General features: G+C 48.1%; 6 protein-coding genes and 2 long non-coding RNA genes across 11 annotated transcripts; 3 read left to right on the top strand and 5 right to left on the bottom strand.

Moving 5' to 3' along the window:
* Nucleotides 1–2,073: 2,073 nt before the first annotated feature.
* On the bottom strand, nt 2,074–11,947 carry LOC120649451 (E3 ubiquitin protein ligase DRIP2-like). The gene is made up of 7 exons (XM_039926245.1): nt 11,542–11,947; nt 5,781–5,880; nt 4,915–5,125; nt 4,111–4,448; nt 3,975–4,025; nt 3,820–3,892; nt 2,074–2,683 (listed from the first exon to the last, which is right to left on the bottom strand). The coding sequence occupies exons 1-7, from the start codon at nt 11,723–11,725 to the stop codon at nt 2,489–2,491; spliced, it is 1,152 nt and encodes a 383-aa protein (XP_039782179.1). The 5' UTR covers nt 11,726–11,947; the 3' UTR covers nt 2,074–2,488.
* On the top strand, nt 7,041–10,526 carry LOC120649452. Of its 2 annotated transcripts, none has more exons than XR_005665257.1 (2): nt 7,041–9,304; nt 9,396–10,526. It is a non-coding gene; the product is annotated as an uncharacterized LOC120649452 (long non-coding RNA). The 2 variants fall into 2 exon arrangements; XR_005665258.1 differs by having other exon boundaries at nt 9,454–10,526.
* A 986-nt stretch (nt 11,948–12,933) lies between the features above and the next one.
* On the top strand, nt 12,934–16,018 carry LOC120648471 (transcription factor MYB64-like). Its single transcript, XM_039925245.1, has 3 exons — nt 12,934–13,975; nt 14,094–14,220; nt 15,123–16,018. Exons 1-3 carry the CDS (start codon nt 13,548–13,550, stop codon nt 15,873–15,875), a joined length of 1,308 nt encoding a protein of 435 aa, XP_039781179.1. The 5' UTR covers nt 12,934–13,547; the 3' UTR covers nt 15,876–16,018.
* Nucleotides 16,019–19,669: 3,651 nt separating this feature from the next.
* LOC120649454 (auxin-responsive protein IAA14-like) lies at nt 19,670–21,201 on the top strand. The gene is made up of 3 exons (XM_039926247.1): nt 19,670–19,991; nt 20,117–20,437; nt 20,559–21,201. Exons 1-3 carry the CDS (start codon nt 19,825–19,827, stop codon nt 20,614–20,616), a joined length of 546 nt encoding a protein of 181 aa, XP_039782181.1. The 5' UTR covers nt 19,670–19,824; the 3' UTR covers nt 20,617–21,201.
* Nucleotides 21,202–22,171: 970 nt separating this feature from the next.
* On the bottom strand, nt 22,172–25,938 carry LOC120649453 (rRNA-processing protein efg1-like). Its single transcript, XM_039926246.1, has 8 exons — nt 25,656–25,938; nt 24,878–25,007; nt 24,665–24,777; nt 24,416–24,554; nt 24,197–24,305; nt 23,936–23,999; nt 23,597–23,836; nt 22,172–22,522 (listed from the first exon to the last, which is right to left on the bottom strand). The coding sequence occupies exons 1-8, from the start codon at nt 25,812–25,814 to the stop codon at nt 22,517–22,519; spliced, it is 960 nt and encodes a 319-aa protein (XP_039782180.1). The 5' UTR covers nt 25,815–25,938; the 3' UTR covers nt 22,172–22,516.
* Nucleotides 25,939–26,704: 766 nt separating this feature from the next.
* On the bottom strand, nt 26,705–51,466 carry LOC120648966. Its single transcript, XM_039925585.1, has 8 exons — nt 51,455–51,466; nt 50,466–50,558; nt 49,858–49,932; nt 48,239–48,365; nt 48,050–48,178; nt 47,142–47,276; nt 29,402–29,452; nt 26,705–26,966 (listed from the first exon to the last, which is right to left on the bottom strand). The coding sequence occupies exons 1-8, from the start codon at nt 51,464–51,466 to the stop codon at nt 26,857–26,859; spliced, it is 732 nt and encodes a 243-aa protein (XP_039781519.1). The 3' UTR covers nt 26,705–26,856.
* LOC120649455 lies at nt 27,067–29,106 on the bottom strand. Of its 2 annotated transcripts, none has more exons than XR_005665260.1 (6): nt 28,706–29,106; nt 28,385–28,499; nt 28,174–28,256; nt 27,577–27,675; nt 27,459–27,501; nt 27,067–27,373 (listed from the first exon to the last, which is right to left on the bottom strand). It is a non-coding gene; the product is annotated as an uncharacterized LOC120649455 (long non-coding RNA). The 2 variants fall into 2 exon arrangements; XR_005665259.1 differs by having other exon boundaries at nt 28,428–28,499; nt 28,706–29,100.
* On the bottom strand, nt 49,352–57,052 carry LOC120649456 (transcription factor UNE12-like). Of its 2 annotated transcripts, none has more exons than XM_039926248.1 (9): nt 56,704–57,052; nt 56,483–56,575; nt 56,246–56,368; nt 54,933–54,998; nt 54,487–54,552; nt 54,326–54,400; nt 50,823–53,352; nt 50,466–50,558; nt 49,352–49,932 (listed from the first exon to the last, which is right to left on the bottom strand). In XM_039926248.1, exons 1-7 carry the CDS (start codon nt 56,899–56,901, stop codon nt 53,122–53,124), a joined length of 852 nt encoding a protein of 283 aa, XP_039782182.1. In that variant the 5' UTR covers nt 56,902–57,052; the 3' UTR covers nt 49,352–49,932; nt 50,466–50,558; nt 50,823–53,121. The 2 variants fall into 2 exon arrangements, with proteins under 2 accessions (XP_039782182.1, XP_039782183.1); XM_039926249.1 differs by having other exon boundaries at nt 50,743–53,352.
* Nucleotides 57,053–69,170: the final 12,118 nt, after the last annotated feature.

Here is a 69,170-nt window from a genome sequence, read left to right on the forward strand (position 1 = left end):
GTCATGAAACGCTCTATGAAACTTCCATTGAGACTGGCCTAAAAACACACAGAGAGAGCAGGGGAAAATGAGTTCTTTTTACCAAAATATACTTCCTAATGTTATTTTTGTAATACTTGATGAACAAATGCTTTAGGCCAGTCTCAATGGGATTTTATGGAGGTTTCATGATACTAAATATCATAAATTTTGCTGACATGGCAATGAGAGAGAACGATGTGGTTTCATGAGATGTGAGGAGAGCTTCATCATCATGAAACTCATCTAGCACAGCTACCTAGTTTTTCTAGGTAACTGTGCTCATAGAACTCCCACTGAGACCGACTTTAGTTGCATTGCAAACGATACTTCGGGATGTTGTTTTCTTAGATCCTGGATCCTCTAACTAATGCTAGTTAGTAAAATTTAGCTATTATGGATCCAAATAGATCAGTTAATGGGGATTAGCTAATGATATTCCAACTATGAAAAGTATAATGATAATCCCATCAACTGGTTGAACCCAGCTAATCCCAGATAAAAAATACTGAAAGATCATGTTACCCCCAACCTTTCTGTTAAATTTTGCAACATAGGGGTAGCATGGTCTATTAATGTTAATAATTAGTAATTAGTTGGTGAATTCAAACACATCCAACCAATAGCTAGTCAGAGCATCTCCAACAAGCTCGCCATCTGGATCAGTAAAAGAAAAAGAGAAAGAGTAGAAAGGGGCATCCAAAAGGCTTGCCATATTTGTCGAGGCCTCTCACTTGCCACCTCAGCCTCCCCTCCCGCAGAGGCTCCTTTTTCTCGCACTGCTCGCCCCCTCCCGCCGGCGCGTCATCGAGGCCCGCAGCTCCTGCGCCTCCTCCCGCCGCCCAACGCCGAGGGCTAGATGCTGTGCGGGTGTGTGTCTCCCTTAAATTTTGGTGCTCAAGGGGAATGGAGGCGAGGGAGCTGGCTCTGCTCGGCGCCATGGCTATTGAACCTTGGCAGGGAGGCAGAGGAGAGGGGCGCCGGTGCTGCTCTGCTCGCTGCGGAGGAAAGTAGACGGGGAGGGGAGCTGGGCTGGCACCACCGCTACTGGCATGGATAGAGGAAGAGGTTGGTGGTGTCGGCTGTCGATGGCGAGGGAGAAGGTGGAGGCACCATAGCTGCGGGGGAGAGGAGTCGAGGTGGAGGTGAGCTCGAAGGAAGGAGTGATTTGAAAATTGAATATGGATATGTACCTAAATATGGAGAGTATATTATAGCTAAATGGAAATATGGAGAGTGAGATTTGGCTGGGCTCCTGGAGATGCTCTTAGCTGATCTTCAGCTAGCTAAAAGTGACTATTATCAATTAACTAGCTAATCATTAGGAAGGGTCCAAATAGGGCCTTAATCCTTGATGCAATGCGAACCTCTTTATAAGATCAATATCATGCTCATTTGATCAGTCATATCGTGATTCCTTGGACTGGTTCACGCTAATTTGTTCGAATATTGCGAAACTTTTGCTATCTATCCATTTGTGGTAGCAACACAAAAATGGTGATCAGTCATATCCATTTGCGAAACTTTGCTTCTATAGTTCTATTGAGCCAACCCAACAACAACCTATTTATTGTAGGATTTTTCTATTGTGTTATCTCTAGATGAGATGGACTTGCCTTGCAACCAAGCTTATTGAACTTTTAAGTTGTCCACGTAACGTACTTGCAAACTATAGCAATTAAATTCTAAATCCAAATAACCACTTGACTAGAAATTGTTCATTCACCATCATAAAGACATCGGATTAATTTGGAAAACATTTTATCAGGTGCTTCCTCCTTTTCAGTCTGTCTCATGTCGAACATTTTCAATTTTGATTGTTAATAGTTAAAATATTCTATAAGATTAACAATGTTATAAATGTTGTTATTTGATTCATTGGGAAACTAGATCTCATATAATGTAACTCATTCTATTTAACATAGCTTTTTTTTGTAATGAGTATCGTAGTCAAAATTTAAAAGATTTGACATGACAAGAGTACATGTTTTCAGGGGGGTGCACTTTGCTTAATTTTTGGCGACATCAGGCACCAAGCAACCAAAAAACTTACCCTAGATCAATATTCAATGTCTTTACTTCAGGCCAAATCCTCAATGGGGACAATTTCAAGTGCTATTATGTAACCGAACAATACACAAGTACTATACATCACATATCACATACATTGGCAGAGGACTAGACTATAAGCTCCATGGCGACAAGCTCCTCGCTTATACAACTACATATTTGTAGTCTCACAGCCTAGGTACATACACACTTCGTCAGTGAAAACGGGAAGGAAAAGAACAGATTAAACTAAATAGGATCAGAGGCCAATGCCTTCAACTAGAGGATAAAAATAAGCCCAACAAGGCTTCTAAGCTGTAACACTGACATCTATGAACATGCTAAGATGCTCAGAGCAATCAAGGGCTCCTATGAATGAAATGACACGTCGCTGCTTCAGAAATGAAGAGAAAGCTCTTGATCAGCCTTGGTTATTTTCAGTTTCAGGTGTGGACGACCCTGACCTGCCATAGAATACCTTCGCGATGAATCCATCAGCAGGTGTGCCCACAGATGACCGCACTCGGCCCTTTTGTCCTTTGTTGAGCCAGCAATCTGCTAGATCGTGCAGGGTCATTCCTGGGCTTACTGGCTTGGCACCGCACAATATATCCACCTGCAAGAACAGATACCTCTGTTGGTACCAGATGAACGTGGAACAAAATGGCCGCTGTCACGGTCCCACAACTATATCATCAACCAATGCCACATGGTAACAGGGTTTACGTTACCGACCGGTCCTGCCAAACCGGCGGGGTCCGGTACCGGTATACCGGACCGGTTTGGCTGGAAACCGGTCCAAACCGGTCGAAGTCAAATTTGAATTTAAAATTCTCTGTGCAAACGGTTCGTACCGGTATACCGGTCGGTTTGACTGGTAACTCGCCAAATTTATTTTTTTTCTTTTTTGGTTTAAATTCAAATGCCCGCAAAGTATACTAAATGAATGTTTATATAACATGTTTTAGCCTAAATGAACTCTCTAACCCTCTTTTGTACTACTTTTACATTGTATTTGTATATTTTTGTATGCACGTTTTTTTTGTTTAACTTCAAATCCCCGCAAACTATACTAAATGAACGAATTTTTGAGAAAATTTGACACCATTAGATTCGTCGCACCTTGAAGTATTTTTAAGTTTTTTTTGGAAATTTTTCATTTTTTTGAATTCAAATTTGAATTTGGGCCGGTTTGATACCGGCCCAAACCGGAATCGGTCCGGACCGGTTTGACCGGTAACCGGTCAAACCGGACCGGTTCCCAACGGTTTTGTGAACCCTGCATGGTAACTAAGTTTATCAAAACATGCTCAAATGACATTCTTAAAAAAAACATGCTCAAAAAAATTCAATTATGCAGAGTTTGGGGGCTATCGCACTTATGGAAACTATGTACTGCACACAGCTTTGCTACTTGTTATCAGTTTGGTAGGAATCAGAGTTTTTGCTGTATTGAACAAGGAACAAAAGAGAATTGGATGGAAAGATGGTGCTAGGCACTGGGTTTGGGTGGTCTTATTATTATTATTCACTTTCTTAGATGTTTCTCAGTGCAAACAGAATGACAAGAAACTCGTCAAACTGGAACGAACTTCAAGGAAGCAATATTTGAAAATGAGAGCATGAGTTTTTCCAGGATAATTCAGATATCAATATATCATAATGAAACGAAATACATTGCTTTTTCAAAGATAAATAACTGGACCTTACGAGGCCACTAACTGATTATCACTAGGAGAAATAAAGACAAACCTCAGCTTCATTTGAAAGATTAAGTTTCTGCACGAGGTACTTCTGTAAGAAGGACGCAGGCAAGTCTACATCCCTAGGACAGAGTAATAAGAGCATCTCAAGTTAGTGCAGAAAAGCATATAACATTTTGAGAAAAGCGCGAGGGGATAACTCACTTGATCCTCAAAAATTTTGACGCTACCTGTGGTAGAGGAGGTTGACCTTTCCTGAAAATGTTTGTAAACCCAACAGCATGATTTCTGATGCTCCTTTTAAAAAACAATCAATGAAAAGAAAAGTCTAGTTTCTTACTGGTCAAAAGCAGCAACAAGGTAGAACCATAATGCTTGCAACTTTCTCTTCTTGTTAGGCAGCTTTGGCTTGATGTTTTTCTGTTTTCCCTTTAAAATCAACTGTTTCTTGCTTCCTGTTCTCTTCTCCAGATTTCCACGTCTTGTAAACTGCCTTTTAATCTTTGATTGACTGGTAGGAATTTCATCAACTGGATCATCTGATTTATTTTCTGTCGTCTGTACATCTTCTGATTTAGATCTAGGAGACCTTTTATTTTTAGCAGGTTTATATTGAGATCCTAAAGGTCTCCATCCCCCAACTTTCTTTGTGATATTACTGTCCCGCAACTTTGTGTGCTGCACATCAATGGCATAAGGAGAGCACATATATTTTTACTAATGCAGAAACTAAAGGAGGTTAAGATGTAGACAAGACTTTGCTACCAAATAGTGCATATGATACATGCATAAATCACATTCAGGTTCCAGGCAACCTTATCAACATGGAAAATGATATCGATATACATGGAAAATATCAATGTTTGAGACAAAAGAGAAGACTAAACAAATGTCCCCAGGCATATTACACACAGGAACTCTTAGGCTCAAGAAGATTGGTTCAAAACAGTTGGATCAATTGATATGTATTACATGATACTACATGTATGCGCAAACAAAATAGAGGAAGATATAGGAGAAGACAAGAGTGAGTAATCTGACCACTAGCAGCTTTTTAAACTGTGGGGTTTATCAAACTAAAACCATCATAATTTCCCAGTTCAATCATTTAATAAGGATATCCGACAAAAGAAAAGCTACATACCAAAGAGAGGTTACGTAAACATGAAGCTTTTGTTCTCCTCTTTGTCAAGCATTTTTGCATAGACACTCGAGGAGCAGGAATCGTCAACGAAGATAAAGATCGTTCTTTCCTCTTGATAGGTGATGTAGCTGACGATGTGACTTCTGGGCCCTCAACCTTTTGCTTCTTAGGAAATATCTTTGACCTTACATATTGTAGGCTATGATCAATTCTGTACAGAAAATTACTTGACATGAGACATAAATTATAAAATCAAGCAATTACCTTTCAAGAAAACCTAATATGCTATATATATTATATGTTGCTTGGAAACTAATAAGGGATGATTTATTGGAGTTAAAATTAATGGGGCAATCTAGGCACTTCAGAAATTAGAAATTAATCATCTTCACATTATTGCGGTCAGAGGAACTAGAAAACTAAGATAATAACCAAATAAGACAGGAAACATACATATAGCATGTTGTGACCATCCAGTAGCCAAGGTTGTACAGAAGGAGATTACATGGAATGGTAACAATTTAAATGATGAAATCATGCAACAAATACAGCAAAATTATGGCATTGTCAATGCAAGATGATCCAACATGGCATGTTAAGAAAATGTCAAAAGCCATTGCGGGACATGCTACAGTAGATCGCTAAGGGCTGGCTGCCTAAAAAATATTCTTCCAGATTTGGTGCATGTGTTGCGCAAATGCTGCACACTGCACTAGCTTACTCAATACTGATGCCATAACTCAAAAGGGGTAAATTTGCAGTGATAGAAAATTAAAATAACGCCTTAAGTTTGTTGAAAAGTCTAATATAATGCAATAGTATAGAATGAAATGAGTGTGAATATTTGAAGAAAATAGAAACAAAACCTGAGTTTCTCCAACGGAGCCCAGCCCAAATCAGTGCTACAGATAGGGCAGCAGCAGACTTCCTTATTTATGAACTCTTCCAATATGCACTTCCTGCAAACTGATTAAAAGTACTTATAAAATTAATGGCAGAGGCACAACTATAGTTTACAGAGAAAATTTTTGAAGTTGCAAATCTAATATAGATATAGAAACATTGGTGAACTGGGTCTGACCAGATCACACAGCTGGCGCATCCTTTGGGGAAAGGTTGCATGGCTTGATGAGAAGAAAAAAAAATGCAGTGATTACAAATTAGTTAGCATATCTTCAACTGTTAAGGCTAAGCGCATTGATTAGTTATTAAAAAAAATAACAGAAGTCCTTCCCCCTCTCTAGCTCTCCCTCAGTCCCTCTAGCGGCATGCTATAGCACCTCAAATCAGGACTTCGTTCCTTCACCGAGGAAGGTAACACAGCATATTTCTTCTCAAGACGGAGGTTACTGCAGAATCTCCAGAACAGGATAAACAAAAGAAGCATTTTTGCACTATAAAACCTTAGAATTCACACATAGGTATCAGCTTAACATATTGCAGAGTGCACATTAACCAAGAAGGCCAAGTTCACAAAGACACTGGAACACTCACCAGAACCTCTAATGGTACAGGTTGCCCCTCGCTTCCTAACATTTACTAATTTCAGATGGCAAACATCAAAAGATTACTATGGCCGTGGTTGGATCCAAGGGCTAGAGCTATTTGAGCTAGAGCTAATTAGCTCAAGCAAATAGCCCTCCAATAAAATAGCTATTGACATGTTTGGATCATAGAGCTATTTAGCCTTTAAAGTATCTTTTCCCAATCATTGGAGTCATATTACCTCTCTTGCTATGGTGGGCTCCACCTAAAATAGCCCAAATAATCACCCCTTGGGTGTGATAGTTTTTTGAGGTAGACTATTTGCAAATAGCCAAGAACTAGCCCTCATGTTTGGGAATTTTGGGCTATTTTGAGCTATTTTAGGCTAAAAATAGCTCTAGCCCTTAGATCCAAACACGTCTTTAACTTTTACTTTAACTGCGATCTATACAATCATCAAACCACACAATCATATAGTTACTATCTCCTACTACATATAAAAAGAACGAAGTGAGTCGGCCCGCTCCCGTGGGTCTGCCTCCCCATGTGTCTGCCATCGCATCTCAGCCATCTGATCGTGATCCCTTGATCTTAACCGTCCAAACCCTCCCCGACCCGGCTCGCGCTCCCTGCTCCTCCCCACGCCCCCGTCCCCGACGGTTCCTCCGCCCTGCGCGTCCCTGCCTCCTCCGCCCCGCGCACTCCCCCGCAACCTCCTCCTCCGCAGTTCGCCGCGCGCCCACCCCCGTGCTTCGCAACCTCCTCCTCCTCTCGCATCGCCCCTCTCTGCCGTCGCCTCCACTCTCCCGCCCCATCGCGCGCTGCCGTCGCCCTCCGCCCGCGCTCGCCGTCGCCAGTTCCGGCCGATTCACCGGTTCCGTGCCCCCCCGCGAAGGCCCGAGACCCGCCACTTGCCCTCGCCCCGTCGGGAGAGGTCGCAACAGCGCAGTTCGAGGAGGTCCGCCGCCACTGCACCGCTCCCCCTCCCTCGCAAATGCGCCGACGGTTCCCTGCGACCTCCTCCGATCCTCCGCCTCCGGGCCCCTGACTTCCCGCGCCGCGGCGCCACTCCTACGCACGCCCGCTCGCGCTGCCGCGGCTCCTTCCGCCGCCTCGACTGCCATGCGGCCATGCCCGCTCACCCTTGGCGGTCTTGGGGGCACCACCTAGCTGTTCCCCGTGCCGCGTCGCCTCTGTTTCTGCTCGGGCGCTGCCCGCCTAGCTGCAGTGGGAGGAAAGCGATGAGGAACGAGGAGGAGGAGACGGGCCAGTACTTCACCGCCTCCGAGATGGGTAAGGGCACCGCTGCCGATGGGTACACGAAGGGGAAGGGTCAGGCCATGGAGGCAGGCCCGTTCGCTGCTGCGTGCTGAGGCCCTGATATTCAATCCCATCGACACCTTGCTGGAGCCTGTAGGACACCTGCAGGCCGAGGCAAGGTAGTCACCCTCTCTGGTTTGCTCGCCTCGCATTGCCGCGGCTATAGTATCTTTCACATTCAGGCCTGCACCATGACTGATTTGCTTCCTTGTTTCTTCTAATTTTGTTGTTTCTATTAAGATGCAAACCACCAAATTAGCTTGCTAGATTTCAATTAAACGATTATTTGTTTGTGTTTGCCCGGTTGGATTATCAGTTTGAAATTATTTTTTTGGGCACTGAAGTGAACTTGCAAGTCATAGGAAAATTTTGCTCGTTTCTTTTCATGTACATCTGCGCAGGCTGGGCCATGGCTGCTGGGAGTAGTGATCTGCACCAGTGCTCCCAACCATACCAGATACTTGGGGTGTCGTTCTTCCTTAGATCTGAGATCGAAGAGGTGAGTGTGATTGGTCAGTTATTCGTTGACTGGTGACCAGTGAATATATAGTTCTGCAGATTAATAATTATGTTTTGTCGGTCTAAAGTAGCTCTGACTTCGCTAGATGAGAGGAAAAGATGGTATGTCGTGTGGTGCGGCTTATATTGGCCTGGTAGTGGTCGACTTGGAATTCTAATATTCGCCAATGGGTGGCTGTGATTGTATAATTTGTAACTTGCAATGGGTTCAATTTCTGTAGTAATAAGCTTGCAGCCACAGCAATTGCAGCAGGCACCAGAATACAGGAGGCAAGAACAGGTTTGATTTTACATAGCTGCAGATATGTTTAAGCTCTTAGGTCCTTTCATCTCTATATAACTGTTAACCAATATTTACGCATACTGATGCTTTCTTGAGTTATTTTTACGCTGAAAAATCAAACGACTGTTACGAAATATGATGTTTTAAATATGCCACCAGCTGAGTTTTTCCTCTTTTGTCATCTTTGACTGATCATTATGCGTAAATGTAGAATATTGTTATAAAGTTTTCTTTAAGTGGATCATTACTCTGAAGTTCCATCAATCTATTAGAGCATAACAGTTTGAGTTTTCTTGTTAGTGGAAGATATGTGCAAACCAGGTGTAACTACAAGACTACACTCTATTTGTTTCTTGTAAGAATGCCTGCATAAATGAATTGATAATTGCATATTCCAAGCTTCTGAACTCTGAATTCTCGTTGTCGCACAATATGATTCTTGTATAGCAGTAACTATTGGCAATTCTTTGTCCTATTTTCGGTTCGGTTCGATTTGGTACCACATTGTTCTCTGGGATCTCTACGCTCATTACCACATTTTGGCTTTCACTAAGCAGATCAATTTCGGGTTTCACTTAGCAGACCAGTTTTGGCTTTCATGTTTTGAATTTAACTATTGTTATTTGATGTCGACCTACCTGGTGTTCAAGGTATCAACACTTTTTGAGTCCTATTAAATGAGCCCTGCCTATTCTTTTATATGGGTCCTTGCTTCAACAATTGCTCCAGCACCCCAGTTGTGATTTGTGAAATATTGAGTTGACAGCAGGAAGGCTTATTAAGGTGCCCTTTTTTTTGCTTAAAATTAAATTTCTCATATTGAGTCTGCATGTATAAATAGTATTGACCTAATTTTCATGTACCAATTACTCAGCTCTATGTGATAAGCCATGTTGAGAATGTTGAGATGATGTTCTCCATCCTCCTGCCAGATTGGAAGTCTGCGAATGTCATGGGAAATAATGCTGCAAGGCAAATGGCAGCTTGATGGTGACCTGGTAAGCATTTTATGAGCTCGCTGGTTTAAATGGATAGATGAAGGAGAAAAGTGATGTAAGTAGATATTATATTACTTATCTGATCTAAAAATAATAAATGGGATTTGGGCGATTACTGTTCTGACATATTTTATTAGGCTTGGGACGTGCCATGATTTGACTTTGTTTATCCTGTCCATAGCTTGACAGTGCTGAGAACGTCATAGCTGTTGTCCAATGGTAGTATGTGTCAAAGTTGGAACGGATGTACGGTTCCAATTAAAACTTTCCATCTGTACCCTGCTATTATCAAATCTCTGCTCTTTCATCTACTTCTAATTTCTTGAGCCGTTCTTTTTTACAGCAAATACATTTCTCTTACAATGGCTTTGGATCAGGGAGGCTGAGGTGGTGGCAATTATTCCTTTTCCCCTGATAAGTACTAGCAAGTAGCCCTGTTTTCTTTTGCCTATTCTCATGCCTGAAAATAACAAACTTACTTTCAGAAAAGTAATCAGTGGACAAATTGATTTGTGATGGCTTTCTGATACTGTTTACTGTTTTATGGCAACTAGACACTTGAATGAGAAGTAATAAATCAAGTCTAGAGTCTCCTGAACTACCGTATCTTTTTTTCCGAAAGCAACTACCATATCTTTTGGTGCCATGAAAGAGCTACACGCATTTAGGTGCCCAAGGATTGGTGCAGAAGATTGGAGCTACAAGCATGCTACTACTGAGGATCATGCCTCTTGTGTCACAAAAGAAAGCAGCTTATTACCTGCACTAGATTTCCTAGGGGATGGAGCCGTGTTTCTCAGACCTGAACTCCGAAGCTCATTTTCTTGCAACGCTACATTCAGTCCAGTTTTAAGTTTACTGAAAACCAAATCGAAAGGACAGACTGCATAATGTGTTATTGGCATATTCGTAAAAAATGTGGTTTGAAGATGTACACTAAACTAATAAGCACGTTTTCATCAGAAAAAAAAAAGAGAATCATTGTCTCAAGAATGCTGAGAAGATAAGAGTGCTTGTCGATATATGGTTATCCTATTCTAAAGGAAGAGTTATATTGTTGATTGGTGAACTGGTGATTGAGTTTGTTGTAGACTATCTTGTCGTAACATTCGTGATTTGTGGGAAGGACAATGGTGTACTGACAGGATTGATTTATCTCAATACTTTTGCGACGGTAACGATAATATGATGAATTATTATTTATTGACAGATGTACATCGGTTTACACTTAATTTTTTATTCCCGTAGCAACGCACGGGCATTCAACTAGTTTAAGATAAGCCCACTCGACAAAGATCCAACAACTAAGTTTCTATACACAAAAATTGTTGCTTTTCATGCAATGTGACATACACCTATTCCTAACACGTTCACAAAAAAAGGCTCGCAATAAATCTTGCCGTAAAAGGGAGAGCAATCTAGAAAAAACCCTTCCCCATGTTACGATGTTAATGCAAGCCTCAATCACCACAAATCCCCCAATAAAAATATTAAGTACCCTTTTTCATGAATAAGAAACATTTAATTGAACATTAAAGCTAGTACATCCTCCTGGTAAAAGCAGAAGCCATGTGATTTCTCATGGATCACGGCGTATATAGGCAGAACCCGACACTGTTCATGCAATTTATTGCTCATATCACCACAATTCCCTAATAAAAACAGAGCAAAAAAGTGAATCCAGCCTTCCATCCGGGAGCGGAACATTAGAGCGTAGCCTCTCTGCAACAAACTTACGGAGTACGTGAAATTCTCAAAGCTTGCAACGACCCAAGCTGCTGTCACCTTCTGCGCATCACCGCCAAAAAAAAAAAACAGATCACCGCAAAAAGCTCAAATCTGAAGCGCGGAACGATCGCCGCGACCACCTTCAACGTCTCACGAGTCACGACGCCCACCCCCACCCCCACCCACCCAAACGAAAAAGGTGTGTGTGGGGGGGGGGGGGGGGTGCCACAGAACCCAAGCAGACCTACACGCCCGGCAGTTACGGAAGGTTGGTGGGACCGTGTGAGTACTCACAGGTGTGGAGGCACTCGGTGATGGTGGCGGCGTCGCGGAGGAGGCGGCCGCAGAGCGGACATGTGAGGCACGCCGCGAGCGCCGACCGCTTCAACCTCACCACGTCCCCGACTCCTCCGCCCCCTCCCGCCCCAGGCGCGGCGGCCGCGGCTGGCGCCTTGCAAGCGAGGACGGCGCTCTCCATGCCGCCGGCCGGAAGAGCCCGAGCACGAAGCGACGTAGGGACGGCTTCGAGGTTTCTCCCCTCCCGGCTCTCCCCCGCGTCGCGCCGGCCCGCAGCTTCGATTTCCTCGGCCCGGCCGCGGACGGCGACAGCGAGCCGTGCGCTTTGGGTGGGGACGAGCGGAGACGACGCGAGACAACGAGAGTGACGACGCGTAGCGTTTTACTGGGCGTGGTTTTGTGGGAACCACCGGCCAGCGTCACAACTCACAACCACGCCAAGTCGCCGACCTGTTCGGCCAGCTACTTCGCAGGTCAAATCTCTCGGAGAAATTCATGCAAATTTGCAGAAATTTCATAATAGCCTGCTAATTTTTTTTATCTCAGCGTTCAGTCGGAAATGGACGCCAGAGATCTCTTTATGATTCGTGCCATCTGTCTCGCTGTGTTGTTCGATGCTGCTGGGCCTCTTGTGTTTGGCCCATATCGAGTGCGACCATGACCGGGCCCGGGGAGGGGGGAGTTAGAAATCGGCCCAGTATGGGTCCATACGATCCTTTTAGTCTTCCTCAACTTCGGCCGAATCTGCCTCTTCTCCCTGCATCATAAAACCGCCCGTTAGACTCCGCACACTTGTCAAACCATTCATATGACCTCCCTAAGCGGTTTGAAGCTAAGGTGGTAGTATTTTTTCTCCTTTTATTTTATGTTTATATTTTGACCAATTTTTTGAAAAATTATAGCAAATAAAAAGATATAAAATAGAAAGTCTAATTTTGTTGGACTCCACGTGAGTAGATCTATATAGTGAACATATTACATGATATACTTTAGTATAATTTTTTATTATAGCTTTATATATATATACATATTTTTTGTAATTAATTTATAGCTACAGTTTCGTCGTCCAATTTTAGCCAAAGTTGAGAGGGGCAAAATAGACTTTCCAATAGTGAATGAATTGGCAAGAAGTCAATTTCAATGGTGGGTTTAAGCCCAAAACGTCCATGACCTGGGCCGTTTTTGTGGGCCAGCCCAATCGGGAAACAACGGTTTGGCTTCTCGTGTCCTCGCTGCCTCTTCTCGCCGCCGGCCGCCGCTCCACCCTCTCCTTTTGCCGCCGTATCGGTGACGCCACTCGCCCGCTCCTCCCCTCCGTGCGTCTGACGCTCACTGCGATCCGCGCAGCCGTAGCCGCGGGCGGTGGCGGCAAAGACTTGAGCCCAGGTCTGCTCGTTTCTGTCACTCTGTAACCACATGATCAGGCAAGCGCAATCCTAACCCTGTCGATCACCTACACACGGACCCTACTCATCTCCAGGTTTGACCACCAACCCTCAACCGGCTCCACATGTTTCTTGATCACTATAGTTCAATTCGTACAGGATTTTTTTTCTTTTCCCTGTATGAATGCCACCGAAGCCTGATACTGTAATTGGATTGTGTATTCTGTTGCGTATACCGTATGCTGCGTCTGAATTGCGTTTGTGTCATTAGATGTCACGCAGCCAGGCACTCGATCAGATGCCGTACCACTAGTGATATCTGCAGCAGTAAGATGTGTGTATGCCAAGTTTGAGATTAAAGGGTCCTTTATTACCCCTTCCATGGAATGCAAGAAGTCGTTTAGTATTAGTGACAGTAAATAAGGTCATTAACTAGCAATAAGTAATAAAATATTAAGTTTCATTAAGTTGTTGTGTTGAAGGGAACAAGTCTTGTTTAGGACTCTATATATTACGACACCCCCCGTACAATTCTCTTTCCTGAGAGGTGTAGGCAGATAACAAAATTGCTACTCAATCTCTCTCCCCCCCTACCTTACATAGCTTCTGAAATCCCCAATGGATTTCAGTTGCTTTCAGCCCAACGCAGGGATTTGTAATTACTTGCCATTTGATTGCATGCAGCAGCAGAATGGATACTATGACTTCCATCCTGCTGATCATCCATTTGAAGCTATTGGGGACTATATATCTGCTGGCTCTATGGTACCCCCTGCAACCTTCAACGACCTTGGACACCAGTACTTTGATGAAAGAGAAATCAAGAAGCCCATCTTCAACCATGCTTCATCGATCAGTCACAGATTTGGATCTCAGCTGCCTCTGCTGACTCCCAAAACCGAGGTTTCTAATCTCATAGAAACTGGCCTCGGATCATATAAGGCTTATGAGATGAGTGACAGGTTTGTGCCAAGAAAGAAGACCTCTAGTAATTCTCTGAAGAAACCCAATGTTGTGAAAGGGCAATGGACGCCAGAAGAGGATAGGTAAAATTTATCGATGCTTACTTTTTATCCTCCTAAAAGTAAAAAAACTCTACTGCAAGTCATGACTTTTGTTCTTTCTTGTCTATCAATCGGTTAAATTTTTTGGAAATTTTAACAGGAAACTGGTAAAATTAGTGGAACAGTTTGGACTGAGGAAGTGGTCTTTCATAGCACAAATGTTGCCAGGAAGAGTAGGAAAGCAGTGCAGAGAAAGATGGCACAACCATTTGAGGCCGAACATCAAGGTGCACCTCTTTCTCCAGTTCAATGTTTTTCATTTTGAGCACATCTGTCGGTTTGTTGTTGCTGGGACAAAACCAATATTAATCTGTAGCGAAGTAAAAGTGGAGTATTCTTATCAGGTCATACTAGTATTTTCTGCATTGCAGTGCTTAGCATTTTTTTTAAATAATTATTGGCCTTCTATGAAAATTTGATCTCAACACATTCAGTAATATTAGGCAAACTGGCAAAGGTCATAGTCAAACATGCAATGCATTATGGGCGCATTAAATTCTTGGAGTTACCAGTCAACCTTAGTAATTTTTGGTTGCGTATTAGATAATCAAGTGTCCTGAGGGGAGAAAGATAAAGACCAGAGAGAGATAGGGACACGAGAGAGAATTATTTTCTTTTTTGTGGAAAAGAGAGAGTATTATATGCAGTTACGTGTTACTACATTTTGGTTGGACACACTCAAATTGGCAGTTAACTGTCTCTCAGCATGTAATTCACCTTAAAATGCATTTTTCTTTAATTTGGAGCATCAGTTATATGTATTTTTATTGGTCCAGTAGTAAAGCAGTAGAAAAAATTCACTTTACCTTAACATGGGGGAAAACGAATATGTAATAAGTTCGAAAATTGATTGATAGATAGTCACAACAATGAGGAAAACCTCCCAAAAAAGAAGAAAAAGAAAATCTATCAGACTTAGTTAATCACCATTAGAAATTTATATAAAGATAAATAGAAAAAAGGTGGAAACCACAAGAAACTGTAAAGCACAAAAATGGCCATTCAGGTTTTTACAAGTTTAGATGTCTCTTTTGGTATTAGAAAATTTCATGTCATCATGATAGTATCTCAATAATACCATTCACGCATGGATTAGATTAACCTCCTTCTTATGGAATCGCAAATGCAGAAAGACATTTGGAGTGAGGAGGAAGACATGGTCCTGATACAGGCACACAAGGAAGTGGGCAACAAATGGGCAGAGATAGCTAAGCGCCTGCCCGGTAGAACAGAGAACTCCATAAAAAACCACTGGAACGCAACAAAGAGGAGGCAGTTTGCGCGACGGCGTAGCCGCACTAGCTCCAAGCGCCCCAAGTCAGGCACCCTTCTTCAGAACTACATCAAAGGCCTTGGCATCGGCCCAAGCAAGAACGTTGCGCCTCTTGCTCAGCCCACACTGCCACCGTCGTCGCCTGCAACAACACCAGGGGCAAACCCAGCAAAGATCGACGAAATGCTAGGAGAGCACAGGCCGTCCGACATACTGGATCTCCAGGGGATGCTCGGCGTGCACGAGTACAATCGCAGGGAGACTGATCAGTCCTGTGAAGAACTCCTAGCCCCTATCTGCAGTGATGACTTTTCAGTAGCTGACATGTGCGAAGGCCTGTTCGATACAAAGGAGGACGCCAGCTGCTTCCAAGTCTTCGCGGTGGACGAGGACGTCGACATGAGCTACATCTTCAACCATCTCGATCAGGCGATCAAGGTCGATCCTGAGATTGACATGGAGATGATGTGGGACGACGACGCCCTGGGATGCGCTGAGCCTGCCGGTGCCGGATCAGCTCAGATGGAGACTGTGCATGTGAAGGAGGAGATGGACCTGATGGAGATGGTGGCGGCCACGCAGAAGTACGCCGAGACTGAAAAGAACTAGATAAGTGATTGGATACATGCTTAAGTATATTATAGATAAATAACTGCACGACCTGAAAGATGTAACTAAGTTATATATACAAGCTAGTATTATAGAAACTGCACGGCCTTTTTTTTTGTTTCTTTGAAAGAAAAACTCTACGACCTTTATCAGTAAATAAAGCTTCAAGTGAAGCACTTGATCCGTTGTTTGATGCGTACAAATTGCAGCTGTTGATTTGTTGTCTGTGACGTGCTTAATTGTATTTTTTTTGTTTCATTATCGCTGTTGGTTTATACATTCAGGTGTTTTTTGCCGCAGCTCTTTTTTTTTGTGATCTGAAGTTCTGAGCTCAGAGAGCCAGTGGCGTTGGTTTATACATTCATTATAGTGGCAAAGCTGTAGCTTGGCGTTTGCTCAGAGAGCCAGTGGCGTTGGCTGAAGACGAATGAGATCAGGGACAGGGATCGCCAATGCAACTATGCAAGTTTCAGAGAATCAACAGGTAGGACTAGCGATACGGTGCGTGGAACCTGCGTGCGCGGAGGCGGCGTACTACGGCCACGTAGCTCGGCAAGGACCCATGGGGCTGTACGCCCGGAAGGGGGTCACGGCACGCGCGCCCACGCCGGTGGGGGAGCCCGTCCGCCGGCGGGTGCGCGCCCGCGCGGCACGTACGCGCGCCCCGCGCAGTCGCGGTGGTGCCCGCAGCGCGCGCCACGCGTGTTCTGCCCGTGGCCCGGCGGTGCGGGGTGCGGGGCTGGTTGCTCGCTGCTCGGGGGCAAGCAGCCGGCAGACGAGTAAAGAGAGCGGGCAAGGCAAGCGCACGGCGGGGTTTCGTGCCTTCGTGGCGTGACGCGCGTGAGCTCCCGTGGGCGAACTGGCGGCGGCAGCGCGGCTTGCATTGAGTGATCATGCTCTCCTGGCCGCGGCCGTGGAGCAGAAGGGGATGGTGGTGGGGGCTTGTTGGCCATTACGTGACGAACGCCCGGGTGCGCTTGCCTGCTCCGGCCGGCCGGATCGGAGCCCCGCCGGGCCCGGATGTGTCGATCCGGCCTGGCGCCCCTGTGCCTCCATGCCGTATCCATCGCTGGAGGAAACTACGAGCCAATTATGCTCCCCAGCTAGCTAGATCGAAGAAGCTTCGTTTATTTTTGTTTCGGAGAACTTGGATCGAAGCTTCTTTCAGAATCCCCGGCGCTGTTCAGCAATAGCTTGCCCGCACAGTGTCGCCTCGCGATGATGCCATTGCCACCGGAGACGAGACGACGACCGGCATGGACGCGCTTGATCGATCGCTCAACGAACCCTCTCCAAGTATTGCGTTGATCGCAAGTTGCTCGATCTCCTTTTATTATCGGCACCCGGCGCCCCGGGCAACTCGATCGGCGCCATAATCTCTGCACAACGCCGTGGCCGTGCCGGCCGGTAGGAGCTCGACGACCGGGCGTGATGGACAGACAGATCGCACGCACCCCTCCCCCCCCCCCCCCCCCCCCCGCATCCACCACCGATACCGTGTAGCTACTGCACATGCCGTGACCCACCGGCCACCGGCCGAACAATCAACGTCGCCGCCGCCGCGGCTGCGCAGCACGTACGTGCGGGCGTGACAGCGAGTTGGAGCGATCGTTCCAGGCGCTGCATGCGCGCACCTACTGACATGGCAGGCCAACTAACCGACCCATCATGCCCGAGAGCGGCCATGACCGGAGCCGTGGACACCGGTGGGATGGGAGGATTATTTGATCTGCATTGCATGGGTGGTGCCGTGGTGGCGCGAGGCGACGGCGGACGCGAGAGGAGATGCGTGTGCGTGCGTGCTGGTGCTGCTGGCTAGCTCCTTGTCAAGAGGGGGACAGGCACCAACCGGGCAGGCGAAAGCATGTCTGGTCCGGTGCCGCTGCTCTCTGCTCGCTCCGGGTGGGTTGGTGCGCTCATCAATACCCTCCTCCTCCTGCTGCTCTCCTGTAGTAGTAGCTGCCTGCCGCGCCGGCATGCATGCATGCATGTGTCCGTGCGCGTGCGCCGCATGATTTCCTCTTCGCGTGCGTTGCTTGCCTGGTTGGTGCACGCTCGCCGTTGGGCCATGCCTAGGGGTGGTAAAGGGCCCAACATTTTGAACTAGAAAATCTAAGGATCGGACTCTAAAAGGGCCGGGCTCTAAACATATGTATTTTTGAACTAAAAATTTTAAGGGTTTTATTGGGCTGTGAAGAGGCCATTAGGGCCATGGCCCATTACCACCCTAGGCATGCCCGATGCCCCCGTTGGTTGGTGCCGGGCCGATCCGTCGATCGTTGGGCAGGCCGCGGGCGTGAGGGCGGCGAGATGCGATCGACGAGCTGCTGCTCCTGCTTGCTTGCTGGTTGCTGCTCCGTGTATCGTGCGGCGGCTGGTTGGCCTGCATGGTTCATCATTGACCTGCCTGTTTGGTTCCCGGCCGGGATATCGATTTTGTTCCTCTCATCCCCTGGTTGTGCAGGAGCAACTAAATCGAAACGGCAGCGTTAGGAATCTAAGGATTCTGTTCGAATAATAAATCTTACGATCGATGTAAATAACTTTAAAAGTAGGCTTGTTATTGTTCTGAACACACTTTTGCTTTATTACTAACTAGGCGTATAGCCCGCGCATTTGCGCGGCTAGTATTGAAAATTTAAAATTTTGCATATCGTTGTATCTTTACTTAAAGGTTATACTATTTTTTTACCATACATCATCCTATTCATTATCGTAAATTATGTCTTATTGTTGATTAAAAGTTTAAAACAATTCAACTATGATCTACCTATAATAACAATTTGATTTGTTGAGCTTTAATAATATTATGCAGATAATTATTCTTATTTTCATTTTATTTTGATTGATTGTTGTTAGCTTTAGTTTTTATTAATAATATATATTTGTAACTGATACATAGCTAAATGATATTTTATATTTAATTTTTCATAATGGCATTGGTGGGTGATTTTTAATTAGGCACAGTGATATTTTAGGCTAATTTTTATCGTAATGGCAGTGGTGGGTAATTTTTATTTTTCTATTTCTTTCGATTAACGTGGAAATTTCTAGGCCTTGAGAGCGAACGTGGAGGCTCCGTTTGTTGGCCAAATAATAAGATAATAGATTAATCGTTCTTTCATTGGATAACGGGGCTTGTTCTAAGAGTTTAGGTTACCGATTACTTCATTTTTTTTTAGAGTTAACGTTTTTCAGATTTGAACAAGGCTAGCTTGCAGAGGATTTGAATCTCCAGGCTGGCTAGGCTAGCTCTGTCTGGTACTCTTCTGCGAGGGCGCCAGCACGAATCTACAGTGCCGTCGCGTCGCTAGCTCGCTCTACGCGTACGACGTCGTGTATGCTCCACCACGGAGGACGCGCCGACGTGGCCCGTGAGCTGGGCGCTGCATGCGTCCACGGCCCATCCAAGCGAGACCAGACTGGCCGAGCCGCGACACGTGTGAGCCCCGCTTGGTTGGCAGCGCCTGGCCCACAGACCGCCGGGCCCCCAGCCGCACCCACATGCGCTGCCGGCCCGCGGCAACGGCCGTCCGTCGCAAGGAATCTACCCCCGACCTGGGCCCCGCCTGTCTGCCGGGCCCCGGCGGACACCGACCCCCGGCCCCACGGCCCGCCCTCCGTGTCCCCCTGGCCCCACCTGCCATACGGCTAGCGACGTGTCCTGGTCCTGGCACGAGCTGGCTAGCTGCCCCTGCTTGCTTTTTTTTTTTTGATCAAGAGCTGCCCCTGCTTGCTTGAAGCGGGGCTTGGACTAGTGCACGCAACTGCTAGCTGCTAACCAGCCGCCTCTATATATGCGAGCCTCCAAGGCACGCAACCAAACGACGAGCACGAGCAGTGCAAGCCAAGCATTCTATTCAGGCTCTCGATCTCCCTCTCTCTTCTTCCTCTATCTTCTCGGTGAGTTCGTTGTCGCTGCATCCGAGATCTTTTTGTGGGTTCGGCCATGGAGATGATGATCGACGCGGAGCTGCGTCTCGGCCCGCCCGGCGGCGATGTCACGGTCGTGCAGCCGGCAAGGAAGCCGGCGGCGGCGAAACGGTCGTCGTCGGCGGTGAAGAGCGAGGCCTCCGGGACCGGTGGCCATGACGACGACGCCGCGCCGGCCTCCAAGTAAGTGCCGTGCGTGTTGATTACACGCGCCCATGATATATGGCGAGACTGCTTCATCATCTGAATCTCCTCAGCAGCAGTTGAGCTTGATGAGCTGACGCGTTTGTGCGCTTGTGAACGCGCAGGGTGCAGGTGGTGGGGTGGCCGCCGGTGAGGGCGTACCGGAAGAACGCGTTCCATGCGGCGGCGGAGGCAGCGTCGGCGAGGACGACCAAGCAGGGTGGTGAGCAGCAGGGGGGGCTGTACGTGAAGGTGAGCATGGACGGAGCGCCCTACCTCCGGAAGGTGGACCTTCGGACGTACGGCGGGTACAGGGAGCTGAGGGACGCGCTGGACGCGCTCTTCGGCTGCTTCTCCTCGGCGGCGGCCGACGGCGGCTGCCAGTTCGCCATCGCCTACGAGGACAAGGACGGCGACCTCATGCTCGCCGGCGACGTGCCATGGGAGTAAGTACCAAGCAGATCTGAGTATTCCTAGCTAGCTCCATGGCTCCCATCCATGCATGAATAAAGGAAGAATAATCAGCTGGTCTGACGAGTTGCTATATATTTTCTGTGGATTTTGCAGTATGTTCATCTGTTCTTGCAAGAAGCTGAGGATCATGAGGGGCTCCGAAGCAAGATGATCCGAGTGTCGACGTCCATCGCGAGAATTTGTTGGACGCGTGTGGATCAGATGTATAGGTCATCATCTGGTCAGACTCACGAGAGATCTATCGATCATTCGATGGATGCGCATGGTGCTCCATCAATCTACGAGTACAGACATGGGGTTGAAGGCGTCGGATGGATACCTGCATGGGGAGGGCGGCGGCCAGCCCATACATGCATGCCTAGGTGCATCGTGTTCTACGGCCAGGTTGCCATACACGAACACACCCACACATGCACATGTATATAGGTGACGGCGGGGTACTCATCATGCTGCCCCTTGTCATCAGATGGGCGGTGCTGTGTTGGTCTGCAGATCACACACATTCAGCCAAGTAGTGGAGGGGATGAACTAGGATCTGTGTACATATGATGAAGCTGTTTCATTTGTAATTTTGAATTTCCCTTTTTGTATGAGTGAACAAAGTTTGATGCTGAGCGAAATATGTGCAAGAAACGAGAGGGAAATTTGATTTCAAATAAAATTGTATCGATGTTCTTTTCTTCTTAGTACATCTCCTGTGTGATGACAAAAGTAAAAAAAAAAACTTTTGTGCCAACTGTTCTGTCTGATAATAAACCTGCTTCTTTTTCATTGTCTCTTCGTTCATGTCTACCCATTCGTAGTGCGTGTCGGCGAAGTTCATGAGAGTCGTAACGGAAAAAAAAATCGCGACTTGCAAGGCATTAGATCTGAGTAAACTCGACAAAGTCCTTTCTGGTAACCGATAGCCATCAATGACCATCGTTTGCAACTAATCTGGTAGAGCAGGGAGATTGCCGTTAAGACTGCGCCATGGATGGCCAGGCACAAGACAACCGTGCATTGCCGCAACCATCTCTGTACCGATAATATCAAAGATTCGTGCCAAAAATTGGCAGACAAGCATTCAAATCTCCATAAAGAAACAGGCACGCATTCCCTCCCCAATCCCATTCGATCTTTTGTTCTGTTACGCAGGATGATGGATATTTGCAAATAGAAACAGAAGCGTCCAAACAGTAAAAGATCCCGTGCAACACACAGATACATACACATGCTTAGCACATGAACACTTGAGAGTGACGACACGTAACATAGAGCACAGCAGAAGACGCAGAGGAATCCCTGGATGGGTGATGGACGATGACGACGGCACCAGGAGACCTGCAGCCAGAATGTCACTGCAGCGCAGCGGCCACCACAGCCGGGACCTCCAGGCAGGGGCCATGCAAATGCATGGCTGCAAGAGAAATTCAGGTAGCGAGTCAGGCGACAACGAAATGTTACCGGCACTGTAAACATCACTCGGTAAAGGGGAAAATCAGGGCGCTATAGAACAACAGTAAAAGCCCCCCTTGCAACTGACGGTGAAAACGCTTCAGCAACGGACAACGCGCAGCAGACCCACACCACACCAGTAGATGCGAATCAGACAGCTGGGGGACAATGCAACATACGTATCATGCATTCAGGTCATGAGATCTCAGAGAGCTGGGAGCAGCCAGCAGACAACCGATTCACAGCCTAGCAAGGATAAAAGCAACCCCTTTCAGACCAAGACACAGGGTGTCCTGAAGCCATGGAGCTGTCCCTGTTCCACCCTTCAAGTACCATGAGTTAATGAGGGATCATGAAAAACGTAATTTCGCGAGGAAACCCAACACGCCATCCTGTAATCGGTAGATTGCCAGGGTCTAGGCACTGTAAGTGACATCCGTGAACAAATGGATGCAGAGTCGTTTTACATCAGGAAAGCATACAAAATCATCAACTTGCACAGGCACACCAAACATACAGTGTTTGTTTCCTTTACAAATTGAACAGGCTCAAAGTCAAACATCGCTGGGAATCTCAGCTCCCGCCTCCACGTTTCACACGCGCTTCCGGAATATTCATGCCTGTTGAGGTACACAAGTAGCATCGTGAGACTGCATATATCGATTAATAACATCAAGTACAAGAGACAAATAATCACACAATCGTTTCTTTATGGCAGACAAATGGTCCAATGCAAAACCAACTGGGCAGATACCATCATCAACTTGTCTAAACATAGGTACCAGCCACACAAACATCATGTGGCTAGATTTCCCTTCCTATGATTTTAAAAAGAATTGTCCAAGCTATTGGTATTTTATTACAGTTACTGTTTATGTACATCCCCACTTACGAATTGTATGATACATGAACAATCCTTTTGATTTTAATTTTCGAAGCCTTATGAGTGCCCACCTATGTTACACGGATACTGGTACGGGTATCGGATACGCGGATACGCACTTTCCCAAAAAACACTGGTACGGGGATACGGCTAGGATAATTAATAATTACACATAAATATCACATAGATATTCAGCAAGTGAGATTTTACTCTTGAGTAACTTCCCCTATACTCAGATGTGCAATACTTGCATGTCCATATAACATTACCTCTATAACTAGCCTTCTCTAAAAGCACAACTGATTCCACAAGGGGTTCTTCAGTTGCTGCTCATCTAGTTCTACAGTTCTATTGCAGCAAGTTCATCATTTTGTATCATCTCTTACTACCAAAACAGCATTTGGGTAGGCTGATTACTGCTTTGGTCTGTATCCCATCTGGCCCAAAAGTATCGGATACGCGTATCCAAGCAAATACGTATCCGTTTTTTCAAGATACGGCTAGAAACGTATCCGAGGCGTATCCGGGGCGTATCCGTATCCGATACGTATCGGATACGGATACGCCACCTCCTAGGAGTATCCGCGTAACAGAGGTGCCCACACAACAGCTACTATGATTATTTGGGAATACAAACACGATGATAACAAGATGCAGATTTCACAGAAGCATCCAAGGGACCACAGAGATAGAACCTCATAGTGCAGTTTGAAAAAAAAAGATGGATGCAAGGTTTTAGAACCAATTTATCTTCTGTTTTGTAAAATATGACATCATTAAAAAGATACACAGCGTTGATGCAAATTTATACCAGCTTCTTTTTCTTCTTATGCCTCCTCTTGCGACGTGGTTTATGAGCATCAGAATTTGAACTCAGATTGCTGTTATGATCCCCAGGATGATTTGGTAATCTTCTATTCTTAAATGATTCGCCGCTTGTGCTGTTTGAAGTATTGCTTGAGCTGGATATCACACGTTTATCTGCAGATCTGCCTCTATTTGGAGCTAATGAGCGAGGTGGTGGCATAAGAACCCGAGCATCTCTCTGACGCTGCAAAACAGAATAGGTGGGGTTAAATACAAGGAAATGCAAATTGTATTAGCTTGTCAGAACTCAGAATAAAACTAAGACAGCCCCTTCTAAAGGTACCTGGTTCTTTTCATCGCTTGACATGCCAGATGCTGCTCTACCTGAAGCACTGGAAGCTGGTTCCCTGCAGAAGGTTAGCACTAGTAACATTAGCACACCAAGTAAAAGAAAAAAATAAGAACACATTAGCACAGCACTAGCAATGCTCACCCAAGAACAGTTCAATTAATTTTATTAGATTTAGAACTTCGTATAAATAAGTGATAGCATGATAACATGTTGCAACTGCAATGGCCAAGAGCTGTGGTTTGTGAATCATACTTAGCACTTTTGTCAGTCCACTCATCATCAGCCTCTTCATCACTTGAACTTCCAGACATAAAGAAGTCGTCATCACTCACATCCAAGGTATCGTCATCGCTTGCTGTCTCTGTTGAATGGTCAAGAATTGAGTTTAGTAATTTACGTACTTGATATCCAGTCAAATGGACAGTGCAGATTTCAAAGGTTATCAAGAGAACTAGTAACACAAACATGCACCTTCTAAATCTTTTCCACTCGCAGCCGCAGCCATGAGATTCTCTTTGATCTGTTTACGCCACTTGTTCCTCTCTTCAACCGCATCCACAGTATTCCCTCCAGCGAACAGCGAGACATATTTCTCATTCTTTGGGAAAAACTACACACGAGGAAGGATATATAAGCTTTAGCTACATTCAAGCAGGTCCAGATAAACAATGGGAGAAAGATTCAAGCAGGTTCATCAGGGCAGTAGTGTAGGAAGCTTACTCTAACATATTCAAGGTCTTCTCGCAATTTCGACAGCTTATTGCTAACATCATCACCATTTGAGCGTTGCTTCTTCTCAAGGCGCCGTATCATCCTCTCAATTTTTCGCCTCTCTTTGTAGTTTGAACACCAACATCAAGAAGATTGTAAGCACAGAGGCAGAAAAAAAGCACCAGATATGGATAGGAATAAAACAGCTGAGTAATAACAGACCAAAGAATTTTATCTTCCTATCTCTCAACTGTACTATCCGTTGAACAGCCAGTTGATTCTGAAGCTCTTGCTGCCTCTTCAGGTCTTCAAGTTTCTTCTCTTGAGCAATCCTAACGTCATCAGGAAGGTCCTGAAAATTAAACATATAGCATTTGACATATCAACATGGCTAAACAAAAAGGGCTCTATGGTTTCTTGTAATTGGGAGTACAGAAAAGAATCTTGATCCATGAAAACAGAAACAGACAAGGCATCTCCTTCACATGGGCATAGTCATGACCACACTTTTAAATCAAGTTCAATTGCACTCCCTCACTTCTACCTCTGACAAGAACAAATGAAGACCTTTCATAATCTTTTCTGATCAATCAGCTTGAGCAGCAGATATCATATGTTAGTTACTTCAATCAATATTGATACTGAATGACACCTTTACAAGCTGCCTAAACGAACAGTAGTAATCCAGCTACACCATGAACCTGACCTGAATGCAACAAAGGGAGGCCTCAGTCGAAACATCAATAGGCCTCTACCCTAGCAATTAGTGAAAAATAACTAACAATCGAGCAATTAAGCATCGATGCCAAACTACCATGTTTAGTTGAAGTCCAACTCTACGGTTGGCGAAATGTCTCAGTTAACTAGAAAACCGAGAGGCTCGCAAGTCGCAACACCCACTGCTCCGCAGGCAACAGCTAAAACCCATCCACGGGGCAGAACGAGGAGCAGCGAGAGGGTCCCGAGCTCGACCGAGTAGACCCCGGGGCTAGGCAAGTACCTTGCGGAGGAAGCGCTCGGTGGAGCGGATCTGGTTCTTAAGCGAGGCGGTCTTGGCGGCGACAGGCCGCTTCCGCTTGCGGTCGGCTACGCCGGCGGAGGCCGAGGACTTGGGCCGGCGGACGGCGGCGCCGCGGCGTGGGTAGCCGCCGTGCGCCATCGCCGGAACCCTAGGCGGAGACGGAGGAGACCAGGAGCGTTTCGCTCGCGTGGCGTGCGCGAGGTGGGGCTTGGATTGGGCCGTGTCCGGGTGGGTCGGGCGCTTTCGCGCGTTCCGCCGCAAAGGCGTAATGGCCAGATGCCAATGCCCACCTCATAACTGTTGGGCCTGCCTGCATTCGGCTTATCTAGACTTGGTTTATTGCGACTTATTTTCTCACACACAATACTATTCAATCTACCAGCTGAGCACTATTCATTCTACCGGCCGAATATAACAATCTTTTTTACCAAAATTTTATTACATAATAACACTTAGTTAGATAGGCTGTCTTTTGAAATCCAACCGAATGAGTGCCAAAATTTGTAGATTTACCCACATTTTAGCATGTCCATATTTTGGTGGTCAACCAAGCAGGCCTTTGATGCACCCAACATAAAAAATGGAGCAGGGTCAAGGGTCAAGAGTCTGAGGGACTCATTAGTGTAGCGTGGCTGATGGTATTTGTAATGATAGAAATAATAGCTTAAGCATAAATATTTCTAATACATGGCTAAACTCTATTTGATGGAGTTTAACACATTGCCAAAAAAAGAGGTTTAGTAGTGTATTAACATTTGAACAAAGCTCAAAAGGATTTTATTTTTTTGAACTCGGCATATGTAAATTGTATGTTTTTTATGAACAATATGCAAGCGACTAATCATACAAGCTTTTTATGAACAAAGCTCAAAAGAATTCAACGGGAATGAAGGTTGGCCATCAATTTGACAATGCTGTTGCTGTGCCATGCATATATACTATAATACTCCATCAGGCGTTGTAGTTTACCTTGTATGATTATGGGCACACTATACTCCAGGACCAACGATAGTCAAATTTTACCCGTCACCAGATTTATTTCTGACTCTTCGTTTTTGAGACAAAAAATAATAAACACATTCCCATCGTGAAGCAAGAATATATACATTCTTTAATTCACCGGCCAATGCACATAAGCACTAATCACCAGAGGTCCATGATCAAGAGTACAAAAACGACACTAGAATGCCATTCTGGCCCGAATTGTGCAGATCAGCGCGTTGGGATCAAGGAATCCGACAAGGCACTTCTCCAAAAGGAACTCTGCATTTACCCAAGCATGATATTTATCTATAGCGAAGTCAGGGAGTCATCAAGAATAACGAGTACTTTGCACGCGCCTTGGCGCGCTCCAGTATATTTTGCTATATATTCATATGCAAACCTTAAATGTGCAAATATATTGCATAATAAGTAGCTATAAATAAGTAAGCATTGTTCATATTCATACACAGTTCATAGGATGGTTATAGTACATATAGGTAGATAGGTTCCCCTACATATGGGCGTGTGCACATGTGCTACATTCGTAGAGATATATGCATATATCAAGAGCTGCGTCAGCTGAGGGTGAAGAGGAGTGCTCATCAACAGCAGAATCAACAAAATAAAAATCTACAAGCAGCAGCAGCAGTTTGGTAACCAACCATCTTGATTGGGCATCTTCATGGGTGTAGATCACGTCAGCTGCTGGAAGACTGGAAGGTAACAGATTACAGTGAGTGTTTTTTTTAAAAAATTCTGCGAGGAAATAGGTTATGGATTTGCAGGTGGAATATGTACCTGTTGGAGTAAACTACCAGTTCTTTTGGCTCACGATCTGAGTCTGCAAAGGTTAATTATGAATTAGGTGTGGTATATATGAGGGGAAAAAATACAGTTTGTTGAGCTTGAAATTCACCTGCGTAATGTTAGGATTCGTTTGGGCAATTGGAGAAGGTCCATTTATGAACATGGTGTATTTGTGATGATGCAGGTGTTCAAGCTCTCCTTCCTAGGACTATTGTACAAAAGTAGTAGGGGAAAAAGAAGAAGAAGGGGTAAATACAATTGAAGAGAAAAGAAAAAAAATAAAAAAGATGAATCACAGGAAAAGTATTAGAAGAGCAAATTAGCTTAAGTAATAGCAAATGGATTGTGCTAAATGCAGATAGTAGGCACATAGAAAGCAATGGTAACGAAAAAGGAATTCAAATTCTAAATGGACACAGAGATTCCAAATTGAAGGGTGTAGGAAAGAGATTATGTACATGTCGGAGTAATTTTTTAGTAGGCAAAATAGGTAATTTTAGTCTGTAAATATGAGACAGTATGCCTATTATTATTGCCAATCCATTTAAAGTTTATGTACATTTATGGTGTAAATGTAGATGCAGGAACTTTAACTGCTTACCAAGCAGCCTATAAGAAGCTGTATATTTCCATTTCAATCCATAGGAAAATGAAGAACTCAATAGGAAATGTGAGGAAGAAGGGGAGAGCATAAATAGTGCATTACCAGTAATGATGGAGTTGATGTAGAAGGTATGAGCGAGGTAGTAGTCCCCCCCCTCCCCCACCGTTGAGGCAGATGAGTTCCCACTGCAAAGCAGACTGAGGGAAAATAGGTAAATTGAACTTAATTAGCACTAAAAATAGAAAATGGTACTGGATTAGTAGTATGCAGTTTGGGCAGACATCGTTAGGGGGCTTTAAAGTTAAAAGGGTACCAAGGAAAAGAAGAGTTGCATCTAGTTGATATTTATGCCCAACCTGTTTACGTCTGTAGATAACAACTGGCCCTGTCTAAGAAGGTATATGAATTAGCACAGCAGCCACAGGAACCTGCGCCGACAAAAATCAATAGGAAGATATGATTATACGTAACTTATTGTGACTCCAAAACAAAAAGAACGAAATAGGATTATTTTAGTTTGCAGCAGAGGACTAAATCTAACACCCTAGGAATCACTCTTTAATTACATTTCTGTAGATTTGTGACCAATAGGTCCAAATATAGTAGCATGGAGTGTAAACAATGAGTTGCATACCTAGACATGAGCAGATTAATTGCAGGTGCGGATGGCCATCATCATGACCACATTGCAGGACCAAGGCGCATGGACGGACGGAGCAAGATCTGAGCCACATTCAATGGCGACTGTTAGGGAAGAATGGCAGGAGCCGTGCGTGGATGCCAGGACGGACGGAGCTCGCCAAGGAATGGAGGTCGCGGGGGTGGAGGGCAGGCGGACGGAAGGAGCTTGCCAATGAGAGGGAGTGAAAGGGAGAAGACGGAAGGAGAAAGTGAAAATGCAAAGAGAGAGGATAAGGCTCGGGGGACAGGGAAGGAGAGAGGACGGGAGGACCCGAGAAGATTCGAGCAAACAAGAAAGCCTGCGTGATGGAAGCAGTGCCTCCAGCCGTTCGATGTAAATCGCGTGGACCATTGATTTTTGCTGTCGTGGACTAACGGCTTGCGGCGAAGCCGTGGAGCTTTAACATATAGAAATGTGAACATGCACAATGAACAATCACAATTAGATACTAAACAATCAGAATCATTAACAGACCAATCACTAAGAGATGACTGCGCTAAAGCAGTAAAAGCTCGCTAGTGATCATATGAGTATGCCATGAGGTTTCACCAACTTGCAAAAAAACACTGTTCCAGAGTGAGTCAACAACAAGCAACAAGCAGCAATATATTTTCAGTGACAGTAACAAAAATAATAGTAGAAGGATACTGAACAAAGCAGTGGAGTCTTTCGCAGCAGCTTTCATAAGCATATCAACTCCTAGTCTCCTACAAACATGATCAAAATATGGCACAGTTTAGAAAAGACACTGAAGCGTCCCCACATAAGTAGAGACTAAATATGATACAAATATCAGTCCCAGGAGGCTGATAACACATTTATTCAACAGATGGTTTAGTCACCGTACAAACCTCAGAGGAGACGGACACTCGATACAAACGATAATAAGTAGTAAAACAGCTACGGTGATACACCAAAACACGACTCAGACGGTTTCCAGCTCGGGCTCAGAGTAATGCGCTAGCAGAAGCATCTTGCAGAGGGTCAACACCACAGGCAATGTTGGCTGCGGACGCAACCTCTACTCAACGTCTTCAACAACGAAGTCCGGATCTTCCTCTGAAGAAAAACCACAAATATATATCGGGTGAGTACAAAAGTACTCAACAAGTCCAACCCCATCCACGGAGGGGGATAACTCAGATATGCATAGGATATTTCAAGGATAAGACTGAGGTTTATTTGCAGTAAAGCTAGATTTTACACATGCAGGGGTTTATTTTTGAAAAGAGTTTTCTTAAAACAGTTCTTACTTAACCGAATAATGAGTGCGGTTGGTCCTACACAAAGGATCTAAGTTTTAATGCTACCAGACTCCTCATCTGCAGTGGCTCTGGCACGACTGCCGGACACTTTTCCAAAACACTCAAGCCAACCCAACCCAATCCCAGAAGAATTGCTAGTTGTGTGACCAAACCATAACTCGCCCAATACCATGTGCACGGCTATTCGAATAGGTTTTAACTCTGCAAAGGTGTGCAACTTTACCCACAAGTGGGGTACCATAGCACGATCACCTTAGTGTCGGTGTAGATCCCAACAAAGCCATTACCCACCTTAGCTAGACCTGACTAGCCAACACGGACTCCACCAAGGGGCCATTGACCTAACACTGAGGTTTAACCAGGGCATAAGTCACCACGACCTTATCCCTTCTCCTTGGTCACCCGTTGCTCTCAGCTCTCCTGATGGCTATCAGACTAACTAGTGGAGTTTATGCTAAGCCGTTGCCACCCACAACGGTCGAGTGGTTTGCACGATGGTAAGTTAGGTAAGATGACACATCATCTCGGTCCTTAATTGTGATAGAATGAATATCTCCCAACCTTCTTGCTCAACCACAAAGGTACGAGCCCCCAATATGACAATTCACACAGAAATGCCATTCGTCCATCCCATCTTAACATTCTATTCTTGTATAACCCAACTTCCCTTTTCTCAATACTCACACATTTTCCTTTTTATAAAACATGTTGTAACCATTTTTTAGTGTAATAAAACGAGTACCGGATCCTAAGCGGCGCTCTAGCAGCGATTAACATCCAAATAGAATAAATCATATTTAGACATTAATCTAGGTGGTCAAAGAATGGTTATAATAAATCAAGGGGTGGCTATCCAACCATATTTTCAGCAGTCAAATCATATGCAATTTTGTAAAATATGCCAATAGGTTGTGTTTATAAAACTGGGTTGAAATATGCAATCAAAGGATGAGATTGAACTTGCCGTCTTCGAATCCTTCCGGGAGTTCCTGCTCGCGGTACAGTTCTTCAGAATCCGGCTCGCGGTACTGCTCAGCGAACTCCTCGACGGGTTCTCCCTCGTCCACACCGGTATCTACGGCGCACACAAACAAACACACAATAAATAAAAAGAAATAAATATTTTATCGTTGAGCTCGAATCAGAAGAAATTAAGATATGGAGGTAGAAATAATATTTTTGGGAGATTTTCTAATGGCACAACTAAAAATATATTATAAATGGCGTGGTAAAGTGTCGGGGTGATTGGAGGATTTTTGACGCATGAAATGACAGGTCAACGGGAGGTTTAGGGGCTAAACGGGGTTCGAGGGCCTATTTGTAAATAGTTTTGGGATGACAGGGGCTTGTTTAGTATTTATAAAAATATAAGGGTTACTCTAGAAAATGGCAAGGATTTATCTATAAATACTTTTGTATGGTGGAGGGTTGATTTGGAAAAATAATAAAAGGGAGGGTTTCTTTTGAAAAAGGACAAGAGAGAGGGAAGGGTTCTTAAAAGAAAAGGAGGAATGGCAAGGGGCTAAAGGAAAAAATGCCCCCTTTCTTCTTCCCCTCGACAAGAACAGAGGGGGGGGGGGCTGGGGCGCCGGCGGCCCTATGGCCAGCGTCCTGGCCACGGTGGCGGCCGGGGGAGGGGTAAAAGGGGCAGGGAGACACGGGGAATCGATTCCCCTCCTCGATTTGGGTGGTGGTGGCTTGTAGAGGCGGCGCCACGGCGGCAGGCGGCGGCGATGCTGCGGGGCCCGGCGGCAGCTAGGGCTAGGGGAAAACGACGAGGGGAGTGAGGGCATTCTATTGCCCTTCTCACCTTGGGCTGGGATAGAGCGAGGAGGCGGCGCGACGGTGGCATGCGGCCACGGGCGGAGGCGGGCCTGGCGGCGACATTGCGAAGCTGGGGGTGGGGGCTAGCGATGGTGAGCGGCTTGTGGAGGAGAAGGGCGGCGCAGAGGGCCTTTTTATAGGCGAGGAAAGGCGGTGGAGGGCGGGCCGCGTCGGGTTGGCGAGCTCCGCAGCCTTTAATGGCAGTGGGGCACCGCGTGTGCGGCCAGCCCTGCTCGCCGGTGAGCGCGAGCACCGAGGCGGGCAAGGGGGCACGGCGGTGCAGGCAGGGATGGGACGGGGCAGGGCCAGCGGCCGCAAGCGGGGGAGGCTGTAGCAGCACCGTCCAAATTAAACCGGCTTAAATGCACTAACCATCATTTTAATACTTAATCAAGTTACTGTGCACTTAAAACGGTGTAACCTGACAGGCTGTCGGGTAAAATCCCGATTAAACTACTGTACTCCAGGATCACAATTGCACTTAGACCCGTACGAAGACGAGCACAGGTGTTACCCGCATACAGAAATCTTCAAATTAATTTACAACACAGGTTTTACATAAAAGTCTTAAATACAAACAACAGAATTCAAACGCACAGCGGAAGTTTAAAACTGAGTTCGAAATACAATACGATAGCTACGACGACGATAAAAAGGTGAGCTCCACATCCTGCCCACCGATGTGACGCCAACCTGCCCAATCTTCACGGGGAAGACGGGGCCCACTCGACGGTCCAACCTGGAGGAAGCGGCTGTCCAATCCAGGACGCACAGATCTCCTCGAAGTCCGCAGGGACACAACCTGCTTAGAAAGGTTACAACAACAACCCTGAGTATACTAATACTCAGCAAGGCTTACCCGACCTTGGGTATACTTAGCCCATTACCTAGACATGCAAAGCTTTTTGGCTCTGGAGTTCTTTTGCTGAAAAGCCGCTAGAAGTGAATCCTTACTTTCAATGTTTTAGCTCCGGTTAGTACATCAAGTATTAACTAAGTTCGCCTAATCATCTAGAGCACACATGGTAGATCAGATTAATCTTCAGAACAACAGATAAAGCATTCCCTCGCTACCTTTCAATACTTATTCCACTTCTTACTACGATGTGACGCAGTGACCAAGGTTCTCTTAACCGCGAGTCACGGCGAATCGATCCGATTTAACCTTGCAAGGTGGACCTAACTCACACGACACATGTAAGCCCCGCCGGGCCATGCGCGTCAACTGTTCCCACATTACCACGGCATCTGAACTACGCCTGCTAAAACCCAGGTGATGGGCCCCTCGCAGTGAACTCCCGGAGAACCCGGAGGCGGCATCCTATCCAACACCCGCCAACTCCCACGCCCAGCGTAGCATGGCGGAATTCAAATCACCGCTGTAATGTGGTACACAGCTTACCGGTTTCGACTACCTCCTACTTCCGGTATGTGGTTAGTACTGTTCAAACTCGGTCATCAGGGCCAACAACGGTACGGTCCTCAATCGACACAGGCGGGAGTTCATTTTCTCATCTATTCCAACTCATTCCCGCCCGGTCTCCAATTCTTTTTACTCATCAACGCATTTCCAAACCAAAGCTAAGGGATCAAGATCCTAAACTCGCGAGTGACAGCAATCACTCGACTTCTACCGAAATCCTATTTAGCAGAGCATTGCTAACGATACCTGCATACTAGTATAGGTCCACGGTACCTAGGGAAAACATGCATACTATGGTTCCATTCAACTCCTAGAACATAAATGCACACTACTTAAATAAACATTGAATAATTTTAAATTAGGGTTATGCTCCGGGGCTTGCCTTGCAGGTCAGCGGGGTTAACTAGGTCTCCGGGGGCGTGCTCAACGGCGACCTGCTGCTGCTCCTCTGCTCGTGGCTCCTGGACCGGCTCAACGATCAGCTCGTGGACAGCTTCGTTCGTGGCGTCTACACGAATAAAATATGTCATGCAACAATTAGAACATAGCGCAAAGCATAAGCACATAATGCGCTGAAACGATTAACTCGAATTAGCCTGAAGTGTTTCCTTCCAAAAACAACTACTAACAACCTTTCTATAAAGAAAAGTGCGTGGTTAGGCAAACTATAAACAAAAACCCTAACTTGCATACCTGACCTAGCAACAAAATTTAACCGGATTAATGCGGAAGCAGGAAGCATGCCACCCAAAATTTTCCAACAAAAGCTACTGCTATCAAAGCAATTAACTAACCCTTAGCAAGGAAAAAGAACATAAATAGATCTACCCAAAAGTGCACATCACTAGCACCTGCAATTTTTACAGTGGATTACACATACCAAGAGTAAGTCACTGCAAATTTTTCATAATTTTTAGAGCTATAGAACAAGTGGTACAAAATAAACTAGGTTAAACACAAATTGAATTTTCATCAGAGAAAAAGTGACAAGTCACATGAACCAGTATTTTTCCTCTGAAGATCATTATTTTAGAAACCTAACAAAATTGGTTTGGCATTTATCGCATTTTTCTGTGATTTTATACGCAATTATGAATTACCAGCCAAAAACAGAATAACTAAACAAATTGAAAGACATAAAAGGGGGGGCTGACAGCCGGGCCCCGCTAGTCAGTGGCCCAGCCCGCCCCCTCCTCCTCTGTTTTGCGCTGGGCGGCCGGCGCGGCGGCCGGGCAGCCGCGGCGGCGCTCCCCGCCGGCAGGGCCGACCGGCGGCGGTGCGGCAGGGCGGCAGGCGATGCACAGGGCGGCCGGGGGGGGGGGGGGCGCGGGGTGGCAGGCGGCTCGCGGGGAGGCGCAGAGCCAAGGGCGGCGGCGGCTCGCAGCGGCGGTAGGGGTGGCGCGGTGGTGGCGCGGCCGGGCCGGCCAGGGCGAGGCCAGGCGGCGCGCGGGGAGGGGCGGATGAGGGCCAGTGGCCCCAGGCGGCCGTGCGGCTCGCGGTGGCGCCGCGCGAGCGGGCGCAGGGGGCCCCCGCGGCGTGTGCCGGCGGCTCACGGCGGCGCCTGCGGCGTTCCGGCGGCGGCGACTTGCGGCGGCCGTGGAATGGGGCGGCGCCAGCTGCGGTGGGGCTGAGCGGCTGCGGGGCGCGCGGCGGTGGTCCGCGAGCGGGCGCAGGGAGGCCTGGCGGCGTGCGTGGGCGGCGCTCAGTGCGTCCGCGGTGGCGCGGCGGCGATTCCGCGGCGGCGGCGCCAAAATCGCTTGGGGAAGGGTCGGGAAGGGAAAGGGAAATCGCGATTGAGCTCACCGTGGCTCAGTTTGAGGCGGAGGATGGCCGGGAGAGGGTCGTCGACGTGAGGGGCGAAGCTCGGGGCGGAGCTCCGGTGAGCGGCAACGACGGACGACGATCTGGGGTTCGATTCGGCTGAATAACGGCCTAATCGGAGTCGGAGCGGTGCAGCGTGAGTGCGGGGCGAAGCGAGGAAGGCTCTGGCGCGAGGAAAACGGGGCGGGGTGGCGAGGAACGGCCGGCGCAGAGCTCGGCGGCGGCTCTGCCCGGTTCTGCCCTCTTGAGCTCGACCTAGCTCCGAGGAAGGAGAATGGGGAATGGAACGGGAAGCTTCGGGCGTCCACGAGGATAAGGGTGCCGACGCCGAGGTCTGGCGCGATTGCCGACGCGTGGAGCGGCGCCGACGAGCACAGTCGCCGGTATGGCCGGCGAGCGCCACAGTGCCGAGCAGGAGATGCACTGTTTCTTCGTTTAATGATTTTGGCTCGAATTTGAACAGTTGAAACTCAAAATTTCATATAGGAACATGAAATTTGGCCAAAACAAAAGTTGTAGAGAAAAAGAAGATCTACAACTTTCGTTTTGGGCGAAAGTTGATTTGAGGCTCGGATCAAGGACAAAAACGAGATCGAAAACAGCTAAGTAGATGTTTACTACGCGAACGCGATTAGCGTTAACGACGAATTTGAGTCCGCGATTAGCGAGTTAACTCATGATTAACACAGGGGTGTTACAGCCTTCCCCCCTTAAAAGAATCTCGTCCCGAGATTCAGGTACGAGAGAATTCAACAGGCGGAAAGGTTCGAAGATGTAGTACCTGGATGAGCGTTTAAAAACTCCGGATACTTGGATCTCAGGAATTCCTCCTTCTCCCAAGTCGCTTCATCTTCGGAGTGATTACTCCATTGAACTTTGTAGAATCGGTTGGTTGTGCGACGAGTAACTCGATCCTTGCGATCGATAATCTTGATAGGATGCTCAGGATAGGTGAGATCAGACTCTAATTGAATCGAGTCACTTTCAACAGCTTCCGTCGGAATTCTAAGGCACAGTCTGAGTTGTGACACATGGAAGATGTCATGAACTGCAGAAAGATTCGCTGGAAGATCCAACCGATAAGCCACAGGACCGCATCGTTCTACAATTTGATATGGACCGATGTAGCGGGGAGCTAACTTCCCTTTTATTCCGAATCTTTGCACGCCTTTCCATGGTGATACTTTCAGATAGACGTGATCACCGACTTTAAAGACGAGTGGATCCCTTCTTTTATCCGCATAGCTCTTCTGTCGAGACCGTGCAATCTTTAAGTTGGCTTGGATAAGGCGGACTTGTTCTTCGGCCTCTTGAACCATGTCGGGCCCAAAGATTGTTCTTTCCCCAGTTTCAGACCAATTCAGAGGTGTACGACATCGACGACCATATAAGGCTTCAAATGGAGCCATTTTGATGCTTTCTTGATAACTATTGTTATAAGAAAATTCAGCTAACGGCAAACATTGATCCCATTTCTGTGGATAGGTCAAGACACATGCACGAAGCATATCTTCCAGAATCTGATTAATTCTCTCTGTTTGGCCATCTGTTTGAGGGTGGTAAGCAGAACTGCGAATCACCCGAGTTCCTAAGCAAGTATGCAATTGTTCCCAAAAGCGAGCAGTGAATTGGCTACCACGATCAGAGATGATAGTCTTGGGTATACCATGCAGGCATAAGATACGCTCAACATATAACTCAGCATATCTTTTTGTGGAATAACGAGTACTGACTGGAAGAAAATGTGCTGACTTGGTTAGCCTGTCGACCACAACCCAAATAGAGTCATAACCCTTTTGAGTTCGAGGTAAGCCGACGATAAAATCCATACTTATATCTTCCCATTTCCATTCTGGAATATTCAAGGGCTGGAGAGTCCCAGCTGGTCTGAGATGACTGGCTTTAACCCTCCGACAGATATCACACTCCGACACATACTTGGCTATTTCCCTTTTCATCCGAGTCCACCAAAATCGTTGCTTCAGGTCTTGGTACATCTTGTTGCTACCCGGATGAATTGATAGTCGTGAAGTATGGGCTTCATCAAGGATCTGTTTTCTGAGCTCAAAATTTTTAGGCACCACTAGTCGGTTCTTGAACCATAACACATTCTCAGCATCCTGGTGGAAGCAATTCACTTTAGGGTCTCCTTCTGATAGTCTTCTCTGAATTTCCTTCACCCCCTTATCTTGCTTTTGTGCCGCTATGATGAGATCATGAAGAGTAGGAGTAAGCTCTAGATGAGCCAATGTGCCATGTGGTACAATACTTAAGTTCAGCTTTTCCATTTCAAAGCAAAGAGATTCGCTTAATGGTATAGCTGAGATGCAATGACAGTGAGCTTTGCGACTTAGCGCATCGGCCACAACATTTGCCTTGCCAGGATGATAATGCACTTCGAGTTCATAATCTTTAATCAATTCAAGCCATCTTCTTTGACGCATGTTCAAATCAGCTTGAGTGAAAAGATATTTGAGACTCTTGTGATCGGTATAGATGTTGCACAATGAACCTAAAAGATAGTGTCGCCAGATCTTCAGTGAATGGACCACAGCTGCCAATTCAAGATCATGAGTGGGGTAGTTTTCTTCATGACGCTTGAGTGATCGAGATGCATAAGCAATCACTCGGTTCTCCTGCATCAGAACACAGCCGAGTCCTGTGCCTGAGGCATCACAGTACACATCGAATGGTTTTGTAGTATCTGGTTGGGCCAAGATTGGAGCAGAAGTGAGAAGTGTTTTCAATTTCTGGAAAGCTTCCTCACATTGAGCACTCCAATAGAATTTGACACCCTTCTTAAGAAGTTCAGTCATTGGCTTCGCAATTTTGGAGAACTCTGGGATGAATCGGCGATAATACCCAGCTAAGCCCAAGAAACTGCGGATTTCAGGAACTGAAGTGGGGGCTTCCCAATCGAGTACATCCTGTACTTTACTGGGATCCACAGAGATGCCCTCAGCAGATATGACGTGACCGAGGAATGGTACTTCCTTCAGCCAGAAGTCACACTTGCTGAATTTGGCATAAAGTTGGTGCTCTCTCAGACGCTGAAGTACTATATGAAGATGCTGGGCATGTTCTTCCTCATTCTTGGAGTAGATCAAGATGTCATCAATGAAGACCACGACGAACTTGTCTAACTCCGGCATGAATACCGAATTCATGAGGTACATGAAATACGCTGGAGCATTGGTTAATCCAAAGGACATCACCAAATACTCGTATAACCCATAACGAGTAGAGAATGCTGTTTTTGGTATATCCACCGGTCTGATTTTTATCTGATGATAGCCAGATCGAAGATCTATTTTTGAGAATACCTTAGCTCCGGCTAGTTGATCAAAAAGAATATCGATACGAGGAAGTGGATATTTGTTTTTGATGGTCACTGCATTCAGAGGTCGGTAATCCACACATAGCCTCAGTCCGTGATCTTTCTTCTTTACGAACAGAGCCGGACAACCCCAAGGTGAGGTGCTCGGTCGGATATAGCCTTTATCCAGCAACTCTTGTAACTGGATTTTTAATTCAGCTAACTCACTGGGAGTCATTCTATATGGCCTTCGAGATATGGGCGCTGTGCCAGGTTGTAACTCAATGACAAACTCAATATCCCGATCGGGAGGCATACCTGGCAAGTCCTCCGGAAACACATCGGGGTATTCACAAACCACTGGAATTACCTCTAGGATTTTCCCCTCAAGATGGTATATGACAGTGGCTGGAATTGCATGCTGGGAAAGATGAATTTCCATAGAACCATACATGGAAGAGTTGAACTGAAGGATACGAGAAGAGGTATTGATGATAACGCCATGCTTCTTCATCCAATTCATTCCAAGTATGATATCTATCCCTTGACTTGGAAGAACAATGGGAGTAAGTGGAAAAATTTTCCTACCCAAGTTAAGGGGAACATTTCGAACTACTTGGCCAGCATTTAACCGGGTGCCAGGTGTCTGAATAACGTAGGGTTTCTCTAGGCATGATACTTGTAAGTGAAGTCGTGCCACACATGCTTCACTGATAAAATTATGAGATGCTCCCGAATCAAATAGCACAGTAACAGGGCAGTGATTAACGGAGAACGTACCCGCCATCACTTGAGTGCCCTCCGGGACTTCCTCCAGAGTAGTGTAGTTCACCCGACCAGTCTTGGCAGGTACAATCTTCTTTTTCTGATCCTTCTGGCTGGAACCTTGACTCAGTGCTGGAGTCTTGTAGATATTCTGCCGAGGTGGCAGACGGCAGTCTCGTGCAAAGTGCCCCAGGTTACCACAATTGTAACAAGGGTAGTTGGTGGGGCGTGGAGCTTGTATCATTAGGGGCCTCTGCTGCTGTGTCGGGAAACGAGGTACCCACGGCTGCTGTTGCTGGGGTGGCCTAGCGACCCAACGGCCCTGCTGTGGAGGACGGTTTGAAACCTGCTGATTCCCTGTCTGAACCAGCTTGTATCTCTGGGGCGCATTGCTGGAGGATCCAACATGTGCTTTTCTCTTCTTGTCAGCTTTGTGTGCCAGCGTGGCATCTTCCTGAGTGATAGCTTTATTAACCAGATCGGTAAAGTTGTTGCATGTGGTGAGGGCTAGCTTGTCCTGAAGCTTTGTGCTAAGTCCCCTTCTGAAGCAATCTTGCTTCTTCTCATCAGTGTCCACATGAAAACCACCATACTGGGATAGCTGGTTGAAGGCCTGAGCATATTGGAGCACGGTGTTGTTCCCTTGCTTCAGGGCTAGGAACTCTGCCATCTTTCTCCTCATCAAGCTTGTAGGGATGTGGTGAGCTTTAAACGCTGCCACAAACTCATCCCAAGTGAGACGTGTACCAGCGGGAAGTAAAGCCTTATGATTGACCCACCATATTTTCGCAGGTCCTCGCAGCTGTTGCGCTGCAAAGGCGGCTTTGTCCATCTCTGTGCAATTGAGGATGCTGAACTTATCCTCAATGGTGCGAATCCAGGCATCAGCCTCAAGGGGATCATCGGCCTTATGGAACAGAGGTGGCTGGGTGGCCAGAAAACCGACATAATCAGTTTCTGCGGGTGCTAGCGGGGGAGCATGTCGACCTCTGCCGGCATTGACCTGGGTTTGCACCAGTTGCCTTATCAACTCCGTCTGCTCGTTGCGGTCAGCGATAAGAGCTGCAACAGCTTGAGCCAAAGAGGGAGGTTGCTGGGGCAGTGCCTCGTGATTGTCATTGTCATGATTATCACCCATCTGCAAAAAGAATCATTCCCCTGGTTAGCCATTTCGCTAGCAAGACTAATCCATGCAAGTAAAGAATGTGCATATATAATATGAACACACGGCATGAATCATTTCTCTCGCGAGATGGTTCACCAAGGGAATTAAAATTTACTTGCTTTGGTTGAAAATGCATCAACACAACAAGTTTCGTCCAACGTAGCTCTAACGTATGCAAAACTGAACCTCGCTCAACAATGTTTCAGATTCGAAGACGATCCAAACACAACTCAAATCTGAAAATTCACACACTGACAGAAAAGATCATTACGGAAGTAAAATTTACAATAAGCAGCCACGCTGCTTCAGCTGGAACAAGGTTCAGTACAACCCAAGACGTGCTACGGCAACAAACTAACATGGGAGAAGGGTTCACAAACGACCCTACAACTCACCACTACGGGGTCTTACACGACCCGGCTACACACCACACTAGGAGGGTTATCCTACATGACTCGAACTACTGAGCCACAAAAGAATTCTCAACCCAAGGTTAGCCTAAAGCTCTATGTTGGTCATCCTACCCAACTATCCTACAGTAAGGCTACACTGCAAGGGGAGAATCAACACTATCCATCCACGTCCTCACGGAGTCCCAGGTCCCGACTCGACTCCAGACACTCCCTCGATCTCCTCAGGGTCCTCTTCCTCTTCTTCTTCTTCTGGCTCCTCCTCTGCTGCATCAGCCTCCATCTCTGCTGCTGCCTGCACCTGAGCCTGGGCATCCTCAATCCACTCCTGGGCCTGCTGAAGCTGCCCCTCAAGGTGCTGCACCATCTGAGTCCTGTTCTCTAACTCCTCCTGCAACTCCTGAATCCTGATCTTCCTTGCTCTAGACTTGGCCTTCAGGGTCTTAATCTTGTCCTGGGTACCCATCATGTGCTGCTCATAGAGGTGAGCCTCTCGAGCCTTGCTCCTGCATATCGCATTCTCCTCACGAAGCTGCTCATACATGTTGCTCAAAGCTGAGGAGTAGCTGAACGAGAGTGCTGTCCTGACGCTGTAGTCGGGCATCATGATGTTCAGGTTGCGGTTAACCCGATCTGCATAGGCCTGAGTGGTCTCATCCCTCAGAGGAAACACACTGTAAGGAGTATCTATCACCTCTGCATTATGCTTTTCTGAGAACTCCTCAATGGCCCTCCTAGCTGCAATCTCCCAGGAGTCTGCCAGCTTCCTACCATAGACAGTGAGCTGCCACGAGTCCCAGTCCAGGCGAGCGGGGCAAGCAGGAATCTTCACAACCATCTGACAGCGCTCGGTGCCCAGCAAGCTAGACTCGTGTCCGGAGTACTGTGGGGGCTCAGTGTAGTCAAACGCCCTGAGCATCTGCCACAGCAGACGAGGAAAGTGGCCGGTGTGGAGGGCACTGGAGTGCGCCCAACCCTCAGCGTCCACGATCACGTGCGTGAAGCTAGCCATCTGTAAGAACACATAGCGCTGACGTAAGTGACAGTTTTCAAAAGAAACAGGTTTAAACTTGGTAACGCAACACAAATAAATTTTTAAGAACACATAGTAAAAACATGGTGATCCAAATAAATTTTTGTGAAGCGCAACCGAAGGTAACAAAACAAACACACAACTCAGGAATGCAAGATGCAAGATGCATGCCACGTTCTAACGTATCTCACCAAACAAGTACCAAAATATGGTATACCAGAGCAATCGGTGGCACAATTACGTTCTCTCCCTATATATAGACTAGTCGTTCCTACGATCAAGGATTTTATAACGCGCTTACGGAGTTAGTTTCCTGCAAAAGAACACAGAGACAGATATAAATATCCATTTCTGGACCCTTCGTGCCAGCACACACGAACGGCCCCCATGTGTCCTACGCCACACGGGTAACGCATATGCAGTTTCCCACATATTCACACATACATTACCATCCACTATAGAGATGGCACCCAGACGTTCGACGCTGAATGGGCAGCGCTGCATACGTCACAACAACGTATTCACTTCCCGTACACTCGCCTTACGGGACATCCAAGGGTAGACGTGTCCCAAGGGTCACGGTCATGGCCAACCGCATGACAGGTTTACATCTCGTAACATTGCCTTACGAAATGGCCGTGATCACAATCACACGACATGAAATCCGCACTCCATATCAGGCGGCAGATAGCGACAGGCTCGTTTGAATCGAGCCTTATCACCTCCTCGTATGCTCAACATACGGGACCCGCGCACGTATGAAACACGTGGGCTATTCTAAGGACTACCAGAATGCTTACCTTGCTTACCTCAGCGTAGGTGCGTCGTTACCGAAATAAGGTTTAACAAAAAGAAAAAGCTGGAAGTGCTGGAATAAAATAGATACTTAGTTGCCACCTAACTTATACAACATAATTAGGGCATACGAACTATCTATTCTATTCCTTAGCGCATCTAGCGTCAACTTTTCGAAAACCCGAAATCGTTGCAAGGTAGTCACCCCAGTGCAATTTAGAGCTCTGATGCCAGCTGTAGCAGCACCGTCCAAATTAAACCGGCTTAAATGCACTAACCATCATTTTAATACTTAATCAAGTTACTGTGCACTTAAAACGGTGTAACCTGACAGGCTGTCGGGTAAAATCCCGATTAAACTACTGTACTCCAGGATCACAATTGCACTTAGACCCGTATGAAGACGAGCACAGGTGTTACCCGCATACAGAAATCTTCAAATTAATTTACAACACAGGTTTTACATAAAAGTCTTAAATACAAACAACAGAATTCAAACGCACAGCGGAAGTTTAAAACTGAGTTCGAAATACAATACGATAGCTACGACGACGATAAAAAGGTGAGCTCCACATCCTGCCCACCGATGTGACGCCAACCTGCCCAATCTTCACGGGGAAGACGGGGCCCACTCGACGGTCCAACCTGGAGGAAGCGGCTGTCCAATCCAGGACGCACAGATCTCCTCGAAGTCCGCAGGGACACAACCTGCTTAGAAAGGTTACAACAACAACCCTGAGTATACTAATACTCAGCAAGGCTTACCCGACCTTGGGTATACTTAGCCCATTACCTAGACATGCAAAGCTTTTTGGCTCTGGAGTTCTTTTGCTGAAAAGCCGCTAGAAGTGAATCCTTACTTTCAATGTTTTAGCTCCGGTTAGTACATCAAGTATTAACTAAGTTCGCCTAATCATCTAGAGCACACATGGTAGATCAGATTAATCTTCAGAACAACAGATAAAGCATTCCCTCGCTACCTTTCAATACTTATTCCACTTCTTACTACGATGTGACGCAGTGACCAAGGTTCTCTTAACCGCGAGTCACGGCGAATCGATCCGATTTAACCTTGCAAGGTGGACCTAACTCACACGACACATGTAAGCCCCGCCGGGCCATGCGCGTCAACTGTTCCCACATTACCACGGCATCTGAACTACGCCTGCTAAAACCCAGGTGATGGGCCCCTCGCAGTGAACTCCCGGAGAACCCGGAGGCGGCATCCTATCCAACACCCGCCAACTCCCACGCCCAGCGTAGCATGGCGGAATTCAAATCACCGCTGTAATGTGGTACACAGCTTACCGGTTTCGACTACCTCCTACTTCCGGTATGTGGTTAGTACTGTTCAAACTCGGTCATCAGGGCCAACAACGGTACGGTCCTCAATCGACACAGGCGGGAGTTCATTTTCTCATCTATTCCAACTCATTCCCGCCCGGTCTCCAATTCTTTTTACTCATCAACGCATTTCCAAACCAAAGCTAAGGGATCAAGATCCTAAACTCGCGAGTGACAGCAATCACTCGACTTCTACCGAAATCCTATTTAGCAGAGCATTGCTAACGATACCTGCATACTAGTATAGGTCCACGGTACCTAGGGAAAACATGCATACTATGGTTCCATTCAACTCCTAGAACATAAATGCACACTACTTAAATAAACATTGAATAATTTTAAATTAGGGTTATGCTCCGGGGCTTGCCTTGCAGGTCAGCGGGGTTAACTAGGTCTCCGGGGGCGTGCTCAACGGCGACCTGCTGCTGCTCCTCTGCTCGTGGCTCCTGGACCGGCTCAACGATCAGCTCGTGGACAGCTTCGTTCGTGGCGTCTACACGAATAAAATATGTCATGCAACAATTAGAACATAGCGCAAAGCATAAGCACATAATGCGCTGAAACGATTAACTCGAATTAGCCTGAAGTGTTTCCTTCCAAAAACAACTACTAACAACCTTTCTATAAAGAAAAGTGCGTGGTTAGGCAAACTATAAACAAAAACCCTAACTTGCATACCTGACCTAGCAACAAAATTTAACCGGATTAATGCGGAAGCAGGAAGCATGCCACCCAAAATTTTCCAACAAAAGCTACTGCTATCAAAGCAATTAACTAACCCTTAGCAAGGAAAAAGAACATAAATAGATCTACCCAAAAGTGCACATCACTAGCACCTGCAATTTTTACAGTGGATTACACATACCAAGAGTAAGTCACTGCAAATTTTTCATAATTTTTAGAGCTATAGAACAAGTGGTACAAAATAAACTAGGTTAAACACAAATTGAATTTTCATCAGAGAAAAAGTGACAAGTCACATGAACCAGTATTTTTCCTCTGAAGATCATTATTTTAGAAACCTAACAAAATTGGTTTGGCATTTATCGCATTTTTCTGTGATTTTATACGCAATTATGAATTACCAGCCAAAAACAGAATAACTAAACAAATTGAAAGACATAAAAGGGGGGGCTGACAGCCGGGCCCCGCTAGTCAGTGGCCCAGCCCGCCCCCTCCTCCTCTGTTTTGCGCTGGGCGGGGCCGGCGCGGCGGCCGGGCAGCCGCGGCGGCGCTCCCCGCCGGCAGGGCCGACCGGCGGCGGTGCGGCAGGGCGGCAGGCGATGCACAGGGCGGCCGGGGGGGGCGCGGGGTGGCAGGCGGCTCGCGGGGAGGCGCAGAGCCAAGGGCGGCGGCGGCTCGCAGCGGCGGTAGGGGTGGCGCGGTGGTGGCGCGGCCGGGCCGGCCAGGGCGAGGCCAGGCGGCGCGCGGGGAGGGGCGGATGAGGGCCAGTGGCCCCAGGCGGCCGTGCGGCTCGCGGTGGCGCCGCGCGAGCGGGCGCAGGGGGCCCCCGCGGCGTGTGCCGGCGGCTCACGGCGGCGCCTGCGGCGTTCCGGCGGCGGCGACTTGCGGCGGCCGTGGAATGGGGCGGCGCCAGCTGCGGTGGGGCTGAGCGGCTGCGGGGCGCGCGGCGGTGGTCCGCGAGCGGGCGCAGGGAGGCCTGGCGGCGTGCGTGGGCGGCGCTCAGTGCGTCCGCGGTGGCGCGGCGGCGATTCCGCGGCGGCGGCGCCAAAATCGCTTGGGGAAGGGTCGGGAAGGGAAAGGGAAATCGCGATTGAGCTCACCGTGGCTCAGTTTGAGGCGGAGGATGGCCGGGAGAGGGTCGTCGACGTGAGGGGCGAAGCTCGGGGCGGAGCTCCGGTGAGCGGCAACGACGGACGACGATCTGGGGTTCGATTCGGCTGAATAACGGCCTAATCGGAGTCGGAGCGGTGCAGCGTGAGTGCGGGGCGAAGCGAGGAAGGCTCTGGCGCGAGGAAAACGGGGCGGGGTGGCGAGGAACGGCCGGCGCAGAGCTCGGCGGCGGCTCTGCCCGGTTCTGCCCTCTTGAGCTCGACCTAGCTCCGAGGAAGGAGAATGGGGAATGGAACGGGAAGCTTCGGGCGTCCACGAGGATAAGGGTGCCGACGCCGAGGTCTGGCGCGATTGCCGACGCGTGGAGCGGCGCCGACGAGCACAGTCGCCGGTATGGCCGGCGAGCGCCACAGTGCCGAGCAGGAGATGCACTGTTTCTTCGTTTAATGATTTTGGCTCGAATTTGAACAGTTGAAACTCAAAATTTCATATAGGAACATGAAATTTGGCCAAAACAAAAGTTGTAGAGAAAAAGAAGATCTACAACTTTCGTTTTGGGCGAAAGTTGATTTGAGGCTCGGATCAAGGACAAAAACGAGATCGAAAACAGCTAAGTAGATGTTTACTACGCGAACGCGATTAGCGTTAATGACGAATTTGAGTCCGCGATTAGCGAGTTAACTCATGATTAACACAGGGGTGTTACAGAGGCGATGTCCGGGGTCGGTGCGGCGCGTGGCCGGTTCGCTGTTCCTGGCGTCAAGCTGGGCTTACGAGCAGTGCGGCTCGGGCGGCGAGGCGAGCACAGGCGATGGGATGGGTCGGGTAGCGGTGAGCATCCCGGCACGTGGAGCGCATGGGGGCGGCCGGGAGCAGGGGCGCGCGTGGGCGGCGTGCGGCGTGTGGGGCTCAGGGGCGTGCGTGGGCAGAGAGCAGGAGGAAGAAAGAAGGAAGGAGAAGGAGGGAGAAAAAGAAAAAAAGAAAAAGGGAAAAAGGAGAATAAAGGAAAAAGAAGAGAGGGAGGAGAGAGAGCGGCGGTCGGCGGGATTCGTGGCGACGGTCGACCACGCGCGGCGGTGACCGCAGGGTCGATCGAGCACGCGCGACGGTCGGGCGACACGCAGCGCAACACATGGGGCGAGAAAAAGAAGGAGAAGGGACGGCGATTGATTTTGGTGTCGGACGGCGAAACGCCGGGAAGGATTTTGGGAAAATTAGGAGCTCGGACGGAAAAAGATTCTGAAACGATTCGAGCTCAGCGACGAAAAAGTTTTTGAAAAATAGTTTTAGCGAGTAATTTATTTGGGTGAATTTTCGGGATGTTACAGACACATCATCCGCAGCACTATGAAGGACCAACAGAAAAGTATGTAAAGGGAGGTTGGTGATTCTGAAACTAATAGAACAACTCTGTATGTGCTTAAAATGATTACCTCCAGGATGAAATTTCACGTATGGAGCAATATTGTACACACGACCTTTAAGAACTGTCCAAATACAGTCACCCGTTTTATGCTGCTTAACTTCTTCCAAAGAAATTAATCTTCGGTTTGAGTGCCCCTTAAGCCCTATTAAAGAATAGAAAACAAAATTGTTTCATCTATTATCACTAATATCAATTGAGGCTTTTACAAAACATAGAAATATGACTGAAAGCATAGATGCGGAGGCGGAGCTAGTCTTCCAGTAGAGCTAACAGCCATCCAATTGAAGTTCAGAAGAGTTCTGATGCAACATATACCAAGTCATGAAGACTGCATCATCAAATGTTCAATTAGAAAAGGCAATTTCCCCAGGAAAAATAATCAAAGAAATAAATGAAAAGATCCCAACCAACAAGGAAACATTAAATCTCTAAACCTGGCTTCGGTATCTTTCTATACTGATGGAACATCTAAGGACAAAACAGGGCAGCACAAAATATAGGACCTCTCTCAGACAAAAGTACACGCTAGAAAATATGGCGCATTAACTTGATTTGCTGTACATGTCAGTTAATCAAAAGAATATTAAAAAGTAGGAAAAAGTCTATTTTTGGCCATCCAACTATTGCCCGAGTTTGATTTTAGCCATGCAACTCCAAAACCAGTGGTTGTGGATGTCTGGTTTTGGAGTTGCATGGCTAAAATCAAACTCGGACAATAATTGGATGGCCAAAAATGATTTTTCTAAAAAGTATGGTTACAGCCCCCTTGACAGTCATTCTCAGACCCCACAGCAGGCCTCGGGGAGGCATTAATTATGCAGCAGTGTCAAGCCATAACACTAATAACAAAATGACCCAAACTACCAAAAGTGATCAAAGTATCAAAGAGTACCAACAACAGTATGTACAGCTTACCAGCTAAATCACGATGCGTACGTGTCAGCTTTAGCCAATTCATTTGGCTATAGCCCTTCTCGAAAGGAACCTTAGCTCGCGCTACAGGTTTCTTCGATGAAGGTTCTCCCTGAGATGGCACATTTGATTCTTATTCACTACATGTTCGTGTAACTGGCTCTTTCATGTTATAGTATAGCATCAACACACTGATGCTGCCATCAGCCTCTCTGTCTTTATGTGAATTATTAGTTTCCATGCCATTCTTCTTTTCAATGCTTGGCGCAGGAATGGCAGTAGGAGATCCTAATCGTCCATTATTTTCTGCAGAACTAACCTAGAGGACAGATATAACACAAAAGTTAAGCCATATCAGGAGTAAACCAGAGGCAAGCAAAACAAAGCACCACATGCAAGCTTCTAAGTCAGCACATTCAAAGGGCCGAGGGGAGAACTAACCAATACATATTCAATATAAGAGGTTAGACCACAACAATATCAATTCCACAAGTACATAAATACATAATACTTCAGTGATATCCACGACTTCAAAACAAACCACCTAATGAATGACTACCAATAAAGAATGACTACCAATAAAGATGAAATAAAAAAAAGGCATACCCAGTGCCGTAGGCTTCCCGCACTGTGCGGGGTCTGGGGAAGGGTTGTTTTTAAGCCCCAAGCCTTACCCACACAAATGTGCAGAGTCTGGGGCTCGAACCCGGGACCTTCCGGTTACAGACGGTAGGCTCTACCGCTGCACCAGGCCCGCCCTTCAATAAAGATGAAATCAATACAATAAAATAAGAGCAACTGTTTTGAAAATGAACAGGTATCATTAAAACCATATTATGGATTTCAAGCTTATTGCAAATTCTTTAAGCACCATGTTCAAGACTTCCAGTGATAAATTTTTGCGTGGAAAAAACAGCAAACAAATGATTAAATAAGCTATGGTAAAGCTAATGTCCATAAAACTGACAATCACAATTCATACGCTGATCCAACACACTACTACAAAAACTTTAACCGAGGCGGGCATGGCAACCGCCTCAGACATAAGGTCACCGTAAATCATGGCTTTACCGAGGCGGGCACCCAACCGCCTCGGTTATTGAGTATTAACCGATGCGGTTTGTTTAAAGTAACCGCCTCGGTTATTGAGTACTAACTGAGGCGGTCAGTTGTTATTAGCCCGCCTCAGATGAGGTTTTGCAAAATTAAAAAAAGCTTATTTCATTTCATATTGAATTTGAAAATGAATTTAAAAACACATACAAATAAGAAAGCACATATATTACATCCATTCATGTCACACACTAAGTGAATATTAATTACATTCATGCATGTTCACATAGTTCACAAAATCACATCAAATGTTCACTAGTTCACAAGCACCTACTCAAAGATGTCTGGTAACTTGTAGCCATTCATGTCGAGGTTGGTTTTCCAGTTGCGTAGCTTCGCGTATTTCTCCTCCGTCGCTAGCTCGCTCTCGGCATAGAAGAACTTTCCCCCAACATGTAATCGCCATTCGCACCATCGCTGCCCGCTGTTGCTGTTGATGATGAGGGTTGTTGTCCTCTTTCATTCACCAACGAGGATGTCGAAGAGTTTCGTTCAGATGCACTAGTGACACTCGGCTCTGCTTCGCCGTGAAACTTCCAAACAGTATAATTCTTGACAAAACCATAGCGGATCAAGTGAGATAGCACCACATTATCTTCCTGGAGAAGATTGTTCTTGCAGCTATTGCACGGACAAATGGTACCCTCCCGACCCAGACTCACACGATGTTTTTTTGCAGCGGCAACAAATTTTCTCACATGATGCAGGAAAGCCATATCGTTGCTAACCCTCGGTAACTTGTACATCCACTCTTCCCTGTCCATGAACGCGACCTTGTACATACAGAAAGAAATTAAAGTCATATAAGCTCAAGATCCGGTTTTCTCTCCTCCATTTAGATCTAAATCTAGAAGAAAAGCACCAAAATCATATAAAAAGAGAAGATGAGAGTTGGAGACTAAGAAATCAACCTCTTGCGGTGCCCCCCTTCACCAAATCCAAGGGCAAAACCTCCCACCCTCTAAAATGGCCATTTTTCGTGTTTTGAGCTCAAAACACATGAAAATGAAGGAGGAGCCGCGGGGGAAGAAGGGGTCTGGGTGCTGGTTATATAGGGGAAAGGCGGGCAACTTAAGGAAACCGCCTCAGTTAATCATCCATTAACCGGGCTGCCGGCCTGCCCGCCTCCGAGTGCATTTTAAAAGGTCGCGGTTAATGCTTTTTTTTTTGTATTAGTAGTGACAATAGCTAAGTGGTGGTGCCCATATGTTCACCAATCAGGGTTAATTAAGCACGAGAATCTTGGGATCAGCAAAACTAATGAGGAATGATGAAGCATAAACAACAAACAAAGCAGCAGGCATACCTTGTAGTCTTTGTAGAAGGTGAAGTAAGATGAATCCCCGTCAGACATCTCTGAGACAAAGTAATCTGTCCTAGTGTACCTCCTAGCCAGCAACTGGAATATTGCATCACAATACGATCAGAAGTTATGTTAAACGTCCCTCATTTGGATTAAGGGCACTAAAGCAAATTACTCCGTATATGCTTATCTCATCACCAGCTGCTTCAGTACTAAACAAAATAGAATTGACCTAGATCGAATGCACCTACGTGGGATACAATCAATTGCCTATCAATACCTGAAATTCAGATGTAGCCGGAGAGCCAATGTGTGGGAGAAATTACAGGAACCCACTACAGCCAGCTGGAAGCAACTCACCCGAGGTGCTGCGGTGCTGCCTGAGCGCCTTCCCTCGCAGAAGCACGGCGGCTGCCTTCCCACCCTGGACCGTCCGACAGATCGCAGCCCCTTCGCTCCGAGCAGCACCACAGGCGCCTCTCCGCCCGCCGGGCACAAGGTCCGAGCCTACGATGTGGGTGCCTGGGCGGGTCCGTGAGGCGGCAGAGCTGGTAGGGCGGGTGTCGCGTGCGCGAGCTCCGTGAAGAATGCGAGGCCCGGTCGGGTGGGCTCACTGGGCGGCGCGCAGGCTGCCAGGAAGGCTTCCCGTGGCCGGCGGTGCGGCGGGAGGGGCAATAGGCGCGCGGGGGATGAATGGAGGCGGCGGAGTGGGCAGGCGGGCCGGCGGTCAGGAGGTAGCAGTGCACGGCGGCGCGACGAGCCGGCGAGGAGGTTCGATTCGACACCTCTCGACGCGGCTTTTTTTTTAATATCCCTCTCGACGCGGTTGGGCCGTTGGGGACTCGGACATTTAGCTTCTTCAGCAGTGCGCGCGGCGATGCTGTTAGGCTGAACTGGCCTCCCCATGGAAACCGAGAACAAAGGAGGGCCCGTTAACATTTGAGCCCTCTCACATGTTTTCAGAGCCATCTTGACGAAGGTCATAAACTCACCAGGAACCTCATCAAAGCGATTGCACGAACACCTTAGACCACACCACAACTACTCCGTCCTTTTGCCATCCACTACGCATCAGAGAAGCTGGCAAGCAAACAATTGATCTTGCATGATCAGCTCCAGTTTCCCACCCCTACCTTGCAGTTCCCGATCAGCAACGGGTTCAGCAGTTTCAGAGCCCAACATGGATACATCCTTTCTGCCAAGATGATGCGAGGAAACAGAGGCGCGGCACAATCAGCCAGCATTAAGTGGGAAACAGTCTGATCGCTCATCCACTACTGCTAAAAAGAAACATCAGCTCCAGAGACATTTTAAGATGTGTTGAGTGTCGAGCATGGAGTAACATATGTAGCAGTACCAGGTTTCGCACAAACAAAGCCAAAGAAACCAAAGAAATGTACAACTGATATATTTTTATACAAATTGTGAAACTTTGATATTACTGACTATGCTTATGTCAAAACAGATAAACAAAAAATAAGTTAGGGGAAATGATTCTAGCATAACACCACAGATATAACTCCAGGATTCTAGTACAGCACACCATTTGGGAGAAGAAAAGCACTAACTAGATCAAGCAATGGCAACAAAATACAACACCTCAAGCGGACATGAGGGCAACACTCTTTCTTGAAAACCAACACTTCAAACCAGTAAACATAAAAGTTTGGCAGCCCCAAACGTTCCCAGATCAAACCACCAAACAACCTAACTTCAAAAAGAAGTGATCTAAAGATAAGGCGCTTCATGGAAATAAAGCTTATGAACAATTGACAAGAAGCAAGCACACAAGTCCCAGAACTATTTACAGTATCATATAACAAACCATCAAAGTCATGCAATCACTCATTTCCCCCAGATTGTAGATTCTCAGAAGTGGTTCACAAACTAAGTAAACACGCCGTTACTGGCAGTGAACAGTGCAAAGCAGCTGCTGCCCACAAATTAGTATGTGAAACAATAATGGCGCAGAAGATAACTCATGACAGAGGAGGCCAATGCTTTAAAGGATTAATCTCATCCCAATTTTATAAGAATGTTTTCATCAAGAGTGTGCATCGATAATAAAGTATCGCAAGTAGATAGCAGACCCACTAGCATGCCGAAATGCATGCTCAGCCTCCATTGACCAAAGCCTTGGCCCTCCACTTTGGAAAAATGGAGAAGAATGGACATCGCTATCAACACCATCTTCCATTTCATCTTGTATTCAAATTTTGTCAACCATTTGTGCAGGCAGCAGACACACGCATACATCAATCCCTTTTGATTAGTCCATACACCCACTACCGAAAAAGCAGTCCCCACCACAAAGTGTATGGCTAGTGCACTACAGACCCGGAAAGAAACATTATGAGAGCATGCCAGACTCTTTAGTAGCTCTCTCCATCACTCACACTCATAGGGGGTATTGAAAGATGTAGGAGCATGAGAAGGTTATTGCTTACCATATCCTTGCAATTAAAGCACCTTTGAGAAAAAGATTGGAAAGGGAAGGTGATATCATATACCATTGGTACAACCTAAAGTGGAGAGGATCTTTTAGGTCTTTTCTTGCCTCCTTGTTAGTGAATCGAAAACCAGCAGTTTATCTTACACTTTGATAGATTGGTGCCTGCTAGTAGTTGTAAGGATGCATGCTATTGTTGCTGCTACTGTACTAGGAAGGAGTGTTGGGTTCTGGCTTCACTGGTTGGCCATCTTGAGAATGTTGTGTGTCATAAATTGCCATGGCTAGCGAGATTGGCATCATGCAGAGTGCTTTGGACTGGAGAAATTGCATCGCTGCCCCAATGTCTTCTTCCATCAGCTTTGCAACCTGTCTTTCTGTGCCATCCGTTGACCACTTTTCCCAAATCTGCTGTTTGCTCCCACTATCACTTGCTTCCCCCTAACAAAATCAAAGCAAGATCCAATTCAACAACCAACAGATACGAAAATATAGAGATGGAAAACGACAGTCAAGTTCATTTTTCAATTCATGACACGATCGTTCAAGAAAGAAAGGAATCTCATTATACTATAGTAATCTGTGAATATGCGAGGCACAAAAATTGGGCTTTGAAGCAGGGCATATGCCTATGAATCCATGATGAAGCATGCTGATAAGAAAAACTAGACGATACAGAGATAGTGATGGCAAATCAAGAAAGTATGGCTGATATGCTTCATCTAGCTGCTGTATAGTAAAGACGAAATGATTCGTTAGTTTGAACAGGTAGGCCTACAGTGGTTGTCACTGAAATCAAGGAGTAGAAATAGTTTGTAGTAACATCAGAAAATATATCATAAAATGAATAAAAATCCATGATTGATACAAGATGATGAATGGACCCCACTTTCAACACCATTGCCTAGGAAAGAGCAAGAGAGAAACTTCAATGAGAGAAGTATATGTCAATGACAAATTTACTAAGACATTTTGAAATCGGAACCGGGATTATTCTTGCAAGAAAAAAATGCATGTTGTATCCTGATAACAAAATACCTAACACATCTGAACCTAACCAAAATTTAGTTGCAATTTCGGTTGGAGTTTGAGAACTGAGCTGCCGTACAAGACTATGTGTTCCCAATTAGCAGAACAATCAGCAATTCACAAACTGAAAAACAGACAAGCATGTGGCAATCATTAAGGGTTAAAAGTTGTAATTAAGATTTACAAAATTGCACAAAGAGCAACACTTTTGTCATAATTGATAAATGTGGTGGTATGATTATGCCTTGATTTTGATACAGCAGAACAAAAAATCAAGAGCAATTTGTGCTGATAATCCCATATTAATCTATGTGCATGGCAGTAAAGTGAAGTTATCAGAAGGCAATACTCCATAATCCTGCATTAGTCACAAATCACAACTTACCTTAACTGAAAGAGGGATATCAGCAACCAATTGTGCAACAGCACCAGCACCGCCCAGCCTGCTCATGCTTAGCACCTAACGTTACAGAATACAAGGTTTCATCAAACAAGTAACGGAATTGGTGGTTAGCGCTTCAAATATATTAGCATAATGATCTGCACCTTGACTTGAAGCCTCAGAAACTTCACATAATCGAGGATCTCATCTAGCATAGCTGCCCTATCTGTCTGCACAATATAAAATAAACATAATATCAGAATTTTGTGTGTCATCATCTTGTCATATTGCTAGGTGAAAGAAACTCTGGATCTAGGAATTCAAAATCAAGTGTTGTCCCAAATATTTACATAATCCTGAGGATAAATGCTTGTTTATATCAAGCAAAGGCATACTACACTCATCTAGCATAGTACCAGGTGAGATAACAATTCGTTCTTCAAAAGCGCAAGACTTAATTGTCAAAACGACAAGAAGCACAACGTTAGTATAATGTTGTCAGCACAGAATGAGCCTAGACCACTTCCTCAAATTCTGTGAACCATAGCGACATAGTCACATAGGGTCCTCATCATTATAATAACAGCTACAAATAAGATAACAATATTACCTTGTTTGTATTGGGCACCAGTTCCTGTAGAGCCCTCATCCTTTCTGCTATTCTCTCTCTTCGTAGCTGCAGTAGAATGGTTTAAAATACTGCTGAATAAGCAAATAAAGGACTGTAACGGAAAACAAATGAAAAGTGAAAAGGATGTAAAGTTTAAACTAGGTGGACATCCATAAGTATAAGCACAAGCAGCAGGCATAATTCTCCTGATACTAGAAGCATGTTATTACTGAAGTTCAAAGAAAACAGGCTACCTTGAAGAAAAAGCACATGCTACACAACTGCACCATGACATATGAATCATCCAACTTATAATACAATACAATGCCATAACAGTTTTGAGACTTCAGGAAGAAACAACCACATGCTCCCGCCATCCGTAATCTAGTGAACACAACAGCCCTCTTTGAACCTGTGATACTGATTGCTTCTACCGAAAGAAAATGCAGAGCATACAGAACAGGACATGGGACAATTCAGAGCTGATTACTCACAAAGTGCAATGTGGCACACCGGACAAATGATTGCCTGCGCATGTCAAAGAACCACTGCCTAGGAGTAAGCACTCGGCAACCCAATTCTAAACCATGAGAAACACTAAACCGAAATCTAACCCTTTGTTCCCATTAACAATGTCAGGTTATGGCTTATACAGATCGCACTAACAAAATAATTCTGGACCGGAAGACCCAGCCACACGATTTGACTTCAGAATGTTGAAAATATTTGACTAACAAAATCTTCACTGTTTAGGCAAATAAAAACAATAAGGAAAGCGTTTAAACCACCTAAACACGATTAGGAAACTTAATGACAAAAATTAATGGGCTACGATCAGCAGGCTCATTAATTTGTTTCCAAACAGAGGCTGGCCCCCCAGCCCCACAGTGCCTATAAATATGAAGTCGTGGCTTAGCATTCTAATCACGTTTTCTAAACCCTAGCCACCTCAAGTCTGATCACTGAGGGCACTGTAGGGGTTAGGAAGCACTCTAATCACGTTTTCTAAACCCTAGCCACCTCAAGTCTGATCGCTAAGGGCACTGGAGGGGTTTGGAAGGCTAAGCGCTCGCGGGCGGTGCTGTTGGTGATCGAGGGGACGTCGCTACCCTGCTGTATCTACACTGACAAAAACACCTACTTCCTCTACAGCTGAGGCATCAATGGCTGCTGCAACTGCTAACGCTAGTATAATGTTTAGCAATCTTTTCCACATTATATTGGTCTGTCATGAACTAGGTTATGTAAAGATCCCATGTTTTATGTGCTGGTAATGATGATTAGGCAATTCTAACACAGAGATCGTTCAGTACCCTCTCCGCGATGCTGTGGGGGTCAGTTGCCTGCCCACGCCGCGCCCGCACCTTCGGCCTTGGTGCCGGCGGTTGAGGCCCCACAGCCGCCCCGCCTTGCTTCGGCTGCTGCGCGTGGAACACCTAAAACCCAACCAGAAAACAAAAGGAAATGGCATGGTTAGCGGGAAAAGAACACCAATAAGCCATGAAAACACGCATGATTTCCACACCTCCGCTGCAGTGCGTGCATAGTACCTGGGTAGGCGGGCTGGGGCGGAGGTGGGGCGGCTGCACACCACGGCCGAACACCGGCGGGAAAAGCCCGGGGAGCTGCCCGGCCTCCCGATCCTGCAGAGGCGAGCGAGAAGCTTAGCACACAGCACACGCGCTAGTTTGGTTGGTGCAAAGGCAAAAGCCAGAAAAGGGGAAAGCACAAAGCAGAGACGACAGAATACAGACGAGGGAGGGGCTCTCACCGCCTTGCCGCCCTCCGCGTGCTTCCCGCTCCCGGAAGCCTCGGCCGCCGCCGCGTCTAGGCTGAGCGCGAGGGAGAAGGGCTGGTCCCCCGCGGCGCGGCCGCCCCCCGCGGCCGCGGCGGAGTAGGAGCCGCCGGCCATGGAGAAGAACTGGTCGAGGAAGTCGTCCTCCGGGCCCTGCGGCGGCTGCCCGGCCATGTCCCGACGACGGGCCCACTGCGCCTGCCGGCGAGGGTACAGTTGGTTGCTCTGCCTCACTCTCCGGCTGCCGCCGACGGCCCGGAACGGAGGGCGCTTGGTCGTCGGCGAGTGAAGTGGGGATCGAGTGGTGGTGGTGGTGGTGGGTGGGTCGCTCCCTCGCCTTTTATTCACTCTCCCCCCCAGGTCGTGTCATAACGAAGTGGGCCTGACTGAGCCACATGTGTGCTGAAATGTGCGCCAAATGGCCAATGGGCCGAGGTAGGATTTGCGTCTGTTTGTGTTGATGGGCTTTGTTTAGCAAAAACTGACCCAGTCAGCAAAAATAAAAACACCCCCTCAAAAAAAAAGCAAAAAAAAAACAACAACAACTTTAGAAGTAATCTGCACATACATGATGTATTGCAACGAAAAGAAATCGGAAAAGAAAATCTAATACCTGCAGCCGGAAATCTTTCTTCCATAGAGAAAGAGATCCAGGAGAACTCGAGAAGACGAATCCAACCAAAGCAAGAGCTGGCGGCGGATCCACAATCGGATGCAGGCGACCTTGCCGTTGCCGCGTATGCAGGGCACCATCGCCGTCTCCTTCATCGTCCTGTCCTCCACCGTATCCGATCACGGCGTGATCCGATTACATGAATACCGAAACAAACAGCATGTAACGGGATGTGTTACCCCATGAAATCAGATTGCGTATATGTTATTCAACCGTACCAAACACTAGATGCACAAGCGAGCAGAAACTCGTTTAAAAACACGCGGAAGCGGAATACATTACCTGCCAATGTCATCACCTGTCGTCAAAAGTATATATCATCTCTAAGTTTACAAATTAAATGGAGTACGAGTAGATGATGTCACCAATTACGAACTGGTGCACTTGTACATGATGTCACTGAAATTTTAAAGTTTTGTAGTCAGCAACATGAATTGTACTCATTTTGGCGATTTTAATTAAAACGAACTGGCCGGGAAGTTTGAACGTCGACTACAAATGCCAACTCATAGTACTTGTCAAATTAAAACCAGTAGTTTTTTTCTCGCCCTCTTAGAGCATGGTTAATAGTAGAGCCAAGTGCTTGGCTATAAGTCAAGTGCTAAGAGCCCAGTCATACAATAGTTGTCTCATATTTGTCTCTTATAAAGTTTTTTATTATTATGTGGTATCTTTTTCTTTCTTACTCTTCCTCACATACACTTCTATTTGAGTCCACAAATACTTATACTTCCGTACCAAGCTTGGTGCTAAAATAAGATCCAAACTCTCTTCTCTCTCCTCTCTTCTCTCCTCCACATCAGCAAAACTGCTGACTAGCTTGGTTTTAAACCCATTATTGTACTTGCTCGTATCGGCTGAATAATCCTTGAACATTCACATGAAACATTCAAAGTTTACGCCGTCAGGGATATGCAGTTGAACCGGCACATTAATTACCATTGCAACTACTTGTTCTCCCTACATTGAGACGTGTGCTCATCAATCGCTCCCTTGAATGGTTCCTCCGTAAAAATATATAAAGTAATAAAGAAGCTTAATTAACTTCCATCACCCTAGTAGTGTATGTTAAAGTGAACAAGTTGTGCATATATCTGATCATAGGCCGCTTGACCCGCTCGAAAAAAGTCCGACCCGCCAAAAAAACCTGACCCGATCAATATGTGGGCTGGTCTTGGGCCGAAATTTTCCACTTGAAGGAAAACTCGAGCCGGGTACGGACCAATTTTTTAACCTGAAACCTGACCCGACCCACAATTACAAAAAGAAAAATCAGGTTTGACTCTATCCAACCCGACGACATGTCGGGTCAGGCTCGGGTCAAAAATTCCAACATGATGTTCGGGTCGGGCCAAGTTTGGGCCGATGAAAAAACATATGTTTTTTTGATCCGACCTGAATCTGACCCGACCCGATAAATGATCAGGTCCAGTTTTTGTGTATTGCTTGGCAGCCATCGTTGTGGATGAGCATAAAAAATGGTTCTAGTTTGTACAATAAAGATGGCTCTAAAAAATATTATAAAAACTCATCTAATTTTGATCACAAAGAGTGCAATGGTAGCAATCTTCAAACTAATCCTCGAGCCGTCTTAACAAGCTTTTTCCCCGTTCTAGGCCAGTAGCCCTCTCCTTTTTTTTTTAAACCTCCAAGCAAGCATCCGGTGTCGGCAGCAATTTAAATATGCACTCGGACATAATTAATCACGCGACGCGACCAGAAAATTACACACGTTTTTTGCACGCGAATTAATAATATAAGTAATACAGTATGCTCGATCGAAATCGACGCGCCCCATCACGTGCACGGCGGCAAATCCTTGCAGCCGCTACGTCGCCGATGTCTGGCACCTGCCCCGGCCGCACACCCTGCTGGCTGCGGCTATATAAACGTGGGCAGAAGCATCTCATCTTCCCACCACCGTGGCTCGATCAAGCCCTCAACATGTACGCATAGCCCACCATCCTCAATCCAATGCCAGTCCTCGCTTGTCAATTAGGCTTGACCTCTTTCATTAAGTGCTGCTGGGGGATTTCTAGTTAGCGAGCGCGCGATGGGAGGCTTCCCGGCGATCGATTGGGGACAGCACACCGAACTTTCCTTTTTCGGAAAGTTTTGTTTTCCGCAATTTTCCATTTTCAAAAAGTGTAAAGTTGTACATATAACTTTTGTGTATGATTTTCATATCATTTTTTTAAAAAATATCTTTACAATGAAATTTACGTTAGAGAAGTTTCGAACAAAATTTTTAGGTATAACTTATCCTTATAATTTTTCAGAATAACTTCATGAGTTCACATGACATGACAATAGTGCCAACGAAGTGTACTAGTGAAATTATAATGAAAATTTCTCAGCATAATTTTTCTAATAGAACTTTTATAAATAATCTGTACAAGCAATGTCATCGTAAATTTATACACCTAATTTATTCTGCACAACTTTGTGCATATAACTCTTTCTAGACAAACTTTTCAAGACCATAGGAATTTGATTAGCCATATAGCTAATGATTGTAAGTACCCACATGTTAAATAAGAAACAAAAAAATGAAAGGAAAAAAGAAATGGAAGAAAATATTTCATATACTAATGATCTGCGTATAGTAAGGGTCCGTCTGTCGGGTATCACAATTAGGGACACCCTAATCGGAGTACTAAGATCGCTCCAAAAACACAAAACACCTGTTAAAATAACTGGGCCCACAAAGGCCCACGACCTGCCTCCCATTCGGAAGAAAGGAAGGGACTCAAAGAAGCCCAGCGTGCGGCCCATTCACATCCCCCTCGAACCCGCGGAACGATCTCCGCCTCGCTCGAGGGTCCCTCTCGGGCCCGCGGAACGATCTCCGCCTCGCTCGAGGGTCCCTCTCGGGCCCGCCGGACAACCTCCGCTTCGCTCGAGGGTAGCGGATCCGCCCTCGAGCGGGTGACTTATCTCCGCCTCGCTCGAGACCGTCTCTCGGCACAAGGGACAAACGGCCCCGCCGCCCAACCGACCGCCGTGCGAAGGCATTAAAGGTCAGCTACTCCGCCACGACTCAAAGGACGGGCGGCGTCAGACTGCCACTCCCACAGTGGATGTGACCGGGGTCCCCATCCGCTGACTCCGGTCACCATTCCGCCATCCCGGATGCTGTAGCAGTGCCTTGGGACCTGCACGCGGAACAATATGGGCTCGGCACTGCTCCCATTACTGTTCTGCCGACGCCGACCATCCGGACTCGCCTCCCACTAGGGAAGGGGTCCGGGACTTCCGCGCGATGGCCCCGGACCTTCTAGTGTGCACGCCCGCATTCCCACCAGGAGGTCCGGGACCATCGCGCGCCATTACTACCGCTAGTCCACAGGGCCCACTACACACCACCACCACGCCGCCTGCGGGACACTGCAGGACGACCGGCGTGATCTTCACAGGACCAAGGACAATGTCCAGGACGACAGCGACGCGCGCCGCCTTCCCACAGTGTACTTCCTACAGTGTTCGACCACTGTACCCGCGATTCAGGGGAAAACGACGACTTCCGCGCCCCTACACTCGTGTACGCCGCCCCCTCCTTGTGACTATAAAAGGAGGAGGCGGACCCCCTTTAAGCGGCTCTGGGCTCTAACTGGACTCTAGGCTGCTGGCTAGTTAGTCTCTCTCTGGTTTCTATCTCCCAAGAGAACTCTCAGCACTACTGAGCACTCATCTCAACCGACTCCACTCCTAGCAGAGACTTGGGAGCTTCCCTCCCTCTCTCGCCTCGCTTGTATCCCCTACTACAAGCACTCCGGGTGTAAGATAATACAGTGCCCTCGCACACCCCCTTTGCTGGACGTACGGCCCCGCGGCCGGAACCAGGATAAACCGTGCGTTACTGTGATTGCCTCTTGCATCATCATCTGGGACGAGAAAACACGCAGCATTTACTAGTTGGGATCCAGGCCCCCAGGTCGGGACACCGACAGTTGGTGCGCCAGGTAGGGGGGCGCTGCGTGACATTTTCTCTCTTTTTCCCATTTGATCTCCAGGGATGGTGAGCAGATCCAACCCATACCCTATGGGTGTTTCGGATCCGCTCCCAGCGGGACGCGTGATCTCGTTCGGGAGTCTCGAGTTCAGGGCAACCGGCAACGGTTACCTCATGCAGCTCCTCTCCCCCGGACGCAACCCCATCGCTCCGACTTCGCCAGCCCGGCGCAACAGGCGCTCGGGTCGGCGTTCGCGACAAGCACGCGCGGAGCGTCGTCGTGCGGCACACCACAGCTCCCCCACGTGGGTCGAGGCTGGCATGTCGCAACTCAGCATCACGCCCAACGGGGCCACTGTTTCGTCATCGCGTGCCTCGGCGTCATCTGCGCCGGCACCAGCGCCTGCGGCAGCACTAGTGCCTCCCAGGGGGAACTCGACTTCGGCGTCGCCCTTCCCCTTCGGGATGCGCAACGCTGCCGCCCACGCCTCGTTAACCAGCGCTAGCTTCATCGAGCATGAGGATCTGCCGGGTCATCATCTTCGGTCGATTCGCAGCCCCATCGCGTCGTCCCCTGACGAATCCTACCCCGAGACGGCGAGCTCGATCGCCGACGACATCAACTTCTTCATGAATAACTTCGCGGCTGAGGAGGCCGAGGACTACACCGGGGTTCGCGACCCCGACGCTCTCCGCTCGCTCCAGCTGGCGACGGCTTACTGCCTCACCTGCTCCGAAGACTCCAGCGAGGGGGATTTCGATCCCTCCTGGGAATGCTTCATGGCGGACCTCGCGGACGAGCAGGACGACAATGCTCCAGCCAACGACGGGGACGGCGGGGCGGACGTGCGGCAAAGCAACCGGTGGTCCCGCCTGCAGCCCCTTCCTCGTCAAGTTCAGCGGCGCGACAAGCTCAACTGGCGCAGCTCAACGAGCTTCAAGCCAAGCTCGACGAGCAGCGTCAACAAACCCAGGAGCTACGCGCCGCACTCGAGCAGTAGCGTACCGTGCGTGGTACATACGCCCAGGCGGCGGGACGTGTTGCCCGGGAGCGCATCCTGGCCGACGACAACGCTGACAAACCTCCGGAACTGCAAACGGCCGGCGAAAAACTCGTCGCTGCGGCCTATCTACTTCAAGCCATGCCCGAGCCATCGACGCCTTTGGGCCGCAACCTGCGCCGCGAGGCACAGGAGCTCATCGAGCAGCCTGCCGTGCAGCAGGCCGAGAGTTCTGCGTCTCGAATGCGCTCGAAGGCCCCGGAGCAGCCTGGTGGGACTACGCACTAGGACCGCGAAGTTTCTGTGCACACACCACCAGCACGGAAGGGCAAGGCAGCCGTAGCGCCCGACGCGAGGGCACCCTCGGTGCACGAGCGCATCGGAAGAGTTCCCGTAAGGGAGCGAATCCGTGATACTCGCGGGCACGCTGGCGACGGCGACGCCCGCAATGTCATCAACGGCAGGAGGTACACCCCTCGACGGGGTGGACGCTTCGACCCTGAGCACGACAGGGGTGAGTCACCGGAGCCTCCGGGCACCCGGGTGTTCAGCCGGGAGATTCGAACTGCATCTTTTCCCCCGCGCTTTCGACAACCCAACACCCTCGTCAAATACTCGGGCAAGACTGATCCTGCAGTCTGGCTCAACGACTACCGCCTAGCGTGCCAGCTAGGCGGTGCGATGGAGGACGCGGTCATCATCCGCAACCTTCCTCTTCATCTTGCTGACGCCACACGAACTTGGCTCGAGCACCTGCCTGCGGATCAGATCCACAACTGGGCCGACTTGGTCCATATCTTCGTGGGCAATTTCTAGGGCACGTACGTGCGCCCTGAGAACTCCTGGGATCTCAAAGGGTGTCGCCAGAAGCCCCGCGAGTCCCTGCGTGACTACGTGCGACGCTTCTCCAAGCAGTGCACCGAGCTCCCCAGCGTCACCCATGTCGAGGTCATCAACGCTTTCCTCGAGGGTACGACGTGCAGGAACCTGGTGCACGAGCTTGCGAGAAGCCGACCCGTCAGCACCAATGAGTTGTTCGACGCTGCCACCAACTACGCCGCCGGCGAGGAGGCTGTTGGTGCCATCTTCGACGACAAATCGAGCAAGCGCAAGGACGATGCGCCCGCGGAGGGCGGCAGCGTCAAGCCCAACGCCCCCGCCAAGAAACTGAAGCGGGGGAGGAAGGGAAAGAAGCCGCTCCCACCAAGCCAGCGTGAGTCAGGGCGGGCAGAGGACTCCGAGGAGGCCTTCGCTGCCGCCCCAGACCGCAAAGGGCCTCGAGGCCCCCCTTCGAGGTGGTGGTGGCCAATTCGACGATATGCTCAAGAAGCCGTGCCCTTACCACAAGGGCCCGGTCAACCATATCCTCGAGCAGTGCGAAATGCTCAAGAAGTATTACAACCGCGTCGCGCATCGCGACGACGACAAGAAGAAGGACGCGGGCGACAAAGGTGGAGATGACGAGTTCCCCCCAGTGGAGAATGCCTTCTTCATCTTTGGAGGAGCAATGACGAATATGACTTCTCGGCAGCGCAAGCGTGAGCGCCGCGAAGTCTTTTCCGTCACCAAAGCCACGCCATCCTACCTCGACTGGTCGAAGGATACCATCGCTTTTGGCCGCGAGGACCACCCCGACTACGTCCCGCATCCGGGACGGTATCCGCTCGTTGTCGACCCCATCATCGGCAACACTCGCTTCTCCAAGGCGCTCATGGACGGAGGCAGCAGCCTCAACATCATGTACGCCCCTACCTTGGAGCTCATGGGGATCGGGCTGGACAAGCTTCGCCCCAGCAAGTCGCCATTCCACGGCGTCACGCCGGGGAAGCGAGTCCAACCCCTCGGCCAGATCGATCTGCCTGTGTGCTTCGGCACAGCAGCCAACTTCCGCAAGGAGGTACTCACTTTCGAGGTGGTGGGATTTCGAGGGTCCTATCATGCCATTCTTGGTCGTCCTTGCTACGCCAAGTTTATGGCCGTCCCCAACTACACCTACCTCAAGCTCAAAATGCCGGGTCTGAAGGGCGTCATCACCATCGGCTCTTCGTTCGAGCACGCCTACGAGTGCGACGTTGAGTGCGTTGAGCGTGCGGAAGCTCAAGCGGAGGACGAGGCCCTCGCAGTCACCCTCGACAAAATGGCGAGTGAGGCCTTGGACTCCACGCACCGACACGCTGGGAGCTTCGAACCCGCCGAGGGTATCAAGAAGGTGCCCCTCGACCTGAGCCACTCCGACGACAAGGCGTTGCAGATCAGCGCCACCCTCAACGACAAATAGGAAGTGGTGCTTGTCGATTTCCTCCGCGCCAACGCAGATATCTTTGCGTGGAGCCCCTCGGACATGCCTGGCATACCGAGGGAGGTCGCCGAGCACTCTCTTGATGTCCGACCCAACTCCAAACCAGTGAAGCAGCGCCTAAGACGCTTCGACGAGCTCAAACGCCGGGCGATCGGTGAGGAGTTGCAGAAACTTCTGGCGGCCGGATTCATCAAAGAGGTATTCCATCCCGAGTGGCTAGCTAATCCAGTATTAGTGAAGAAAAAGAGTGGAAACTGGAGGATGTGTGTAGATTACACTAGTTTAAATAAGACATGTCCGAAGGTTCCCTTTCCTTTGCCACGAATCGATCAGATTGTAGACACTACCGCGGGATGCGAACTCTTATCCTTTCTTGATGCTTATTCCGGTTACCACCAAATCAAGATGAAAGAGCCCGACCAACTCGCGACTTCTTTTATCACACCCTTCGGCATGTACTGCTACGTCACAATGCCCTTTGGCCTCAGAAACGCCGGAGCCACATACCAGAGGTGTATGCTCCACGTTTTCGGAGACCATCTAGGGCGCAACGTAGAGGCATACGTCGATGACATCGTTGTGAAATCCAGGAAGGCGGACGACCTGGTTGCCGATCTCAGGATCGCATTCGATTGCCTACGAGCCAAAGGGGTAAAACTTAACCCCGAGAAGTGCGTGTTCGGGGTGCCTCGAGGCATGCTCTTGGGCTTCATCGTCTCCCAGCGGGGCATCGAACCCAACCCTGACAAAGTCTCGGCCATCACTCGGATGGGACCGATCCGAGACCTAAAGGGGGTACAGAGGGTCATGGGATGCCTGGCGTCCCTTAGTCGGTTCATCTCGCGTCTCGGCGAGAAAGGCTTACCCCTGTATCGACTCTTGAGGAAAACCGAGCACTTCGCGTGGACCCCCGAAGCTCAAGAAGCCCTCGAAAGGCTGAAGGCATCGCTCACTCGCGCCCCCATTCTCACACCACCCATGGAAGGCGAGCCTCTCTACCTATACGTAGCCGCGACGACCCAAGTGGTCAGCGCGGTGATCGTGGTCGAGAGACGAGAGGAGGGCCATGCATTGCCCGTCCAGCGGCCGGTGTACTACATTAGCGAGGTGTTGTCTGAAACTAAGACACGCTATCCGCAGATTCAGAAGCTGCTCTACGCAGTGGTTTTGGCTCGGCGCAGGCTGCGCCACTACTTCGAGGCTCACCCCGTCACCGTGGTCTCATCTTTCCCCTTGGGAGAGATAGCCCGCAACCGGGAAGCCAAGGGTAGAATTGCCAAATGGTCTGTGGAGCTGATGGGAGAAACACTCACCTACACCCCCTGCAAGGCGATCAAGTCCCAAATCTTGGCCGACTTCGTGGCTGAGTGGATGGACACTCAGCTACCTCCACCGCAAATCCAGGGCGAATGCTGGACAGTGTACTTCGACGGGTCGGTGATGAAAACCAGCGCTGGAGCCGGCCTACTCTTCATCTCACCCCTCGGAGAACACATGCGGTACGTGATACGTTTGCATTTCCCCGCCTCTAACAACATGGCGGAGTACGAGGCCCTTCTCAGTGGCCTTCGCATCGCCATCGAGCTCGGCGTCAAACGCCTCGACATACGCGGTGACTCTCAGCTTGTGCGCCGCCTCGACGTACCCGAAGATGGAGGCGTACTGCAATGCAGTGCGCCGCCTCGAAGACAAATTCGACGGCCTAGAGCTCAATCAAGTCCCATGTAAGTACAACGAGGACGCCGACGAACTAGCGAAGATTGTGTCGGGGCGGACTACCGTCCCCCCGAACATCTTCGCTCGAGACATCATCAAGCCCTCCGTCGAGTTCAAGGACCCGACGGAGTCAGGCCCCTCGCCCGCTGGGCCCTCCGGCGGGAACTCCCCGGCGGACGAGGTCGTGCCTATGGACATTAACTTCGAGACCACCTCCGCGGATGAGGCCGAAGCAATGGAAGTCGACGAGGCCCCCGCTTCGCGAGACTGGCGCGTCCAGTATCTAGACTGGATGATTCGAGGGGACCTACCCTCGAACCGCGCTCAGACGCGGTGCCTCGCCAGGCGGGCCAAGTCCTTCGTTCTGATCGACAACGAGCTACACAAGCGCAGCCCCTCGGGTGTCCTGCAGCGATGCATCCCCATCCCCGAGGGCAAGGAGCTGATCCGCGACATCCATGCTGGCATATGCGGCCATCACGCCGCACCGCGCACCCTCATGGGTAATGCGTTTTGGCAATGCTTTTACTGGCCCACCGCGGTCGTCGACGCCACCGACGTTGTGCGGACCTACGGGGGTTGCCAGTTCTATGCTCGAAAAACACACCTCCCGGCCCATGCTCTGCAGACCATCCCCATCACGTGGCCATTCGCTGTGTGGGGACTAGACCTCGTCGGTCCGCTGAAGAAGGCGCCCGGGGGCTTCACCCACTTACTGGTGGCGGTCGACAAGTTCTCCAAATGGATAGAGGCTCGACCCATCGGCAAGATCAAATCCGAGCAAGCAGTTCTGTTCTTCACCGACATTGTCTTTAGGTTCGGAGTCCCGAACTCGATCATCACCGACAACGGCACCTAGTTCACAGGCAAGAAATTCTTGGCGTTCTGCGACAGCTTCCACATACGTGTGGACTGGTCGGCTGTGGCACACGCACAGACGAATGGGCAAGTGGAGCGTGCCAATGGCATGATCCTCCAAGGACTAAAGCCAAGGATCTTCAACAAGCTGAACAAGATCGGCCGAAGGTGGCTCACAGAGCTACCCTCGGTCATTTGGAGCCTAAGGACGACCCCGAGCAGAGCCACGGGTTTTTCTCCGTTCTTCCTCGTCTATGGCGCCGAGGCTATACTCCCCACTGACTTGGGGTACGGATCACCGAGGCTCAAGACATACCAAGAGCAACGAAACCAGCGAGCTCGCGAAGACTCGCTGGACCAAGTGGACGAGGATCGAGACATGGCACTCCTCCACTCTGCGCGCTACCAGCAGTCCTTGCGAAGGTACCAAGCACAGAGGGTCCGGCGCCGAGACCTCAATGAAGGGGACTTGGTGCTGAGGTTTCGACAGGACAATAGAGGCCGCCACAAGCTCTCACCTCCATGGGAAGGACCGTACATAATCGCCGAGGTGCTCAAGCCCGGCACCTACAAGCTGGCAAATGAAAAAGGCGAAGTCCTCACCAACGCTTGGAATATACAACAGCTACATCGCTTCTATCCCTAGAACTTCAAGTTTTTTGTACATTTGCTCGTACTCGCATTTCAATTTCCCGAAGTAATAAAGTACGCTTTACTGGTTTATTTTTGGGACCCATCCGGGCCCTCGAAGGCTAGGATGCGTGCTAACTCTGAGGTACGCTCGGCTTTACCCTCGGCAAACCCGAGCCTCCCTCGGGGCTACTACGGGGGGAACCCCCGAACGTCCCCAAAAAGTCGCCAATGTTTTTCGAAATATTTCCGTCTCGACCCTAAGTTTCTCGTATCCTTGGAAAAAACGGACGCGAGGTGTAAGCAGCTACGGTACGGGGCCGGCCGAGTCATGGGGCCGCCTACGCCTCCGGGATACGGCACCCTACGCCTACGTTGCTTATGAATGCGAACCCCCTCGCAGACGTTCGTCCAAGTCGCATACAAGAACACGGGAATAAAGTAAAGGAACACAGGCTCGAACACGCAAGGCCTCGAAGGGCCACACATTCAAATTACGAAACAAAATCTTTTATATTCATAGGATGCGATTACGAAGCGCGACTATGATAAACACTAATCTATTTACAATGGGCTTTGAGGCCCAACTTTCCTACAGGCTACCATCCCCCCGTTGCGGATCTTCAGGGGCGTCGAATTCGGCGATGGGAGGGATGTCTGCCTCGAGCTTCTCGGCGAGAACGGTGGCGAACTCCTCCGCGGCTGCGTCGGCTTCATCAATGATGACCGACGTGGCGTCCGCATCCGCATCATCAGGAACGACGTACCCCGACGACACCCTCTGGAGATCCATGAGGTAGTGCGTCGAGGCCACGACGAGAGCCCGCAGGACACCAAGGCGGAAGGTGCTCTTGGCATGTTCGGCAATCCGACCGCCTAGCGCGCGCAGGCGGCTGATCACCGAACTGCCCGAGACGGCACCCTCCCCCTCGAGTTCTTGACACACGCTCACGGCGGTCTGCTCCAGGTCGGCAAACTCCATCTGTGCCGCCGTGAGCGCGGTGTGGACCGCTTCCTTCGCCGCGGTCTCGTCCGCCACCTTTTGCCTCAGCTCTGAGCAAAGGAAATCAACATTAGCCACGAAAGAAAACAAATCGACGAAAAATCGAAGGTACTCACCCGTCATGTTCTTCTGCGCTTCCTCCCTCTGGGTACGGGCGGCCTCTTTGAGCGAGGACAAGGAGGCTTCCTTCTCTCTAAGGGCGGCCCCCATGTTCTGGAGGGCCACCTCCTTCCCCTCGAGGGCCTCGCCCTTTTCCCGGAGGGTCCCGGTGAGCGCGACCACGGCCACCTCTTTATTGAGGAGCTCGGCCT

The sequence above is a fragment of the Panicum virgatum genome, chromosome 9K (assembly GCF_016808335.1).
Source record: "Panicum virgatum strain AP13 chromosome 9K, P.virgatum_v5, whole genome shotgun sequence".
Taxonomy (NCBI): domain Eukaryota; kingdom Viridiplantae; phylum Streptophyta; class Magnoliopsida; order Poales; family Poaceae; genus Panicum; species Panicum virgatum.

Bases quoted from the DNA above. Each gene is read 5' to 3' on its own strand.
- LOC120649451 (XM_039926245.1), bottom strand. From the start codon at position 11,725: ATGGAGAGCGCCGTCCTCGCTTGCAAGGCGCCAGCCGCGGCCGCCGCG. The intron at 5,881-11,541 runs GTGAGTACTCAC...ACTTTTAATCAG, and splicing joins CACCGAGTGCCTCCACACCT to TTTGCAGGAAGTGCATATTG. The intron at 4,449-4,914 runs GTATGTAGCTTT...ATTGATGTGCAG, and splicing joins GTTTACGTAACCTCTCTTTG to CACACAAAGTTGCGGGACAG.
- LOC120648471 (XM_039925245.1), top strand. From the start codon at position 13,548: ATGGATTTCAGTTGCTTTCAGCCCAACGCAGGGATTTGTAATTACTTG. The intron at 13,976-14,093 runs GTAAAATTTATC...AAATTTTAACAG, and splicing joins TGGACGCCAGAAGAGGATAG to GAAACTGGTAAAATTAGTGG. The intron at 14,221-15,122 runs GTGCACCTCTTT...TCGCAAATGCAG, and splicing joins ATTTGAGGCCGAACATCAAG to AAAGACATTTGGAGTGAGGA.
- LOC120649454 (XM_039926247.1), top strand. From the start codon at position 19,825: ATGGAGATGATGATCGACGCGGAGCTGCGTCTCGGCCCGCCCGGCGGC. The intron at 19,992-20,116 runs GTAAGTGCCGTG...GTGAACGCGCAG, and splicing joins GACGCCGCGCCGGCCTCCAA to GGTGCAGGTGGTGGGGTGGC. The intron at 20,438-20,558 runs GTAAGTACCAAG...TGGATTTTGCAG, and splicing joins GCCGGCGACGTGCCATGGGA to TATGTTCATCTGTTCTTGCA.
- LOC120649453 (XM_039926246.1), bottom strand. From the start codon at position 25,814: ATGGCGCACGGCGGCTACCCACGCCGCGGCGCCGCCGTCCGCCGGCCC. The intron at 25,008-25,655 runs GTACTTGCCTAG...TTTAATTTTCAG, and splicing joins CCGAGCGCTTCCTCCGCAAG to GACCTTCCTGATGACGTTAG. The intron at 24,306-24,415 runs GTGCATGTTTGT...ACCATTCAACAG, and splicing joins GAGTGGAAAAGATTTAGAAG to AGACAGCAAGCGATGACGAT.
- LOC120648966 (XM_039925585.1), bottom strand. The intron at 49,933-50,465 runs GTATGCCTGCTG...TGTATGTACAAG, and splicing joins CCTTCTACAAAGACTACAAG to GTCGCGTTCATGGACAGGGA. The intron at 26,967-29,401 runs GTATCCTTCTAC...ACTTCGCTATAG, and splicing joins AGACTCCACTGCTTTGTTCA to ATAAATATCATGCTTGGGTA.
- LOC120649456 (XM_039926248.1), bottom strand. From the start codon at position 56,901: ATGGCCGGGCAGCCGCCGCAGGGCCCGGAGGACGACTTCCTCGACCAG. The intron at 56,576-56,703 runs GTGAGAGCCCCT...TCGCCTCTGCAG, and splicing joins ACGCGGAGGGCGGCAAGGCG to GATCGGGAGGCCGGGCAGCT. The intron at 54,999-56,245 runs GTACTGAACGAT...ATTCTACTGCAG, and splicing joins CCCACAGCATCGCGGAGAGG to CTACGAAGAGAGAGAATAGC.